Here is a 72,089-nt window from a genome sequence, read left to right as displayed (position 1 = left end):
GATTTTTTGTTTTTTGATATGACTCTCTCTGCTGATATGCCGCTGAACATCTGCCCTGCCCTGATGCTTGCATTCCAACTCATGCCAGCAGACTTCACACCAAAAGTGAAATTCTATTGTGCCTGGTTTAATGAAAACCCACTCATCCATCCACTCACAAATTTGGAATTGTAAGCAGCGGCCCCTGATTTTGCCCTTTTTTTCTGCTTGACCATCTTCACTATTCTCTCATCTCCCTTATCTTCCCCCTCCTGCTCCTCCTCCTTCTCCTGCTCCTCCTTCTTCTCCTGCAAATTATTCTTGTGCAAATTTTTTGATTGCTCTCTGAAGACAGTTAAGGGATATGTAATCATCAAATCTTACACAGACATGAAGCAAATGCTCAATTTCCATGTTGCTTCCCAGAATGCAAATGTAAATTCTCAAAATACAATGCTCTCAAAGCTCATGTTTATCGCCATCACAAAAGACCACATACTCATTTTGATGATTCGACAGGCATGTTTTGTTGCAACAATACAGACTGTCAACAACAATTTACAGACATGAACAATGTCCTTTCTCATCTCAGGTCACATTTAGCCAAGGGAGAGGTGGTATGTTGTCCTTTTGAAAAATGTGACAAAAATTTCAGTTTAAGATCAAGTTTCACTGCACATGTTTCACGAAAGCACAGGACTTCTACATTTGCAAAATTACGGATTATGGATACTTTATCTGAGCAACCTTCTTTAGCATTTTTTGATGTTACTGAGGATGAGGTTGATGAAAGTGAATTCACAGACTCACTGATGAAATGTAACGCAAAGTCATTGTATATGAAAAATCTTTGCCTGTTTTATATGCAGCTACAAGCCAAATACCTGGTGCCATCATCAACCATTCAGATGACTGTGGAAGAATTCAGTGGTTTAAATTATATCTGTCATCAGTACACACAGAAGATGTTCAGGGAAATACTCAAGTCAAAAACGTCCCTCTCACAATGTGATATTGAATCTGTGGTGCAGACTTTGCAAGGCCAAGATTTACATTCAGCTTGTAATTCATTACTTTCCACAGAATACCAAAGAAGACAGTATTATCAGAAAAAATTTTTGTACATGCATCCACAAAGTATGTGTCTTGGTCGTGATGAGAACCGAAACCAACGTTATGCACCGTATATTCCACTGAAGAACACTTTAAAAACCATGTTAATAGACCCAGTGGTGTGGGAGCAGTGTGCCAGACATCAGCATGTACACTCTTCTGTGTTCTCTGACGTCTGTGATGGCTCTGTATTCAAATCCAATGACTTGTTTAAGCAGCCTGAGATTACAATCCAACGTATCTTGTACCAGGATGCCTTTGAGATTGTGAATCCCCTTGGGTCAGCTAAAAAAAAGACACAAAATGGTTGGAGTGTATTCTACACTTGGCAACTTTGAGCCATTTTACAGATCATGCATTGATAACATTCAGTTATCAATTTTGTGTTATGAGAGAGACAAGATTTTTGCTAAGTTGTTGGCAGATGTCAAAGAACTTGAAGAGCATGGATTTGTGACATCTTCAGGTGACATAGTACGTGCAACAATAGTGGGTATTATCAGTGATAATTTGGGGTCCCACTGCATCGGTGGTTACTCACAGAACTTCAGTACTGCCAAGCATTGCTCTAGGCATTGCTTGGTATCTCGCAGTGAACTTCAGAATGTGTGTGTAGACTTTCCCAATCGCACAGTTGAGTCCTATAAGGCGGCAGTGGAAACTCTAAGGATGACCGAAGAAAATGTTGTTAATGGGTTGAAGTTTGACTCCATTTTCAACTCTCTCTAATATTTTCATGTTGCTCAGCCTGGCCTTCCCCCATGCCTTGGCCACGACTTGTTTGAAGGCGTTGTAACTATTGATCTTGCCATTTTCTTGGAATACTTTGTAAAAAGGAAGTGGTTTTCATATACACAGCTGAACAGGAGACTTGCACAATTCAAATATCTGGATTCTGATGCTGGTTCTGCCCCCTCCCAGATATGTGAAAAAGGCAGAAAGTTAGGTGGTCAAGCAGCTGAGAACTGGTGTCTCCTCAGATTTCTTTCTGTCATAATTGGAGACAGAGTAGAGTCACAAGACCCTGTATGGCAACTGACTGTTACGTTGAAAGAACTGGTTGAGCTAGTGTGTGCTCCCAAGATTACCACTGCACAGATTGCATATCTCAGTGTCTTAATACCAGAATATCTGAAAACAAGAAAGGTTTCCTGGTGAAAATTTGAAACAAAAACATCATTACATGCTTCACTATATATCACTCATTTTAAGTCTTGGACCTTTAATTCGTTTATGGTCATTGAGATTTGAAAGCAAATATTCCTACTTCAAAGAAGTGTGAGAAGAACACAGAACTTCAAAAATGTATGCAAGACATTGTCACACAACCATCAACTTCTTCAAGCATATCTTTACTCACGGTCATTTTTTTCACCAAAGCTTAAAAGTGTTGACTTGGCCACATACTCTCCTCATTTGTACAGTGATGCTGTGTGCAAAGCTGTTGAGACAAGCTTGCTTAATGAACCAGACTTTGTTTCAACAAGGGTATAGAATACAAGGGTACCCTGTACAGGAAAGGAAACTTAATTTTCCTTAAATGTGAAGAGGAGTATTCTATTTTACAGTTTGGACAGATTGAGCTGATTTTCGTGAAAGATGATGAGGTGACTTTCCTTGTGACTCCCCGCCCCTCAGTGTATGATTATGGACTTTATGAGATTTTGTCTGCGACAAAGGAATTAATTTGTGTAAATGCTGAGGAATGTCTGGATTATTATCCCTTAAATGAGTACAGTTTTATGGGACTGAAGGTCATTACTCTGAAGCACAGCGTTGTTCATCTGTAAAAAGGATAAACTGTCCTCTCCCAACAGAAATGGATGCATTGTTGATTTTTATTGAGAATGTGTTCCCAAACCCTATAACTTAAAAGCTAGCCATAGAGGGTTTGAACAGCCTAGGTGTGGAGACCATAGATGACCTACAGTTTTTGAAAGATGATGATCTAGGTGGCTTTCTGAGACCGATTGAAGCAAAAAAACTAATAGCCCAAATCCCAAGTAAGTTTTCAAATCAATGGTTGTTTTTACATATACACTAGTCAACATTTGATGCGGATCAAAAAGTTCATTAAGTTCACAAGAACAGGTATTGGTTTTAAGACAACTATTATGAAAGGTTTGATCCACTTTAAATGTTGACTTTTGTACATGCATACAATTAGATGAACTGGAAAAACAACACCCCAGTCTCTTTCATTCTGTACTTTGTTAGCTGTACTCTTTACTTGTATTACAGTATGTCAATGTGTTTCTTGTTTCTGCAGTATGGTTTTTAATGCAGTTTTTTGTTTATGCCATGTAGATATTGCTTCCACTCTGCAAAACACTGCCAATGATTTGTCTGCTGAATACAGTTCTGATGCATCAGGTTCACCTGCTCCTGGATGCTCAATTTCACCATCCAGCTCTTCAAGTGGAAGACGTGAGTAAAACGCTGATACAACATTAAACAATCCACAAACATTTTGAAAGCAAAACATGTAATTTGTCAATTCTTGTTATTCATATACAGTCGTGGCCAAAAGTTTTGAGAATTACATAAATATTGGAAATTGGAAAAGTTGCTGCTTAAGTTTTTATAATAGCAATTTGCATATACTCCAGAATGTTATGAAGAGTGATCAGATGAATTGCATAGTCCTTTTTTGCCATGAAAATTAACTTAATCCCAAAAAAACCTTTCCCACTGCATTTCATTGCTGTCATTAAAGGACCTGCTGAGATCATTTCAGTAATCATCTTGTTAACTCAGGTGAGAATGTTGACGAGCACAAGGCTGGAGATCATTATGTCAGGCTGATTGGGTTAGAATGGCAGACTTGACATGTTAAAAGGAGGGTGATGCTTGAAATCATTGTTCTTCCATTGTTAACCATGGTGACCTGTAAAGAAACGCGTGCAGCCATCATTGCATTGCATAAAAATGGCTTCACAGGCAAGGATATTGTGGCTACTAAGATTGCACCTAAATCAACAATTTATAGGTTCATCAAGAACTTCAAGGAAAGAGGTTCAATTCTTGTAAAGAAGGCTTCAGGGCGTCCAAGAAAGTCCAGCAAGCACCAGGATCGTCTCCTAAAGAGGATTCAGCTGCGGGATCGGAGTGCCACCAGTGCAGAGCTTGCTCAGGAATGGCAGCAGGCAGGTGTGAGAGCATCTGCACGCACAGTGAGGCGAAAACTTTTGGAAGATGGCCTGGTGTCAAGAAGGGCAGCAAAGAAGCCACTTCTCTCCAAAAAAAACATCAGGGACAGATTGATCTTCTGCAGAAAGTATAGTGAATGGACTGCTGAGGAAAGGCAAAGTCATATTCTCCGATGAAGCCCCTTTCCGATTGTTTGGGGCATCTGGAAAAAGGCTTGTCCGGAGAAGAAAAGGTGAGCGCTACCATCAGTCCTGTGTCATGCCAACAGTAAAGCATCCTGACACCATTCATGTGTGGGATTGCTTCTCATCCAAGGGAGTGGGCTCACTCACAATTCTGCCCAAAAACACAGCCATGAATAAAGAATGGTACCGAAACACCCTCCAACAGCAACTTCTTCCAACAACCCAACAACAGTTTGGTGAAGAACAATGCATTTTCCAGCACGATGGAGCACCGTGCCATAAGGCAAAAGTGATAACTAAGTGGCTCGGGGACCAGAATGTTGAAATTTTGGGTCCATGGCCTGGAAACTCCCCAGATCTTAATCCCATTGAGAACTTGTGGTCAATCCTCAAGAGGCAGGTGGACAAACAAAAACCCACTAATTCTGACAAACTCCAAGAAGTTATTATGAAAGAATGGGTTGCTATCAGTCAGGATTTGGCCCAGAAGTTGATTGAGAGCATGCCCAGTCGAATTGCAGAGGTCCTGAAAAAGAAGGGCCAACACTGCAAATACTGACTCTTTGCATAAATGTCATGTAATTGTCGATAAAAGCCTTTGAAAACGTATGAAGTGCTTGTAATTATATTTCAGTACATCACAGAAACAACTGAAACAAAGATCTTAAAGCAGTTTAGCAGCAAACTTTTTGAAAACTAATATTTATGTAATTCTCAAAACTTTTGGCCACGACTGTACAGAGAATTTGCAATGTGAGCATGCCCAGCCTTTAGCACGCCTGGCAAACAAATTGTGCCACACGTGCAGTTCACAGAATGATATATGTATATGTATATGTACAAACCTGATTCCAAAAAAGTTAGGACACTGTAGAAATTGTGAATAAAAAAGGAATGGAATAATTTACAAATCTCATAAACTTATATTTTATTCACAATAGAATATAGATAACTTATCAAATGTTGAAAGTGAGACATTTTGAAATGTCATGCCAAATATTGGCTCATTTTGGATTTCATGAGAGCTACACATCCCAAAAAAGTTGACAGGTAGCAATAAGAGGCCGGATAAGTTAAAAGTACATACAGGTCCTTCTCAAAAAATTAGCATATTGTAATAAAAGTTCATTATTTTCCATAATGTAATGATAAAAATTAAACTTTCATATATTTTAGATTCATTGCACACCAACTGAAATATTTCAGGTCTTTTATTGTTTTAATACTGATGATTTTGGCATACAGCTCATGAAAACCCAAAATTCCTATCTCAAAAAATTAGCATATCATGAAAAGGTTCTCTAAACGAGCTATTAACCTAATCATCTGAATCAACTAATTAACCCTCTGGAGTCTAAGGGTATTTTTGGGGCCTGGAGAAGTTTTGTCATGCCCTGACATTTGTGCTTTTTTCAGTTTCTTATAAATATCTAAATGGCTAAAGTCTAATCTCACTGTAATCAGCACAAACTAGGCTATAATAATATGTAAGCAGCATGTATGTACATGATTGTGTTTTTGAGAAAAAAATGTTATGCGTGGTTAGTGAAAAACTAAAAATGTTAAATCACTTGAATAAGGCAATAAAACACATACAGAAAATTGGTTCCCGGGACTTTTGAGAACTGGAGCTTGTAGCCTAGAAATTTTTTTTTTCTAAATGATGTGAAAATCATCTTGTTTGCTCACTTACAGAAAACAATATATTGATTTAAATTTTCTAAGACACTTTTTGTTGGTAACAGTCATATGCGAGTTGGTGTCAACTATCATGAATTCACACCTGAGAAGACAAAGGCCTGCATAATGAGCTGCATAATGAGCCATTCAGTCAGCTGTGTCACTGAGAGGGATGAGTTACAAGAAAGAATGTGAGGACAAAATAAATGTATATAATTTTATGTTTGTAGTTTATTTAGAATATATTTAATTATCCCACAACATAATTTAATATTCACTTGTGAGTGCAGTTAAACAGTTTATTAGGAACAATCAAACCTCACTTTCAAACTGAATTTTTGGCATCATTACTTCAGTCACACAATCCTTCAGAAATCCTTTTAACAATCTTATTTTTTACAAAAAAAAAAAAAAACATTTATTGTTATTATTATCATTATCATTATTATTATTATTATTATTATTATTAATGTTGAAAAGAGCTGAGAATATTTTTTTTTCAGGTTTTTTAGGGGGATAAATTGAAAGAACAGCATTGTTTGTTACATTTGTTACAGTTACATTTATTTTTACATTTATATTATTTACATCAAGATTTTGAATGGTATAGTAGTGTATATTGTTATTGAAACTTCATAATATTTCACTTGATTATACATTTAGTCAGGAATTATAGTTTGGAAAAAGTCTTTGGAAAAAGTCTAACTAGTAAAATGTTTACACGTTATGTGAAAACTAGTACAAGTATATAAATAAATAAAAAGAGACTTACTCATGTTTATGATCTCTGCTGAATAAAGTGCTTCATTCTTTTTTCTGAGGAAATCCAAATCTCAAATCCTCAACCACATCACATCTTTTTGGGTTGAATTATGTCTTATTCCTCTCATCGCGAAGCAAACAGTAAAATAAAAAAAACTTGAAAAACAGTCTCGCTGCGTTGTCTTCTGTTGTGTGGGCGTATTCAAGCCGCGCGCGCTTCAGTGAAACATTTGAATCTCAATAGCGCGCTCGGCGCGGGGCGTGGTCGCATTAGAAGATAATGAAGGGAGACGTGAAAAACGGACATCGCGTTGTTTTCATATGGATTACTTTATCACAGAATATTTGTTTTTCGGCAGCACTTGTTTAGTTTAAAAGTAGACATGTCAGGCTTTCTATAGATATCTCTCTCATGTCTCTTCGTTGAGTATTCACTGAGTTACAGTTCATTTTAATGAAGCGTTTGTAACTGAAGATCAGCGCAGACAAAGGCTGCAGACAGCACTCCTTGTTTGTTATCTTTATTTTATAAGTGCACAAAGATTTGTTGTTATTATGTCTGTATACAAAAAAAAGTACACCCTTTACAGATTCGATTGAAATAATTATTTAATCAATACAATCAAAACTGAAAGTGTAATTTAAGTTCTTTTCGGGGTTGTCAGGAGAAAATACCCCAAAACGCGTATACGCGTTAATCGACTTCAGAGGGTTAAGTCTAAACACCTGCAAAAGATTCCTGAGGCTTTTAAAAACTCCCAGCTTGGTTCATTACTCAAAACCGCAATCATGGGTAAGACTGCCGACCTGACTGCTGTCCAGAAGGCCATCATTGACACCCTCAAGCGAGAGGGTAAGACACAGAAATAAATTTCTGAACGAATAGGCTGTTCCCAGAGTGCTGTATCAAGGCACCTCAGTGGGAAGTCTGTGGGAAGGAAAAAGTGTGGCAAAAAACGCTGCACAACGAGAAGAGGTGACAGGACCCTGAGGAAGATTGTGGAGAAGTACCGATTTCCAGACCTTGGGGGACCTGCGGAAGCAGTGGACTGAGTCTGGAGTAGAAACATCCAGAGCCACCGAGCACAGGCGTGTGCTTTTGAACCAGAAAAAGAGGCAGAAGCGCCTGACCTGGGCTACAGAGAAGCAGCACTGTACTGTTGCTCAGTGGTCCAAAGTACTTTTTTCGGATGAAAGCAAATTTTTGCATGTCATTCGGAAATCAAGGTGCCAGAGTCTGGAGGAAGACTGGGGAGAAGGAAATGCCAAAATGCCTGAAGTCCAGTGTCAAGTACCCACAGTCAGTGATGGTCTGGGGTGCCATGTCAGCTACTGGTGTTGGTCCACTGTGTTTTATCAAGGGCAGGGTCAATGCAGCTAGCTATCAGGAGATTTTGGAGCACTTCATGCTTCCATCTGCTGAAAAGCTTTATGGAGATGAAGATTACATTTTTCAGCACGACCTGGCACCTGCTCACAGTGCCAAAACCACTGGTAAATGGTTTACTGACCATGGTATTACTGTGCTCAATTGGCCTGCCAACTCTCCTCACCTGAACCCCATAGAGAATCTGTGGGATATTGTGAAGAGAAAGTTGAGAGATGCAAGACACAACACTCTGGATGAGCTTAAGGCCACTATCGAAGCATCCTGGGCCTCCATAACACCTCAGCAGTGCCACAGGCTGATTGCCTCCATGCCACGCCGCATTGAAGCAGTCATTTCTGCAAAAGGATTCCCGACCAAGTATTGAGTGCATAACTGAACATAATTATTGAAGGTTGACTTTTTTTGTATTAAAAACACTTTTCTTTTATTGGTCGGATGAAATATGCTAATTTTTTGAGATAGGAATTTTGGGTTTTCATGAGCTGTATGCCAAAATCATCAGTATTAAAACAATAAAAGACCTGAAATATTTCAGTTGGTGTGCAATGAATCTAAAATATATGAAAGTTTATTTTTTATCATTACATTATGGAAAATAATGAACTTTTATCACAATATGCTAATTTTTTGAGAAGGACCTGTATAAGGAACAGCTGCAGGACCAATTTGCAACTTATTAGGTCAATTGGCAACATGATTGGGTATAAAAAGAGTGTCTCTCAGAAGTCAAGATGGCCAGAGGATCACCAATTCCCCCAATTCTGTGGCGAAAGTGGAGCAATATCAGAAATAATTTTCTCAGAGAAAAATTGCAAAGAGTTTGAAGTTATCATCATCTACAGTGCATAATATCATCCAAAGATTCAGAGAATCTGGAACAATCTTTGTGCGTAAGGGTCAAGGCCGGAAAACCATACTGGATCCCCGTGATCTTCAGGCCCTTAGACAAAACAAAAACAAAACAATTCGCCGTTGCCGGCTAAAGCTCTATAGGTCAAAAAAGAAGCCATATCTAAACATGATCCAGAAGCACAGGCGTTTTCTCTGGGCCAAGGCTCATTTAAATTGAACTGTGGCAAAGTGGAAAACTGTTCTGTGGTCAGACGAATCAAAATTTGAAGTTCTTTTTGGAAAACTGGGACGCCATGTCATCCGGACTAAAGAGGACAAGGACAACCCAATTTGTTATCAGTGCTCAGTTCAGAAGCCTGCATCTCTGAAGGTATGGGGTTGCATAAGTGCGTGTGGCATGGGCAGCTTACACATCTGGAAAGGCACCATCAATGCTGAAAGGTATATTCAAGTTCTAGAACAACATATGCTCCCATCCAGACGTCGTCTCTTTCAGGGAAGACCTTGCATTTTCCAACATAACAATGCCAGACCACATACTGCATCAATTACAACATCATAGCTGCGTAGAAGAAGGATCCGGGTACTGGAATGGGCAGCCTGCAGTCCAGATAAATTTGGCACATAAAAAATATGAAGAATCGAAAAGAGGAAGATGCGACAAAGAAGACCTAAGACAGTTGAGCAACTAGAAGCCTGTATTAGACAAGAATGGGACAACATTCCTATTCCTAAACTTGAGCAACTTGTCTCCTCAGTCCCCAGACGTTTGCAGATTGTTATAAAAAGAAGAGGGGATGCCACATAGTGGTAAACATGGCCTTGTCCCAACTTTTTTGGAATGTGTAGCTCTTATGAAATCAAAAATGAGCCAATATTTGGCATGACATGTCAAAATGTCTCGCTTTCAACATTTGACATGTTATCTATATTCTATTGTGAATAAAATATAAGTTTTATGAGATTTGTAAATTATTCCATTCCTTTTTTACTCACAATTTCTACAGTGTCCCAACTTTTTTGGAATTGGGTTTGTATATGTATATGTGTATATGTATACAAATCTGCAGATTTATTGTACACTTGTCAACATTTGAAGAGTTTTGGGTATTGGTTTTAAGGCAACTATTATGAAAGGTTTTGATCCTCTTAAAATTTTGACTAGTGTAGTTCGATGGTACAAATCAAACTGTGATGGCACGGGGCCTCAAAACATTGATTTTAGATATTGCATACATTGTGATCCGTACATGTGCCACTGTGGTGATTACCTGGTGCATGAATGGCCAAAACGTCTCCAGTTGAGTCCGCAGCTTATGCCAGTGGAGAGTGAAGACTGTTGTGCATCGTTCAGAGCAACTACAGGGCCACAGTGCAGCAAGTCACCAGCAACACACATTTCATGCTGGTGATTTGTTGCACTGTGGTCCTGCGGTCCCTGTGAAAAATGCACAACAGTCTCCCCTCTGACAATAATGCACAGCGGACATAAAACCTGTGCAAAAGTCTGTGCACCACTTTAAATGCATACTCTATATAGTGGCACATGAACAACCCACAAAGCCCCATGCCATCTCTGTTTGTCTGTTATTAAACTTCAATAAATCTGCAGCAACTTAATTTTACAAAAAATAACAGCTGAATGAAAAGTGTTCATCCTGTAACCTGTGGACATTTATCTTCTAGGTGACAGTATAGCTGTGAAACTTCATTTTATGACCATGACTGGCATTATAGTTTTGATGTTCCATGGCAAAAAATGCCAGCAAGTTTTATGGAAAGGTTGCAAAATGGCGAAAGGCCAAGTTGCTCTGGGAGAAGACAGTTGGTCCGCATTGTTGCTTCTGAGATTCTGGAAGTCAGCAAATGTCCAGCAAAAAAACATGTATCAGAAATAGCCCAACAAATGGTGATTACATACCCATAGTCTTTCAGAGATGAGATTAATTCCCAGGTTATAGGAAGTGGATATGATTCTCTTCTCAAACAACTGGTGACTTTTATTCTCACAACAATGTAGCATCCATTTAACAATTTTAATAAATATAATAATTTGCACTCTATGATAATTATTGGATCCTGTTAATCTACAAAAATACTAAGGTGCAACTATCTGCGAATATAGATAGCATCTAATTAGTATTTACACTTACTGTAAATTTGATAATTATATTTATTAAATGAAAATGATTTACACCTAATGTAAATAGCATTACATAAAAATGCTGATATTGTCACTTAGTGAAAATAAAAATATATCTGTATTTTTCTTAGTGTAAATTACGGAGCCCCTAAAGGGACGTGGTGGTGGAAAAATTTTTAGGACGGGATAATTTTTTTCCCTCGCAAAACTTTTGCGTTCCCCCGAGAAACTTTGCGTTCCCTCACAAAGATATTTGCGTTCCCACGCAAAACCTGTTTTGAGCTTGGACAGACACTTCCTGTTTAATGTCCCGCTGGCAGTGTTTCAGAGCTCCGTACGTTAATTGAGCGTTCCATAGTGTTTGAACTTGTCTTGGACTCAAATAAGAAATGCGGTCAGTGCTTAACTCGAGGAGTTCAGTGAAGTTGGCAATATTCACATAGGCTATTCGAACTTCCCGGATCAATATTCTTGACCTAAACATTGTTAAAACACAAACGACACCTATTTACAATCACAGTAACCTAGACAATGAGCTACAACCCAATTCTCATCAAAACAAGCTTTTATAATATAGAGACAAGTTCAAAGGGACCGTCTGCAAAGTGCAATATAACCCAAAAAATGACTACAGCATCAACTCATAGTCAAAAATTTTGATTGATTTATTTTGTGATTACATGCTTCCGCTAGATTGAGGTTTATAGGGAATGTCGAACTTCTCTTTCATGCCCAGAAGTGTCATACAAGATTTCAAAACCTTCCCTGTAAAATGAGTTCCTTGGTTACTATCCACTGACTCACTGATTCCCCATCTAGGATGAGATTTCTCTAAGTAACTCTTCGGCAAATTTTTCTGCAGTGGCAGTGCTCAGAGGAAAACCTCAGCCCATCGGGAAAATTTACAAATGATGACTATCACATATTTATATCTGTGATCAGACAGTAAAGAAATAAAATCCAACTGCAAATGTGTAAAGGGTCCTCGTGGACGAGGACTGTGTCCAATTGGAATTTTACATTTTCCGAATTGCGGCTTCGTTTGCAAATAATGGATACATCTGAACAGTATATCTTTCACAGTATTTTACATTTCTTGCCAAAACCATGTCTGTTGCAATATAGCATAAGTTTTCTGAACCCCTTGGTGTGCAATGCTGTGATATAGATCGATTAACGCGATCTTCAGCTGTGTACAGATTAGACAAGGTTTCCAATCCTATACAGTCTGGATGAACAGGAAAGGTGGCGGCCACTTCCTCAAGTGCCACACCCTTGGCCGCTTCTCTCGCAGCCCTGTTGGCTGGAGAATTTCCTTTTGCAAGCCAATCATTGAATGTACTGTGACCTGTGACTTTACATATCGCAACACAATTTGGTGAAATTTTCACACGGTTCGAGGATTTCTTTGATAAATGTTTGATGACTTATTGGTGTGCCAGCTGTGGTAAAATAGCCACAACGTTTCCAGATGGGACCATAACTCTGCACTACATGGTAGCTGTAAGCACTATCAGTGTTCAGATGTTCACAAGAAAGGAGTTATTTTCACTCACAGTTATATTAAGTGCAAGATTTAAGGCAGCTTTCAAAGCATGCAGTTTGGCTATCTGAGCACTTCCTCCCCGAAGCTACCCTGTAGCAAGAACCCCGCCAATCCTCCCCTTTACTACTGCCCAGCCCGTGTGGCATGTTTCCCCCTTTATAAAAACTCCTGCCACCCACGAACAAGTCCATAGAGTCTGTAAATGGTTTTTCTCAGACAAAATTTCCCTTGTCGCAGATAATCACCTTAGCACAGTCGTGTGAGCTCCCCTCTTTTTCTATTAGGGAGGCTGGATTTGTCCTTCTGTCAGCCATGACAGTGAACTGAGGTTTCATAAGGGCAGTTTCCCATTTTGCACGTCGTTGATTTGAAATAGATTTTATTTTAGTCTCTGCGAGCAAGCGCACAAAACGATGCAGAGTGTGGAGGACTATCTGGTTGTAACCGACTATGGGCTCAGTGACTTTCAATGCAATCCAAAACAAGGCAACTGTCCATTCATAGAGGGGGGAATCAAAGTCGAATAATACCCGATGGTGCCATAACTTTTGTCACTTTTTTATTGTCCCAGCATGCAGTTGTAATCACTTGGGCCAACATGTGTCCATACTGTATATGAAAGGATTTCGTCATGTCGGGGTGATGTAAACAGGGGAAGAGTCTAACATGGATTTGAGGAGAATAAAAGACTCAGTCATCTCCACCGTCCACTCAAAAGGGGAAGCACCTTGAAGGCCCACTTTAAGCACTTCTGTCAGAGGTTAAGCCAAATCGGAAAAATCTGGAATGTACACTCGATTACAATTAAATAACCCCATTAGTGATCTTAAACCAGTAACTGTAATTGGCTTATTCAATTGAGTTATGGCTATGACCCGGTCTGGAAGAGGTCTTTTTCCCTCACAACCTATACTCTGACCCAAAAACGTGACTTCCAGTCTAAACAATTGGGCCTTTTGTTTGTTCAAGAGAAAACCCACCTCTTGAAGTGCTTTCAATAACCGTGTAAGCACACTCAAGTGTTGCATCTTATCATAAGATGGGAGGAGGATGTCGTTGCAGTATTGAACAACAACAGATGGAGTGCACGAGTCAACAACTTTAGAAATTGCATTAGCGATGACCCCATGAAACAAAGAAGGTCTATCACAGTAGCCCTGGGGGAGTCGTCTGTACGCAGGTCATCTGTACGCCATTACATGTGGAGGCAAATCAATATTGGTCTTCCTGTCTGATAGGGCAAGACCAAAAGCTATTGGTTATATCTACAGCGCTGAAATAGCAATGATTTGGAGAGATGTTGTTGAGAATAGTCGATGGATTGGCAACAATGGGTATTATTTTTAACCCTCTGGAGTCGATCCCCACATATACGCGTGTTGAGGCATTTTCTCCTGATAACCCTGAAAAGAACTTAAATTACACTTTCAGTTTTGATTGTACAGATAAGAGCAATACATCAATCGAATCTGTAAAGGGTCTACTTTTATTTGTATCCACACATAATAACAACAAAACTTTGTGCATTTATAAAATAAAGAAAACATCAAGGTGCGCTGTCTGCAGCCTTGGTCTGCGGTGATCTTCATTTAGAAACGCATCATTAAAATGAACTGTAACTCAGTGAATACTCAACGAAGAGACATGAGAGATATATGTATAGAAAGCTTGACATGTCTACTTTTAAACTAAGCAAAAACAATTCTGTGATAAAGTAATCCACATAAAAACAATGAGATGTCCGTCTCTTTCACGTCTCCCTTCATTATATCTAATGCAACCACGCCCACGCGTTGAACGCGCTAGTGACATTAAAATGTTCCACGTGAAGCACAGAAAACAAAGCAGCGAGACTGTTCAAGTTTTTTTTTTATTTTACTGTTTGCTTCGCGCTGAGAGGAATAAGACATAATTCACCCCAAGAAGATGCGGTGAGGATTACCTCAGGATTTGAGTTTTGGATTTCCTCAGAAAAAAAGAATGAAGCGCTTTATCCAGCAGAGATCATGAACAAGAGTATGTCTTTTTTATTATTATTTATATACTTGTATTAGGTTTCACATAACGTGTACACATTTTACTAGTTAGACTTTTTCCAAACTGTAATTCCTGACTAAATGTATAATCAAGTGAAACATTATATTTCAACATTACACAATACCAGTCAATACCAGTTTGCTAAAGCAGTAATATTGTTCAATATTTTTACTATTTAAAATAACTGCTTTCTATTTTAGTATATTTTACAATTTAATTTATTCCTGTGTTCAAAGCTAAATTTTCAGCATCCAGTCTTGCTGTTCTTTCAATTTATCAAAAAACCTGAAAAAAAATATTTTCAGCTCTTTTCAACATGAATAATAATAATAATAATAATAATAATAATAATAATAATAATAATAATAATAATAACAATAAATGTTTTTTTTTTTTTTTTTTTTTGAGTAGCAAATCAGAATATTAGAAGGATTTCTGAAGGATTGTGTGACTGGAGTAATGATGCTAAGCTTTCACCTTTGAAAGTCAGCTTTGATTGTTCCTAATAAACTGTTTAACTGCACTTGCAAGTGAATCTACTTTTCCTTTGTGGGATAATTAAATATATTCTAAATAAACTACAAACATAAAAATACATACATTTATTTTGTCCTCACATTCTTTATTGTAACTTTTCCCTCTCAGTCACACACCTGGCTGAAAGGCTCATTATGCAGCTCATTATGCTGGTCTTTGTCTTGTCAGGTGTGAATCACACAAATATTCATGATAGTTGATGCCCTTTTGAAACAAAAAGTTTCTTAGAAAATTTTAATCAATCTATTGTTTTCTGTGAGTGAGTAAACAAGATGATTTTCACATCATTTGCTCCAGGTTTGACAGTCTTGTAAACAAATGTTGTGTATGTGTTTTATGACCTAATTTCAGTGACTTCAAAATTTTAGTTTTTCACTAACCATGCATAAACGTTGTTTTCTCAAAAACACAATCATGTACATACATGCTATTTACATATTACCCAAGCACAGTATGTACCCAACAAAAACTTTTGCACAACCTACCCATGCAAAATATGCAAACAACAAAAACAACTTTTCAACCCAGTGGCGGACTGGGACAGTAAATCAGGCCGGGAATTTGACTCCACCCCAGGCCACCTCTGTTGCTGCAGTCACCACCACCCTATTCATGTGTCCACCAGACTGCTAAACTTTTAGGCTAACCCTGTTAGTTAATGTAACGGGTAGATTACCATGCATAATATGAATGGATAAATAAATAAACCCTCAAAAACTCACTAGGAATACACCATCTATATCATCTTTCCCTGAATCCCCCTCTCTCTCACTCTGCACATCTAGTTTCTCTGCAATATGAAATAAGCACTTTCAATAATCTGTATTAATTGTGCAGCCATCAATTGTATGTCCCCATGATCACAGTCCTACTACTGATGATCTTATAAATCATAAAAGCACATATTGTTCTAAGAGTATAGTCAGCATGTTTAGTTTTGCTTATAGGTTAAACTTTACCTGAAGGTTCCTGCTCTGACTCAAAAGCTGAACTGTCCACCCCCTCTTGTTCCACAGCAGGAGTGCTGTTGCTTCCTTCTACACCTTCAAAATAAATAAATAAACATAGGCTACATATTGTAGGCTAGAAATGGAAAATCTAAATTTCTGGTCAAATTTGGCACTAAAAAAATTCTGTGTCCCCATATGTAAAACAGTGTGCTAGTTTGTCATTAAGATGCTCTTTTAAAACTTCTATCATTATATATGTTTGTAATATTTTTTTTAGAATAGATTTTATATATATTGTAAGTCGCTTTGGATGAAAGCATCCATCTGCCAAATGATTACGTAAATATATGGGGTGGAACAGTTCAACTTTTTCACAGTTCGGTTTGTTTCACGGTTTTAGAGTCACTGTTTCGGTTCCGTTGTATGTGCTATGTTTATGGAAAAACTATACTATATATATATATATATATAAAATATATATTTTATTATCATATTACTAAGAATATTCTAACTACAAGCAACAGCACAAATAAATACAATAGAGTAAAGATACAAATAAAATAAACTGACTTTCAGGGTTTTTTAGGTAAGTATAGCAGTTTTTAGGTACATAAATTGAATAAAGTAATCAAATGTATAACAGCATTGCATTTTGGACTATAAATTAAAGATTATTCTTTATTAAAGTTACAAAAGCTGTTCAATCAAGAGCAGTGAGTGATTTATTTGTTGTTGCTGTTCGATTAATACAAAGACTGTCAATTTAAAATAATGCACTGATCCAGTGTTCGTATTCGTATTGAACAAGAGTGAATGGTTTGTCCGCAGGTTTATTTTTTTTTTCATCGCTGTTGTTGTAATGTCTGGGAAGCCAGAATGTTCATCCATCAACAGGAATATATTAATTGAACCCTGTTTGTTTTACGTGTTATTTATAGTAAACCATATTACAGATGCTTTGTCAGATTTAAGTTGAACAGCGGTCCCAGCGCGTGCCGAACCGTGTGTGGTGGAGAACCGAACAGTTCGATTTTTTTCAGTGAACCGTCCCACCCCAGACAGCAGTTTCGGCCCAGATCTGGCCCACATGTGGCCCGCATGGATTTCACGCGGGCCAGATGTGGGCCTGATCTTGGCCAACAATATGTTGCTGTCTGGGGTACCCCTAGTAAATATAATGTAAATGTAATTCTGACCGACTTGCTCCCTTACTAGCGAACATGGCTGGGATTTTGCATCAACTTGCTGCGTCTGTGGCCAGGGCTTTTCTCCTATTTATACGTTCCCGCTCTGCTCCTCCTTTGCTTTTACGCTCCAATTTTTGCACGGTTTTCTAAGATGAAGCATACCTCTGGATATAGCCAATTAGGCAGTGCTTCGCTGATGTTGGGTCATGTGGTGGTATCATTTTCACTCCGCGATCGCCTGATTCGTAGATTCATAAGTCCATCAATTAATTCGCAGTTGCATCCCAGCCTATTGCACGTCAGCCTGATCGACTGCACAGCGGCAGCCGGCAGGCCAGAATGACCATCAGGCCACCGGGAAATGTCCCGGTGCTCCCGATGGCCAGTCCGCCCCTACCACCGCTGCCACATCTGCAAAGTGCATTTGCAGCTTTTGACCGCTGGCTGGCGCTTAAATCACAAGTTATCAAACAAACGCATCAAAGCACATTTTCGCAAATAGACGTCAGTTTTGCCTCGCTGATGTGTTATATTTGACCGCTGCAGTCAGGGAAAATGAAAGAAAAACACTGTAGTTAAAATATTTAATATTCACAGATGAAAGTTTGGTACTTATGAAGTTATGTACATTTCTTAGAACGATTTCAAGCAGGATAAATGTCAAGCCTGTGCCTGAGCCTGTGCTTATATTTTCTCTAAGCTACATGGTATTAAACCATATTTTGACACATTTAATAGGTTTGCAGTATTATTTATATTAAATGAATTATGTGTTAATATTATTCAAAAGAAATTGTGGTTAACTTTGCATCGGAGCATTAAAAGTGGTAGCCTATTTTAGTGAGCTAGGCTACATGGATTAATATGCAAAATGTCAATATTCTCATATATTAGGCCTATATTTTAATTTATATTTTAAAATTCCTTTAATAAAACAACATGCATTTTTTTTATTTGTTACCTTTTATTTTGACAGATAACTTCTTGGGGAAAAATATATTTGTCTGTACACTGATTAAGAAATTGTTGCATGTTTTATGAATTATTTCCTTTATTTTAGTAAAACGCGAGGCACTGTATAATTTCGCTCCCATTCTCTAGGCCTAATTAAAACAAGAAACAAATAAATTAAACCTGCACGATTTAGCTAAATCATTGAAACTCTAAAGAATGGACTGATTAATAAAATGTCCTCACGTTTAAACTCAAGTTCTCTCATTATAATCAACAAAATGCACACGATGTGAAAAAGAGCTTCATTAATTGACAACTTCAGTGATTTTAAAGCGGACCTTCTTTACTTGCTTTCATATAATTTAAGTTAAAAAAAAATAAAAAAAATTGCAGCCGCATTTAAATGCAGGTGTGTAAAATGTCAGAGTGCAAGATTTGTGCGGCACGAATGATGCTGAGTGCGACGTGCAGCATTTATTCTTATTTGTTTTATCTTCATTACAAATCTTGTTTGGTCACACAGTAAATGCATAATTTAAAAATGCAAAGTGTTAGCAGTTTGAAAAATCAAGAATAATTAAAAATTAAAGCTAAATTATTGACAAATCCCTTACCGCTCTCCTATACGATACCCAAATAATACATTAAAACCAAAAATAAACCAAAAATAAAACAAAAAGAAAACAATCACCTTTTTGATCCCTTAGTGTGTATATATATCCCTGTATATATGTGTATATATATATATATATATATATATATATATATATATAGACCTTATATTTAATGACTGATTTTCACATAATTTAGAAAGAAAAATTCTAGGCTACAAGCTCCAGTTCTCAAAAGTCCTGGGAACCAATGTTCTGTATGTGTTTTATTGCCTTATTTAAGTGATTTAACATTTTTAGTTTTTCACTAACCACGCATAACATTTTTTTTTCTCAAAAACACAATCATGTACATACATGCTGCTCACATATTATTATAGCCCAGTTTGTGCTTATTACAGTGAGATTAGACTTTAGCCTTTTAGATATTTATGAGAAAATGAAAAAAGCACAAATGTCAGGGCATGACAAAACTTCTCCAGGCCCCAGAAATACCCTTAGACTCCAGAGGGTTAATAACAATAGCATGCATAAGATCCTTTGTGTAAATGTCTTTCTTTTAATTTTTGATGAGTAGACTGTAGCCTAAGACTATGCTACGTTTTGAAATTAACTCCCTGTAATTTTTTTAATGGTTTTTTAAGATGTTACAATATTATATCATAATGTTATTGCTGTTTTACTTTCTCCTTTTATCTCACTTTACAATTACATTCATTTCGCAATCCGTCCCTTTGCGCCACCTGGCGGTAGTTTCGCGAATGATTTTAACACGCGACTGACTTGCAGTTAACGCCGCGGCCCTGTGGCAGTGGTACGTGCGGCGGTAATACCAATTCTGGTTGTCTACCTACTGTATATGTTTAGAAGCAACTGAAAAAAGCACAAAAGTCAGGCCATGTCAAAACTTCTCCAGGCCCCCAAAACCCCTTAGACATCAGAGAGTTAATGTCACAGCATTCAATGCAGTGTCTATAGTTAATCTATTGCTACCGTCTGGCTTTTTCACATTTCACATGGTTAGTTGGTTGGGGAAGTGCACCTTACAACAATTCCTGCCTCTTGGAGCTGGTTCACAATTTCCTGTGCAGCTCTCTCTGCTTCTCTCTGAAGAGGATACTGGAACACTGGTGGATGTAGTGGCCCTGAAACATTCAAAGGCTCAATTCTGCAAAGACCAACATCAAGTTTAGAAACTGACCACAAATTTGTAAATTTCTCAGAAAAATTCTGCATTATTGAGGAATCAGTGGATTCCTCTCCACTCTGTGTAACAGCGCCAAAACTTAAACTTAATATAGGAATCCCATTCTTATTGAATACTGGTATGGGAACTGGTAAAGATGGACTTATCAATTGACTCTTTGTCAACAAAATATCTGCTTCAATTTTATCCAATATGTCCCTTCCCACTGCTGTGCTGACCTGGCTTTCTCCAACCCAGAATTGCACCCAAAAAGGCTTTTCAAGTGGATATATTGTCAAGGGAATCAATTAATACTGTGTGAAAAGACTGTGACCAGATGTACCTTGAAGATGGATTTGTTTGTTTGTTAAGGGTAAGTGAACATCAGTTATTGACACGCGAGCCCCCGTATCCACCAACATGTAGCTATCCCGGCCTCAAAGTTAGCATATAAAAATGTACGAGGGTCTTCGTGTTCATTTTCAACAGAGGCCAGTACCCGTCAGTCTGTGCCCTCAAGGTCTCTTGTCAGCTTTTCAACTTGTTGCATGAGCTTTTTCATCTGAGCCTTCATTTCTGTTCCCTGCTTCGCTGCATTAGAGCTGTTTTTAAAGTGAGGCCAAGGAAGTGATTTTTGTGGTTGCTGTTGTAAAGAGGAACTGAGGTTTTGGAAATTTCGCTCAGAGCACCTGTTTGCAGAATTGCCCTCCTTCTGTGGTAGGATTTGTATGCTGGGGTAGAGGGCAAGCCAACGGCAGCAACCAGTCCCTTATTCTGTTGTTCCAGATTATCCTGAGCCTGAGTTCCCCACGCAACAAAAGAAGCCCAATCAATTATTACTGGCAGAGATGATCGAAACAGCTGTGCAAATTTAGAGTTCATATTTGACGGCGCAGTATGAAGCATTAATGGGGAGTCCAAATCAGGACCTCCTCATGTGGCAACAAATTCTTTGTGAGATTGACAATTTGACCCGTGTATGTAGACGGACAGACCTGTTCACAAATTGAATACAGATATTTTACTGCTAGGCAGTTTGCTCTCGCCATCACCCACAAGCGATCCCAAAAATCAGAATTGGTACTGTTAGATTTCATGAGCGGTAGAGTATTTACAATACTAATCAAATCTCGAACACCCATAGCTTGATACACCCCCACTTGGCCAGCAGCTGTCAATTCCTGATGTCTTGGCATTGCCTGTCCAGGTAGAGGAATGGCTATTGTCGCCATTGGGGTAGTGGGTTCAATTTTCTTTTCATTGTCAATCTCACTATAACGTGGTCATTTTGGATACAGCTTCACATACTCAGCCCATTCAGCCTCAAGTTCCTCCAAACTGCCAGGAGAAACTTCTGCAACCTGAATACCCCCATTATCAGAAGTCTCATTAAAATCTTTTCCTGCCTTCCCAATTGCCTTTCTAAGCTTTGAGGCATGTTCCTGCCAATGTTGTCAATTTTAGGAGCTTTTCCTGCTTCAGATCTTGGCTCCTTAGTCACAATGTCTAACCAATCCCACATATCTTGTGTAGCATCTCTGGCTGCCTGCGCTAGTTTATTCACTTCCATTACTCTGCCTACGCGGTCAGTCAAAAGTCCTCTAGCCTGGGAAATCCCCAGACAATTCAACACACATGGATATTTCTTTTGTTTCTTGTGATCATTAACTTCCTTTATTACCCATTCACTGTCTACGCAGACCCCATGCTTCTCTAAATCAATTTTTAATCATTTTCTGCATAATCTTCTCTTTATTTCTTATGCCAATCGGCACCACTTGGGCAGTTAGGGACTCATTAGGAGCCCCTTTCATAAATACATAAGTCATTAGTCCATGTGCTGACACCTCCAACAGAGAAAAAGTTCTTTATTTGTTTCAGATGCACTTAATTTGACTCTTGTGTGTTCTTTATCTTCAAATATTCTTTTTTTTTAAATTTTTCGCCTTTTATCTCACCATCTGACAATTATATGGATTAAAATTTAGGTGGGGTTCTGCCAGAGCCAAAGCCACCGAGTCTTTTCCCCGAACCTATATCCAAACGAGAATCGACTTTAGATCCAACCAGCACGCTGCAGTAAACCCTGAACAGCACGTGTCTCAAAATACTCTTGCGCTTCAGTAAACCCTGACAGCGCCCGCTATACACCCCGGTAAACCCCGCTAGGTGTATGACGCAGATATTTATCCACACTGCCAGTAAACCCTAGACAGTGTACAACACATTTAATGCCGCAAATTGCCATTCTCAATCACAGAGTGCGCCCGTTTTCACGGTTAAACCACTGTACGCCCCAAATTCATTCTCTTGCTGCAGTCAAGAATAATGATTGAATTGGGTCTGCAGATATAGCTCTTAGACTTGGCAGTTTGTACAGCAGAAGCCCACAAAGAGAAATAGAGGAATCACTCACCTCTCTCTATTTTGCCTTGTGATGCATCAACAATAATTCAATGGATCGATGAGATCCCAGCGGTGCCTCCAAAAACTGATGCAGAATCGAATCCACGTCAGATGGTTGGGTTGTAGTTATATGCAAATTTATTCAGAAAAGTTTGAAAAACTGAAACTGCAAATCATAACTTGAAAATGAAACACTTAATTTTAATAATCACCTTTGAAGTCAGAAAATGCAAATCAACTGTTAGTATATTTTTAGTAACAATCCATTTATGATTAATTGAACACCATCTACAATTAACAAAAACAAGGTGTAATGAATAACTATCCCACTTGAATAAAAACCTTCATAAATTTCTGAGTCTGTGTCTTTAAATTTTAAGGTTTGAGGGTCACCCAACTAGTCTACCGAGTGAAGCCAAAAAGTGGAAGTTTCACAAGAGTGAAGAGAGAGAGGAGAAGAGAAGAAGAAGGAGAAGAAGAAGAAGTAAGGAGGGGTGCGAGACATAACCTTTTTATACCCCTGCAGATACAAAGAACATGGTGTTCAAGAATTTGCATGGTAACCAAGTATGGTGACCCATACCCAGAATTCGTGCTCTGCATTTAACCCATTCAAGTGCACACACACAGCAGTGAACACACACCATGAACACACACCCGGAGCAGTGGGCAGCCAGTTATGCTGCGGCGCCCGGGGAGCAGTTGGGGGTTCAGTGCCTTGCTCAAGGGCACCTCAGTTGTGGTATTGCCAGCCCGAGACTCGAACCCACAACCTAAGGGTTAGGAGTCAAACTCTCTAACCACTAGCCCACAGTTCACTATCAACCAAGCATATCATGGTTATCTTCAAAAGAAGCTTAGTCTGTGGTTTCTCAACCCTTCCTCCACCCCTTTAGTGAGAAAGATGATATCTATTACTGAAACACTGGCAGCTATTTAGAAAAATAGTATAAAAGGTTACACAGATCTTAAATCTTTTAAGCTCCTAAAACAGACTCAACTTAATACTCAGTTATATAATGTTAATAACATTGTTAATATTGAAATTATATATAAAACTATTTTATAAAACATTTCATAATGCAAGTCGATTCACCAGTTACCAACAGAGGGAGAGGAGGAAGAACTTTGCTCTGTAACTGTGCTTGAAGCTGTTTGCAAGCCATGGCCAGACCTCAGAGAGACCCCCTTTGACAATGCTGATATGATGCTTTTTGTTGAGGGGTCAGCCTCTAGAGACCCTGAGACGGGCAAAACAAGGTTGGCTATGCTGTAACTATGGAACATGTGCTTTTGTTGGGGTCATTGCAGTCTATTCATCCCAAGTGGTTAAACAAGTGGCATTAACAGAGGCTTGCAGATTACTGCCTAATGATTGAACTTTCTGATTGTATTTCAGACGTGCAGAGCTTTGCAACAATGGAGGAGAAGCAGCAATGGAGAAAAAAAATGGAGAAAAAAATGTGTATACATCACCAAATGATGTTGTATACACATTTAGTCCCTATTCCACCATGGATGACTAAACCCCCGAGATTTAGTAATAGTTTGAGTTCATCAGATAATGACAAAGAAACCATTGTGTAAGAATGATATAGCTGTTTTGAATCCTGGTATATTAACATGCTAGATGTCTTGATGGTTGTATATACTAAATGATTAAAGAATAATCAAAAGGACAGTGTGTAATGGAAATTTAAGCTTGTGTATGTTTCATTTATTTACTTTTTAGTTCTCATCTTGAAGCATTAACTGTATATTTGACCATATAAGGTAAAGAATATAATATTTGAGCTAAAAGCACCCTGATGCTCATCTGTGTCCCTGGACCACAAAACCAGTCATAAGTAGCTTGGGTATATTTGTAGCAATAGCCAACCATACATTGTATGGTTCAAAAAAATATATATATATATATATATATATATATATATATATATATATATTATATTTTAATGCAAAAAAAATCATTAGGATATTAAGTAAAGATCATGTTCCATGAAGATATTTTGTAAAATTTCCTACCGTAAATATATCAAAACGTAATTTTTGATTGGTAATATGCATTGCTAAGGACTTCATTTGGGACAATTTTAAAGGTGATTTTTCTCAATATATATATATCTATATATATATATATATATATATATATATATATATATATTGCACTCTCTGATTCCAGATATACAAATAGTTGTATTTCAGCCAAATATTGTCCTATCCTAACAAACCAAAGCTTATGATGTAAAAATCTCTATTTAAAAAATTGACCCTCATGACGGTTGTGGGAACGGGGAAGTCGTGGGCTAGTGGTTAGAGAGTTTGACTCCTAACCCTAAGGTTGTGCAATACCACGACTGAGGTGCCCTTGAGCAAGGCACCGAACCCCCAACTGCTCCCCGGGCGCCGCAGCATAAATGGCTGCCCACTGCTCCGGGTGTGTGTTCACAGTATGTGTGTGTGTGTGTGTGTGTGTGTGTGTGTGTGTGTGTGTGTGTGTGTGTGTGTGTGTGTGTGTGTGTGCACTTTGGATGGGTTAAATGCAGAGCACGAATTCTGAGTATGGGTCACCATACTTGGTTGTATGTCACGTCACTTTCACTTTCACTTCCACTTTCACTTCCACTTTCACTTTCACTTTTACAACAGCCTACACCCAAACTTCGAGGAAGATGCCTTACATTAAATACTTAACCTTAGTCTGAGGGAAAATAGATATAAAATAAAATAATTCAATTCTATTTAGTGTGGACCTATATAAACCCCCCAAAAAGGTGTTATTTTTTTCACTATGGGTGTTAATTTAAACACTCTCAATTTTGCTGTGAAATAGATACCCTAAAAGGAGACGTATGTTGAGTATGCATTATGATTGGATGAGATAGAAACATCCTGGTTTGATTGGGATATAAATACTGAGTCGAAGTGTTCCTCTTTGTCACACACTGTGCAGATGCTCTGTATGATTGTCTGACTTTCTTGCAAGAATAAACCCCGTTTTTTTCTTATTCTACAATACTCTCTGAGTTATTGCCTCACAATAAGAGTTGGAAACATTTTTCCATAACAAGGGTGAGTAAATCTTAAGCAAATTTTAATTTTAGGTGCACTGTTGCATTAAACCATTAAACTCCTAACTCTTATCCAAAGCATTATCAATAATTACTTGTATCAAGTTTACCATTAGTGTAATAAATCATAAACTATCGGATACAAACTCGTATTATTGCAGACTAGGCTGTTTTGTTCTATAAACTGGTTAATACACAATGCACTGATATTCTGAAGAGAGCGTCTCAGAGTGAAGTTCTCATGGCGTCTCTCCATACATTGCTGATTCTGTGCGTATGTGCCACAGCCCTGTGTTTGGTGAGTATAGAATTCAAATGTCAGAAACAATTTTGCGATTATGTGTTGATTAATATTGTGCTAAAGCAAAACTAACACAGCTATTGTTATAATAAAATACACTGACCGTGTTCAAGACTGAATGAGTTTTATGATAGTTTGTGGTTATTTCATACAATATCAAAGCTTACACTGTAATAGTTTGTTGTTGTAAATGTGCACCTTTGACACTCATCTCTCAAATATTTTTTTTACAAAGCCAACATCTTCACTCACAGGTGAGTCATAACAATCACATCATTTTTATATAACAATATATTAAATCATCATAACTGTTTATTTTATTTATATTTATATAATATGTTTTGAATTTTACCTATTTTTGATAGGCAATACAGAGATTGATGTGGATAATGGAAAAGACCTGGATATATTTGAAATAAATGAAGGTTTGTGGAAACATTAATATCATGTCTTAAATCTGTAGCATAATTTCTATAACAGTTTTGCATTAACTGCTGTCTCATTCAACAGCGGCAGGGCTTGATCTAGTGGAAGGAGACATTCTGATAAATGAGGTCAGTGTTTTCTTTGAGCAAATTCTCATTCTACTTTCCACAAGCAGGATACAAGTAGGGCCTGAATCTCCGGGCCTGAAAAAAATAAAAATAAATTAATTGTTTAGGACATTGTTAACCAACAGAAAATGTCAACATTAACCTCAGGAGGTCAAACTAATGTGTAAATACAGGAAGATACACTAAACATCACAAACATCAAAACAATAAATTTTTATTTAAATAAAATAAATCCATGTTTGGTTTATATTTCACAGGGAGAAGACAGAAACACTATTCTGGGTGAAAAGTATCGTTGGCCGACCACTTTGCCTTATGTCCTCGACAGCAGCCTTGGTCTGTGAATATATAATAATAACTGATTCAGTTCCATTTATGATTTGACCTGTATCTGATATTCTAATTCTAACTTAAGATTTTCCCCAAATTACTCACTCACTGTTCTCTCTCTTTGTATTATTATTATTATTATTATTTTTTTTATAGAAATCAATGCTAAAGGTGTGATACTGAGAGCATTTGAGCAATTCAGACTCAAGACCTGTATTGACTTTAAACCCTGGAGTAGAGAGCCAAACTACATTTTCGTATTTAAAGACAAAGGGTAAGAAAACTTCAAAACACTACGCACATTGAAACTCATCTTCACACATTGTGCAATAATCTAAATTTTATTCACATTTATGTAAATGGGTCTCATTTTTTTTTCCAAACAAAAACTTCTTTTTAAAGTTTCCATGAAATCAAAATTTCTTTATTAAGAATATGTTATCTATAAGCTATTGTGTGCTCCAAAACAATGACAAAATTTGCATTGAGAAGATATAACCATTCAAAACTTACAGTCTCTAACTTCCGTCAATATGTATAAATGATTTTTCAGCTTCTCATCAAACTTTCTGTCCAGTCAAATGCTTTCTATAATCCGAAGCGCCCCGCCCCCTAGACTAGATGCTGAAATCAGTCACTTGTTCACAGAGTTATTATTATTATTATTATTATTATTATTATTATTATTATTATTATCATTATCATCATCATGAGCACTACCAAAAATAAAATAACATTTAAAAAGTCAAAATAATATAAGCAAACCATAAAATGCATAAAAAATAAATTTAAATACGTTTTGTTTTGTTTTTTTTTAAATTAATTTATACATATCCAAGAGAGAAGTCAACTTAAGGGCTTTCTTGTTTTTAACACATTTAAAAAATGTGTATAAGAGTTTTACCTCATTCCAACATTTTATAAAGTTGAGTTTAGATTTAAACCATCTGCACTTGTGAATAAAAAACTTCCTTAAACACAACAAGAAATTAATAATGAATCCAAACTCTTTGTTTTCAAGAAAAATACCAAACCTTACTACCTTCACATTGAGGGCTGGAAATTTAACATTCCTTGAACATAACCAGTTTTGCACCTCTCTCCAAAAAGGCTGCACCATATAAAAAAAAAAAAACTTTATATATCTGTTATTCCAAACTGGAGTGTTGCGAGGTGTGGAGTTATGCTTGAACAATAGTTTCCAATATGCTGCTCTTGCTGATAGAAGTTTTAATGAACACTAAAAATCACAACGTAGAAAGAAACATATTCCATCCACTTTTTTGAAGATTGCACTTGGGACAATAAACCAAAAAGGGTGGTTAGGGGCGGACTGGCCATCTGGACGTTCTAGAGAAGTCTGGCTAGCTGGTTCATCATCAAAGAAAAAGTGTCAGATTAAGTGACAATGACAGCCTACAAAAGGGTGCGTTAATGCAATCTATTTTCGCTTAATGCTTATAAAAAAAACTGAAACTGATGCAAAGGAGAGTGGGTTTGTGATCAGGCCCGTAGCCAGCTATGATAAGGTAAATTTTTCATGTTCAGAAATAAAATTTGTTCTCTAAATGACTAATTTGCTATTTAAAAATCCTCATATGAATGTCTGCATGACATGTAGAATTCAGCTTCCCAAACCTGTCACGGAGGCCTCCCTGCACCTTTTGTATGTCTCCCTTATCTAACACACCTGATTCCACTCATCAGCTCATTAGTAGAGACTGCAAGAACTAAATTGGGTGTGTCTGACTAGGGAGACATACAAAATGTGCAGGGCAGGGGGTCCTCCAGGACAGGTTTGGGAACCACTAGCTTAAGACAGTTTCCAAGAATGTTTTGCGTCAGTGGTGTAAAAATGATCGCTGCGAGATGCTGGAGAAGTGAAGTGAACAAGGCTTGAGAGAGCTGTGAGTAAGGGCGTGGACGCAGCCTCCGTGTTGCCAGATCCAGCATTTTTGGACTTGTCATCTACACTTAATTTAACACTTTAGAAAGTTAATAAGTGGGAAGTTGCAGTTTAGGGTAAGCAATATTTTTTATCTTATCTTCTTTGCAAAAGATTTTAAATAAGTTCGGTTTATTTTTATTTATTTATTCGGGTTTTGTTTTAATAGCAATATCTGGCAACACCGGCACTTAAACTGACAGTAATCAAAAAAGCCCAAGCACAGGTTATTGCTGAGAGGATACGACATTCGGTAAGGGAAACTCAAAAAATATAAACGTTATTAACGCTGACAAAAACAGTAGCAAATAACACTAGTTTATAGATCTGTAGAACAAGTAGGTTACAGAATGAAATGAAATAGCCTACAAAAACACTTGCCATGAAGAAATATAGGCCTATGCTATGTCAGTGGTTCTCAAACTGGTGTACACAAGGTGATGAAGGGGGGTACGCAAACAAAATTCTGAGTTTTGGCATTCATTTAATTCTACCACAACTTAAAGTAACATTAAAACTGAACACGTCTTTCTGACAAGCAAAATACCACTTCTAATGTAAAAACAGGAATATGGGAGTGCTGTAAACGGTCAAATACATGATATCCAATCAGCTTACCTCATCTTTTGCAGGCAAAACTCACTGCATCCACACAAGCAGCGTGCATGTGATAGAATGCCTGCTGAATGCTGCTTTATCAAATCATGCTGCTGTTCAATGTATCTTTATAGTAGACCTTCACTTCATAGAATGAAGAGCAAATATTGACACAGACTGTACATTGAGATCGATTAAACTCTCTTTGATACAGACACATACCCTGCGTAATTGTTTTCATGATTAAAATACGAGCAAGAATGCAAATTTCCCTGAATATCCAAACAATGGCAAGTGTGACATTAATTTTTACAACAGTTAAAAAAAAAAAAAAAAAGTCATATTAAGTGAACATTTTACATTTTAAATGTAGCCTACATTTTAAACAAAATATTGTCGTGTTTGTTCTATTTTGCAATGAAATAATAGTTCCAACAAAATCCGTATCATCTGGTGTGCATCTCCAAGCAACATACAGCGGTGTTTCATTAGTGAACGAATCTGCAGCTTTGAATGATTCGGAGAGTCAGTGATTAATAACCCATTCATAACTACAGCATTTTGCTTCATTACTGACTGATTGAATGAATGAATGACGCAACGCCTGGCTCATTAAGACAGTGACTTGCCGCCTATTGGTGGTTTTATTTTTAAGTCTATAAATAGCCTATCACTTCGATTTGCCATCATTTATTGCTTTATTTATTATATTAATAATACACTTATTGGAATGTTAAGAATGAAACAAGCATATAAAACATGACCTAATATACAGTTATTAAGGATAGAAAATCTTTGCCTCTATAAAGGTAAAATGCACCTGTATATCAGTTTAAGGGGGCAAATATTGTCCTTTAATAGAAAAAGTGTAACTGCGGTCTAAGTGGAAGAGAGAGGGTATGCAGAAGAATGTAAAATGCCCCAGGGGGTACAACGCTGAAAAAAGTTTGAGACTCACTGTGCTATATCATTCAGTAAAGTAGTTCAATTTTCACAAAGCCATGCTAAAACCATTCATAAAAGCACCAGACAAAGTTAGCATCTATTCACTAATGATTATTAATGAAAACTATAACAGTAATATGTATTGTTACATGAATAATAAGCAACTGATAAAATTATCCACCCCATAGTAAAGTATTAACAAATTTTGATGCAATAAATAGGCTGTGATTTAAAAATGATCATCCCTCTAAAACAGAGAAAATATATTTTACAAGCATTTACATGCCTGTCTCTTTTAAAGTGTTTATAGTGTATATAGTGAGTTGTACTATTACCCTACTTCACAACACAATTCTTTAACACCCCTAGTCCTAGTTCCATAGTTCACTGCTATTTATCACTCCGCATTGTCTGACATGAATATTCATTCGTAAAGATACAGCAGCGATTCTACAACAGGTTACATTTGAGAGATACTGAGTTAGAAAATAGAGTAAATGAAGTAGCCTTTAATATATTTAGTCTTATTAACATGACACACAGTTTTCAAGTTTCTAGATTCTAGGTTTATGTTTATCATTGTCATTTTATACATTTTGCATTCTGCTCTTTTTATGTAGTTAAAGTGTTTTAGTTCATACAACAATACATTTATTTCAATCCCCTGCTGAATAAAAAGAAACCATCAGATAATTTGTAATGGTTTTACTGGCTATAATGAAAATTGTATTGATTTTAATGTAAACTGTAATGGTGCCTGTTGGTCTCTACTGCTAATTGGTCGCCTTCTATTGGTGGCTTTTGTTAAAAACCACTAAATCCTAATGTAATATGTCCCAAAACACACTTCAGGAAACCATTATTTAATGGTTTTAATGGTTAAAAGTTGATGGTTTGTAATGTTTGTAATGGTATTTATAGTGAACATCCTTAGAATTTCTGTGATGGTTTCTATTATTTTTGTCAGCAGGTTCACCATGGGTTTTGTGATGTTATTTGCCATAAATGCGATAGGATTGCTGTAATATTTTGAGATATTAGCAACTGTTTGTAGTTGTGGTGGGCCTATTTGGGAGAAAATTGAGGGCTGTTTTTTTTACTCCCAGTCCGTCCCTGGTTATTACGAAATGAATGATTTTCATACTTTTTAATCATGTTATCCTTTCTTATGTACTGACATTATTTAAAATTTGTCTTATTTATCGCATTAATAATTCATGTTGATATGGGTAAGGAGGAGGCTGGGTATATGAGTATGGACAAACTATCCATTTTAGACAAAATAAGTCTTCCAAAGATTGTAAGATCCCTCTGCAGCCATTGATTTAATATTGTTTTACATTTATCTATGCAAACTAATATGCCATATTATTGTTTGCCTATCCAACACAATAGCATTATTATTTTTTAATCAGTATAGATAATAGCTCTGCAGCCATTATAAACAGTCTTGGAGAGCTACCACAACCTTAATGAATTCCCCTTTTAGTTTAGTTTAGGAATATTTTGCAGGTTCCATGACCTACAGCTGTAGAGCTCATTGTTATATAATATAATAGTATATTACATTTAAATTACATTTTTAAATCTTACTCCAAAACCAAAATGCTTAAAAAAGAAGAAGAAGAAGAAGAAGAAGAAGAAGAAGAAGAAGAAGAAGAAATCCACCTCACCACAATCGAGTAAATCTATTCTAAAATTGTAATGGATTGACAAGTGATCGAATATCCTTATCTTTTTTCTCTTCTATACCTTTGGTACAGAGGCACCACCTCATTCCTGTTCTCTAACCCTCTCCTTAAGATCACGATTCTTGCGAAGATGATCATTTTGTATCTCCAAGTCCTTCAATCTTTTTTTTTTATTTTTATTATTGCACTCATTCACCTCTTCCATGTTGAACTGAATCGCCTTCAATAGGCTTACAATCATGGTGATGCTTTGTTTGGATTTTTCACTTAAATCCACCAGCTTCACATGAACCCTCCTTTCCAGATTTACTATCGCCTCCAAAATGGTTTCATTGGCCATCTCCGCATTCTCTGTTATTTTGCACAACAGTCTCCATTCCAGTGTCATGCGCTATTACAAACATTGGGACAATGTGCAAACAATGCTCCGTGTGCAGACATTTGGGCTTTTATTGCACTGGCTGTAACTAAGGGGTGTATATATTTGCAAAAAGGTGAAATTCAGGTTGATGAAAAGGTGATGTTTTTATGTTCAATCAGATGTTACTCAATGGTGGGGAATCGACGGATGGGGAAACAAAACTTGTCAATTGGTGCAGGCTGTGACAGTTTAGGAACAGTGGAGCATGAGTTACTGCATGCGCTGGGTTTCTGGCACGAGCAATCCAGATCTGACAGAGACGACTACGTCACCATCATGTGGGACCGGATTAAAGAGGGTAACTATTGAATTCTTAAATACAAGCATCAATAATAACATCATTCTGTCTTGCCAAACTCCTAAAATCTGTAAATATACTAATATTAAATACAAACTATTTCATTAACTGTTTCGTGGTTTGTTTCTTACTTAGGTCATGAGCACAACTTTAATTTACATAATGAAACAGAGTCAAGCTCTCTCGGTGTGCCTTATGATTATGGTTCAGTCATGCACTACAGTAAGAAAGCTTTCAGCATAGGCAGTAAGCCAACCATTGTTACTAAAATACCAGAATTCTTGGATGTGATTGGTCAACGCATGGAGTTTAGTGACAGTGACCTGCTCAAGCTGAACCGGCTTTACAATTGTAGTAAGTATATGATTAAAGGGATACTCCATCCCAAACTGAAAATTTTGTCATTATTCACTTACCCCCATGTCGTTCCAAACCCTTAAAAGCTTTGTTCCTCTTCGGAACAAAATTTAAGATATTTTGGATGAAAACCGGTAGGCTTGAGACTGTCAAATAGGAAAGTATGAAAAGCATCGCCAGAATAGTTCATCTGCAATCAGTGATTCAACCGTAACATTATGAAGCGCTGAGAATACTTTTTGTACACGAAGAAAACAGAAATAACGACTTTATTCAACAATTCCTCTCCTCTGTGTCTCTCCAAATCAGCCTAGCGCCATTTTGGCAAATCTGAGCTGTACGCAGATGGCGTATGCTCTTCTGTGCCGCCTGCATACAGCTCAGAATTGCCAAAATGGCGCTACACTGATTTAGACAGACACAGAGGAGAGGAATTGTTGAATAAAGTCATTATTTTTACGGTTACGGTTGAATCACTGATGGCAGAAGGACTATTCAGACTATGCTTTTCATACTTTCCTGGACCTTAACACTGTTATTCATTTGGCAGTCTATGGGACAGTCTCAACTCTCCCTGTTTTCATCCAAAATATCTTAAATTATGTTCCGAAGACAAACAAAGCTTTTACGGGTTTGGAATGACAAGGGGGAAAGTGATTAATGACAAAATTTTTAAGTAACCCTTTAAGCACTTTCTGTGGAATAATCCTCCATTGTTTTTTTAATAAATATATTAATATTAGTTTGACTGAAAAGATAAAGACTACTTGCTCAACTAATACTTTGATTCTCATACTCATCTTGTCCTAAACATTTTTTTATAATTCTTCCAGCTACAGCCTCAATTTTTCTGGACTCTTGCCAGTTTGAGGAGCCAAATATCTGTGGTATGATCCAGGGTGATGGTGGAAATGCCAAATGGGCTCGTGTACAAAGAGTAAAGGGCGGTCCACAGACGGACTACACCAACCTGGGTCGATGTCAAGGTATGAACACTCCTAACCACAAGGCAGGATTCAACCCAACACAAGCCAACTGAGTTCTGCATTCATTTACAATGAAAAGTGCCATTTTTGAGCCACAGGATCATTAGCGATAAAACTTCATGCAAGTGAGTTAAGAGAATTTCACAATTGTTTTTTCCATCATGCTCAGTAGCCCCGCCCATTTTGAAACCTCATTTGTCCAAACTCCATATAAAAGCAACTATCTTTAGTTGTGATGCATCAAAAATCCAGACTCGTGTCACTGTGAGTCACATCAAGCAGAAGTGTTGTGTTTGTGATATTGAAAGTTTACACCAACTGTAAAAGAAAAAAAAATCTACTATTGCATTTTCATGACTTTACAAGAGGAATCAAAACATAGAGAAGTATAAAAATAAATGTCAAACTTACAGTCACTCTCTCAGCAGCTATATTAGAAACTCCTTATGTGACACTCCCTGTGTCACATGGAAGACTTTGTTTTATTTTAATTTTTGTTACAAAACCATTTTGTAAAAAGTTGAATAATTCATAGTCCATAATCCTACACTGATACCTCTTTTTTGATGGTGGCACTTTGGTCTTCATGATAAACACATTTTACTGATACCATAGGGAAATATTCTTTGACCTTCTCTAGACATTTATTGTCAAGGATTGCAATATGACATGCAAAATTATTTTTAAACTTCATTATAAGGTCCAAAAAGAAAGTGAGAAGGCTGGCTTAATGGTTTATTATATAATAAAGTTTATACTTCCACAGGGGTTGGGTTCTTCATGCATTTCAGCACAGCCACAGGAACCCAGGGTGACAATGCTTTCCTGGAAAGTCGCCTCTTTCACCCCAAAAGACGCTCACAGTGCCTGCAGTTCTATCACTACAACAGCGGGGGCGTTGATGACCTGCTAAAAATCTGGGTGCTTGAATACACAGTTAAAAACCCCAAAGGAGCCCTGAGACTCATTCAGAAGATCAGAGGTAATAATTCTTTATGTTTAAAACACCAGTAGATAAATCATTTTAGCCTATGGGTAACTTATACTTGCACAACCTAGGTGGACTTCAAGGCTCCTGGGAACTATATCATGTTACGCTAAATGTCTCTGATAAATTCAGAGTGGTGTTTGAAGGAGTTAAAGGAAGAAAACCATCAAAGGGTGGTCTGTCTCTGGATGACATGAACCTCTCAGAGACCAAGTGTCCTCAATACACTTGGCGCATTCGTGATTTTACCAGACTTCTCGCTACAACCCCTGCCGGTTCCAAAACCTACAGCCCCCGCTTCCTATCCCCAGATGGTTACTCATTTCAGATTGGTTTGTACATTAATGGCTTGAAGGACAGTCCAAATAAAACGGCAGTCTACTTCCACTTGACCTCTGGACCCAAAGACAACAATCTTCAGTGGCCATGTCCGTGGCGTCAGGCATCCATGGAGCTGATGGACCAGAATCCAGACATCCAACATCGCATGAACAACATTAAGATGGTCACTACAGATCCAACCATGACCTTCACTGACTGTAAGATACAAAGTTATAGATATTAGTCATTTTTATGTGCCATTAATGCTGATATGCTAAGTACAGATACTTGGTTACAGATTATTTAGAGATGAAAGTCAATATGTGTTTTATAAATAGTATCTTCTCTCTTTGTGCAGCCATGGGTAATGTTGAGTATTTATGGGACAACCCACAAAAAGTAGGCAGTCTAGTCACTGACGCAGGTGGGAGTAAATACTACCGGGGGCCGGGTTACGGTACCAGCAATTACGTCACACATGATCATCTGAAGAGTCGAAGCTTCATCAAAGGAGATGATGTCATCCTCCTCCTCTCCCTTGAAGGTGTGTAGTTCTTATTCAATACCAGTGAAATTCTTATGAAATATGACAAAAGTTTTAAATTTCAACTTCATCAATAGACATGACTGGACTTTTGGGGACTCAGAGCAGAGAGTCTTGGAGACCGGAAATTAAAGACTTGCAATTAGAGATTGATGATCATGATGCAGAGGAGCCAAAGAGACAGATGGTTGTATGTACCTATATACCAGTTTTCTCCTCCAATACTTGATCATTGTACCATTATTAAATGTAAATGGATGTACAGTAACTCTCATTCAGTGTTGGGGAGTAACTAGTTACATGTAACCAAATTACGTTATTGAATACAAAATAAATGTTATTGTAATCTGTTACAGTTACTCAGAAAAAAATGTGGTTAAATTACAGTTACCTATGAAAATGTTAGCGATTACAAAAGGGTTATCTGAATATTTTCACACACATACATATGATTGATTTCTTTCCCAAATTGTATTGACTTCTCTAAAATATGAGATATTTCAAGAGTTTAGGACACAGAATAGGACAAATGTTTAATTTTAACTGTTTTATTTCCTATTTAGGTTTATGTATATGCTTTATTATTATAATTTTTTTTAAATGGTTTCTTATTCTAATTTTAAATCAGTATTTAACCTCAGAATGATCTCAAAGTAAATTGAGCTAAAATCTGATTTTGTGGTGGCTGTGCTTTAAAATAGGGCTGTCAAATGATTAATCACGATTAATCACATCCAAAATAAAAGTTTTGTTTACATAATATATGTATGTGTACAGGGTATATTTATTATGTATATATAAATACACACACATAAATTATATATTTAGAAAATATTTACATGTATATACATTTATATATTTATATTCTTATATTTTATATTATATTTAAATATATTTAATATATAAACATAACATATTCATATAAAACACAAAAATGAAAAAGATAATAAAAATACATACATTAGAAATATACACAGTATGCACACATATATTATGTAAACAAAACTTTTATTTTGGATGTGATTAATCATGATTAATCATTTGACAGCCCTACTTTAAAATAAAAATGATTATAATCTTAATTCAAGTGAAGAAGGATTTTGAAAGTCTGACAGTAATCAGTGTTGAGTACTACTGAAAGATTAACCCTACCTGCTTTAAGTGTTTGAAAATGATTACCATTGAAATGTAATCATTATCAGAAATAATCGATTGTAATCAGAAACATTACTTTAATAAAGCAATTGAAATAGATACATTATTTATTACATTTTAAGTAGGGTAACTTGTAATCTGTAACCTATTACATTTCCAAATTAACCTTCTCAACACTGCTCCCATTAAACTGAATTTTCTCTTGCAGAACCCCAGAGTTCTGGGTCCATGGACTAAAAGATCCCCATGAGATGCAGGATATATCAAGAAGCCTCAATGGAGAGAGAGAGAAAAAAATCTTTCCAGAATTTGCCAGATTGTGTCTTCATTACTGAGCTGGAACTACTGAATCATAACTTGCATTAAAAAAAGAATGTTATTAAGAACAAAAAATTTTATTACTAGATTAGTAACACTTCTCATGTTCATTGCCTCAAGATAAATTTCTTCTTGTATTCCTCATTTGTAAGTTGCTTTGGATAAAAGTGCCTGCAAAATTAATAAATGAAAAAGCATCAAAAGAAGTATTCAACCATTAATGCTCACACAGTTTATTAGTGGTATGTTGTAGTCTGTAACAAAGTGCTATATTATAAATAATTGTAATGTTATTTACATTCCTGAATTTTCAAGAGATGCGGCTGTCCATTGGCACTGCTGTATATGAGAAACATCAAATTCTCTGAGACCATGACCTGGTTGTCATCCTGCATGCGCTCCAGCAGAAGGTTAATCTTGTTCTGGACAAACTCCTCGTCCTGGCCTTTGTTAATGTGAGTTAGAAGATCAGAACGCCACAGACTGAGACCGGGTCACCTTAAAGGCCTTCAGTAGAGCTGCCTTGAAGACTTTCAATCTTCTTCTACAGGCTTAAATCCCAATCTCTGTGGGTCTCCAACTTCTCCTGTTTGCTGTGTCCTCTACTCTGATGCCCAAGGCCTTCATGTCCTTTTTGGCCGTCCTTTGTTTGTTGTACCGAAGAGCATCTTTCTGACTTTCTTTCAAACATATTCATTATCTCTTCTCAGAATGTGCCCGTGACATCTTAGTCTGTTTACTCTCAGCTGGTTACTTAATGCGTCCACTTGCAGATGTTTTCTGATATTTTCATTTGGCTCCCTGTCATATTTTGTTAGTCCTAAGGAGAATCGCAGCAACTTAATTTCCGCTACTTCCATCTGTCGTACTGTGCTTTTCTTACTGCCACTGCTTCCATTCCATACAGCATTGCTGGTCTGATCACTGTCTAATAAAGTTTTCCTTTTACTCTGGGGGGTATCTTCTTATCACACATCACTCCTCTCATTCTTTGCCAGCTGTTCCATCCTGCTTGGATCTTTTTTGATACTTCTCCCTCCATTTTCTTGTACTGTGGATCCCAGGTACTTGAACTCTTTAGCTCTGGGGACTACTTCCCCACTCAGTCTGATGATCTTGTTTGGGTGTCTTTGCCTGTTGCCATGTACTCAGTCTTCTTTCTACTAACCTTCATGCCTCTAATCTCTAGGGCTTTGGTACAGCTTTCGAGTCTTTCTTCTGCCTCGCTTCTTGTTTTGTTGCACAGAACAACATCATGTCCCATGGTGTTTCCTTTCTCACATTGTTGGTCAGGCTGTCAATGATGGTGATGAAAATCAGCGGACTAAGTGCTGATCATTGGTGGACTCCAACCTTCACTTTAAAACTGTCGATCAATCCACCTGCACATCTAACTTGCCAGAGCCAGCAAGCCAGAGGCGACAGCGGCAAGGAACCAAAACTCCATCAATGACAGAATGGAGAAAAACCTTGGGAGAAACCAGGCTCAGTCAGTTCTCCTCTGGCCAGATGAAACCAGCAGTTCAATTCCAGGCAGCAGCAAAGTCACATATTGCACAAAAAAAACATCTTTCAAAACTCTCAAAATAAAAACATCAAAACAAAAAAGACACACTCTTTAAAAAAACCACCCACAACAAATAATCTGCTGTTAGATTGTGGAATTGGCTCAAACAAAATGAGGGAAAAAAAGAAAGATGATTGAAAAAAATCCAGGCCAGTTCATCATTGTAACACAATTATTGCAGAAAAATTCACAGTATTGGTACAAGCCAGAATCTATTATCTGATAATGAAGATTACTCTGTTGTACCTGTCCTGACTGATGTCAGCCTTCTTCCTTTGACTGCTTCTCTGAGATGCTGGCCTGCTCCTCTGACTTGACTGAGCTGTCAACAGCACCACCACATACAGGTGCTGGTCATATAATTAGAATATCATCAAAAAGTTGATTTATTTCACTAATTCTATTCAAAAAGTGAAACATGTATATTATATTCATTCATTACACACAGACTGATATATTTCAAATGTTTATTTCTTTTAATTTTGATGATTATAACTGACAACTAAGGAAAATCCCAAATCCAATATCTCAGAAAACTAGAATATTACTTAAGACCAATACAAAGAAAGGATTTTTAGAAATCTTGGCCAACTGAAAAGTATGAACATGAAAAGTACGAGCATGTACAGCACTCAATACTTAGTTAGGGCTCCTTTTGCCTGAATTACTGCAGCAGTGTGGCGTGGCATGGAGTCGATCAGTCTGTGGCACTGCTCAGGTGTTATGAGAGCCCAGGTTGCTCTGATAGTGGCCTTCAGTTCTTCTGCATTCTTGGGTCTGGCATATCGCATCTTCCTCTTCACAATACCCCATAGATTTTCTGTGGGGTTAAGGTCAGGCGAGTTTGCTGGCCAATTAAGAACAGGGATACCATGGTGCTTAAACCAGGTACTGGTAGCTTTGGCACTGTGTGCAGGTGCCAAGTCCTGTTGGAAAATCTCCATAAAGTTGGTCAGCACCAGGAAGCATGAAGTGCTCTAAAACTTCCTGGTATACGGCTGCGTTGACCTTGGACCTCAGAAAACAAAGTGGACCAACACCAGCAGATGACATGGCACCCCAAACATCACTGACTGTGGAAACTTTACACTGGACCTCAAGCAACGTGGATTGTGTGCCTCTCCTCTCTTCCTCCAGACTCTGGGACCCTGATTTCTAAAGGAAATGCTAAATTTTACTTTCATCAGAGAAACATAACTTTGGACCACTCAGCAGCAGTCTAGTCCTTTTTTTTAAAAGAGACGCTTCTGATGCTGTCTGTTGTTCAAGAGTGGCTTGACACAAGGAAGGCGACAGCTGAAACCCATGTCTTGCATATGTCTGTGCGTGTAGTGGTTCTTGAAGCACTGACTCCAGCTGCAGTCCACTCTTTGTGAATCTCCCCCACATTTTTGAATGGGTTTTGTTTCACAGTCCTCTCCAGGGTGTGGTTATCCCTATTGTTTGTACACTTTTTTCTACCACATCTTTTCCTTTCCTTTGCCTTCTCTATTAATGTGCTTGGACACAGAGGTCTGTGAACAGCCAGCCTCTTTTGCAATGACCTTTTGTGTCTTGCCCTCCTTGTGCAAGGTGTCAGTGGTCGTCTTTTGGACAACTGTCAAGTCAGCAGTCTTCCCCGTGATTGTGTAGCCTACAGAACTAGACTGAGAAACCATTTAAAGGCCTTTGCAGGTGTTTTGAGTTAATTAGCTGATTAGAGTGTGGCACCAGGTGTCTTCAGTATTGAACCTTTTCACAATATTCTAATTTTCTGAGATACTGAATTTGGGATTTTCCTTAGTTGTCAGTTATAATCATCAAAATTAAAAGAAAATAAATATTTGAAATATATCAGTCTGTGTGTAATGAATTAATATAATATACAAGTTTCACATTTTGAATGGAATTAGTGAAATAAATCAACTTACTGGACCCTCTGCAGTTTGCTTACTGAGCAAACAGGTCCGTGGATGATGCAATCAACATGGGATTGCACTTCATCCTGCAACATCTGGACAAAACAGGGACTTATGTGAGAAAACTGTTTATGGACTTTAGTTCGGCTTTCAAGTCCACTAAAGGAGATGGAGCTTTTTCGCATTTGGCTCCCAAACTCTGGAATATCCTTTCTGATAATGTTCGGGGTTCAGACACACTTTCTCTGTTTAAATCTAGATTAAAAACACATCTCTTTGGCCAAACATTCAAATAATGCATCTCATAATTTTAGACTGCAGTTATATCTGATCAAATGCACATTGTTATTCTTTAGCTTGAGTTAAATTAATTAATTTTACTAGGCTGGAATAGCAGCTACTCTAGGATTTACACAAGCTCCAGTCTGGATCCAGAACACCTGAGAAGAGATGATGCCAAACCCTCAGAGGACCTCAGATGACGCTAACCCTGAAACAACATACTGTACAGAACTACCACATTTTGCTATAAGTTTGATTGCATAATTGCTGTGAATAATGTTAATTGTCTGGTTTTTTTTTACATCTTTTATTGATTTTTCCGAACATTTCTGCCATATGCACATTAGCTGACAGTAATCACTGATAAGCTAGTACTAAATATTCTAGAAACGTAATTTTCTGTAAAGTTGCTTTGCAATGATTTGTATCGTAAAAAGCGCTATACAAATAAAACTTGAATTGAATTGTATGATAAAGGTGGCTCAATATAACTAAAAATAAATAAAAATAAAATAAAAAAATAACAACCTTTCACCATTCTAAAAACACAGATTTGTGGGCATTATTGGAATTGAAAAGGTTTGAATAAACCCGAAACACACGTGATCATTGATACAGCTGTCATCATCAGCACTCCTGCAGTCGCTCTGGAGAAACTGCGGCGGCTTCAGTAAATTCACTCATCAAAATCCTTTATATATTGTTTTTGAAAAAGAGGTTCAACAGTATATGCAAACAATTTCATCTTCCAAAAATCTTAAGGCTTTTAAAACAGTTAATTTATTTAATAGTTTTAATTTGTTTTGTTAAAGCTTTTGTTTTGTATTATTTATTTATTGTTACATATGTCTATAAATGGTGCTTTACATGTAATGTCATTTCTTTCTACGCAATGTTGATATTCTCTGTATTTTTATTTTCCACACCTTTCCAAAAACAAAAAAAAAAACACAAAAAATCAAAAAAAAATACAAAACCTCAAGTAGCTCTTGGTACTTTCATCCCACACGTGTCTCAAGTCAGACAAAGTCAGACAAAATTTCTAATCGGCATGCACTGCTTCAAGTCAGATTGCGATCGGTCTGCGCAGTGCTGCATGAAGTCGAACGCACCTATACATACCCATTGCCATCTACTGGCTTAAAGAAGTACTTAGAGAGATTAACTGAACAAATCAGTGAATGAATCTTTTTAGTGAACTGACTCAAATGAAGCGAGTCGCTGGAATGAATCAAACACTGCTCTCACTACTGACGTAAGTTTACAGCCAAAACAGCGCCACTTCTGTTGCGGACACAAGTTTGTGATCTCAGACAGCAGTCTGTCGTGACCCTTGCTCCCGTTATCGCGGATTGGATCATTTAGTAAGCGACCAAATAACGCGGTTTGACTGCATTTTGTTGCCGCGTCTGTCACCTGCTTATCACAGTTCCTCAACCCCGCCCATTCTGTAGGTAATCATCGCGAGATTCCACTGACGGGGTTCGGTTAAAGTCTCATGTCTGCATAAAAAGCGTATTGATTAGGAAAAACAAAATAAATGTGATTGACGTCTATTAAGCAGGTAAGCTGTGTTTGTTCTGCGTGTTTAGAAACATTATCTGATATATGTGTTAAGAAAAAAGTAAAGTTTAATGTTTTGGCAGAAGTCAGTTGTAACAAGAGACAAGTGAAACTTATTTACCGATACTAAGGCGCAGGTTGCTTTGCGTTAATGTGACGCAGAAAGCGGAAACGTCTTTAGTTAAAAGAAGGATTGTGATTATGATATAGCTGACAGATTTGCTTTTTTTTTTTTTTTTTTTTTTTTTTTTTTTTAAATACAAACTACTTTAGCCTACTTAAAAATGTTTACTGTAGTGTTAATGATGGGTAATAATAGAGATTGTAGGCTACTCTATAAATCCAGAGTCTACGGACCTCTGGATGTTACGGTGAGTCTGTGCTCTAAATAAATAAATAAATAAAACTTATAAGCTATAACTGAGATATACATAAAATGTATGTACGTCAATGTCATTAATGAAAAGTATTACATCCCTTTTTTATTGGGGTCTCTGGGTTGCTTCAAAATCAGGATCCCTGGTTTTGTAAAATATGAAAACTTATGCTATAAACACATAATGCACCAAAGCATATTTCCATCATGAAGGAATGAGCCAGCCGTCCAGAAACCATCGTCCGCAGAGGGAGAGAAATGGGGGACACTATAGTGAGAGGCGAGACCGAGAGCCCCGCAGCCGACGAGACAATCCTAGTGAGAGGTAAGACGACATTCTGCCTGTTCAAATAAACAACAACATATACAGTTAAACTGGAATTTGTTTTTCATCTTTTATAATTGTATCTGACCCAGGTCATCTGGCCGGCCACCGTACTACCCCAGAGGTTCTCAGAGACATGTGAGGAGCGCTCCTCGAGAGGAGCACCGGGAGTCAAAGTGCTCTTACATCTGTTCCAGGAGAGGTAGGCATTCACAGACGGATGCAGCTATGGATGGGAGATGAATGTTAGACTCTAAGACAAACGCTGCAGTATGCATGTTGGAATTATGTATCCTAACAACTATGTCAAAATGTCTAAAACCAGTTTCAGGTAATTCTCTGAATTTGGGTGTCAGTACTGGGATCATGATTTGTCAAACATGCCCTCACACAGGTCTGGTTTCAGTCTAGCTCAAGTCACACCTTCTGACACGACACAATGTATTTTACCCCCCTTCCTCCTTTCTCCTGGTCTAACCGGTTTGGCTTTTTTAAGCTTGTTGATACCAATCTTTCATTTGCAAACCCTGAGAGATATGTAACATTTTGTCTCATTCTCGCAACACATGGACCAGGCATAGCATATACAGTGTATTACCGTTTATGTGTATTACTGTATGTAAGTCAAGTTTTATTTGAATATATTAAAAATGTGTTTCACTTGCTGTTTTGTCAGCAGGTGACCTGTATTTGCTTGCTTGTATAAACAAAAGTTCATAAAATGGTGCACATACATGACAGTTTGTTTTTCTTTCACACACTTAAAAACATGCTCAGTTGCACACTACAATAAAATTGTAATTTAAGGGCACTTACAGATATATTGATTGTCTTTGTGGGAGTAAGGGGGTTTTATATAGTGATTCTCATCCCTTTTGACTTAAAGTCCAACCATTTTCCAACACAATATTTGAAGGCCTCTATATTTCCTCTTGTATTTCTGCTTCTTGTTTTCGAACACTTTTATTAACAGAATCTGGGGAGTTTGTATATATTAAATTAATTAAACAAGATGAATTATGTGATTCTGTGAGGTTTAAGATTCTGATTCTGTATGTATTTTATTCAAGAAAAAAAAAAAACTTAAGGAATAAAAATGTTAATTTTACATTTTAAAAATTACTAGTCAACTTTTATATTTAGTTATTAATCCTTTTTGAATTTTTTAATGATAAAATTGTTGGTTTACATTCTAAAATACCAAAGTTTCAGGTGGTTCCATCTTTTGACCTGGCTTTGCATTGTAGCACGGAATGGAGAGAATTCCATCATATTACCCTTCCGGTTTTGGTGGATATTGTTGTACATCTTAAGCCTTCTTCATCTAGAGGTGATGTTATGTCACCTCGTCTTTTTAAGCAGATTTTTGCTAGTGTAGGGACCACAGTGTTGAACCAAATTAACAAATGCCTTAGCAAGGGCACCTGTCCAGCAGATTTTAAGCATGCTACAGTTGCTCCCATTATTAAAAAGGCCTAATTTGGCCATAGAGGATACTTATCATTTTAGACCGTTCTCAAATTTACCCTTTTTAGCCAAGGTCTTAGAAAAAGTGGTCTTTAAAGGGGTCATATGATGCTGCATGCACTTTTACAAGTTGTTTGAACTGAAATGTTTGTTGGCGATGTGTGTACACAACCACCCTAAAATGATAAAAATCCACCCAGTGTTTTTTTTTTTTTTTAAATCTGCTCAAATCTTTACCCCTTTCTCAAATCGAGGCGATCTCAGATGCCTGGCTATGTGACGTCACAAAAACAGGCCCCTCCCTTGATAGTTTGATTGACAGTGGCGTTTCAGCACAGACTGGACTGGCGTCTTACCTTAGACCCACCCTTGAATAAGTTGTCATCAGTCCACCATTGTTTCACCGCCGGAGCAGATGTAGACAAGAATGACTCCTAAGTGATTGAGGTGTTCTGTTGTTGGGTGTAGTAATGACTATAGCAGTCATCATTTACTTCCGACGTCGAGTCGCTGAAGACGCAGTGGATTAACATTACTTTGTGTTTTTGAAGATAATGCGCCTCTGACCTACGTTACCTAAATGAGTCTATGTTCGGGCGAATCATTTGTGAATCAAATTTTTTTTTTAAATTAATCTTTGCAAATCGCCTTTCCTAATGTGCTAATTAGCAAGTTTCACGATGAATGTGGCTAAAGTAAACAGTCTGTCTGAGAGTGGCTCGGAAGAGAGGGGTGGGTCAGCAGAGCTTATTAACATTTAAAGGAAAATGCTACAAAACTGCGTGCTCTGAAAAGAGCTGACAGGGTAAAAAGGTGTTTTTTTTACACAACCATTGAGAAATTTTAACTAAGGTATGTTACAGACTTTTCATTAATACCTCTAAAGAATCATATCAACTTGTGGAAAATGGCCATCCTATGACCCCTTTAACCAATTCCAAGCACATATCACTGTGAATTAAATTGGTGAGCCCTTTCAGTCGGGCTTTAAGCCCTGCCATAGCACTGAGACAGTTTTGGTCAAAGTATTAAATTACATATTTGTTTCACTGGATAATGGCGAAAATGTTATTTTAATTTAGCTTGACCTTAGTGCAGCATTCGATATGGTGGACCATGAGATTTTAATTAACTGATTAGAACACTGGGTTGGCCTATAAAGTAATGTTCTTAAATGGTTTAGATCTTATCTCACGGACAGATTTTTTTTCTGTTAGTATTGGGGGCTGTAATTCTTCAAGATTTTATCTTCCTTGGGGAGTCCCACAAGGAACAATTCTTGCTCTAATTCTTTTTTTCCCTTTATATGCTACCGTCGGGGGCTATTTTTCAGAAATATGAAGTATCATTCCATTGTTATGCTGATGATACGCAGATTTATTTGCCCGTGAGAGAGTTAAATTCAAATTCACCTATCAGCATGCTTACATGATGTTAAGGACTGGATGGCTGCAAAATTTTAGAAACAAAACTGAAGTTATTGTGTTTGGCCCTAGAAAGCATGATGTGCTTCAGTGCTTTAATGCAACTTCTTTAACTGGTTTTGTTAAATGTAGTGTAAAAAATCTGGGATTTGTTCTGGATAGTGACTTAAAGTTGGACAGGCAAATTAATACTGTGATGAGATCTTGTTTTTTTTTATTTTTTTTATTTACGTCTGTTAGCCAAGACTAAACCATTTATTTTATATCATAATATTGGATAGAAACCCTACCCTTATAGCTTAATACAGAGTAAATATTTAAAATGTTTATTTGGAATCTTTAGAAAATGTAACGATGGGCATACCTCACATGACTCATCATTATATTTGGAAGATTTAGGCATTAAAAAGTTAAGAAACCTCCCGGTCTAAACAAGTTTGCAGTTTCGTAGTTGCATGTGTTTCTGTGTTTGTTTCAGGTATTGTGCTAATATGCTGCGTCCTGACCAATGCGTTGGTGCTCATCTGCGTGGTGGCTGCTCACATGTCACAGCTGGGCATGTCTGCGATGGGTATGGGCGGAACAAGCTTCGTTGACGCCATCATTCCTTTTGAGGGGGTGGAGCTGCAGCAGGTGCGTGAGCTTGACATGCAGTATGGACAGCTGAGAGCACCAGGAGTCTATGGTGGTGTGGCCTTCAGCCTTACCTTTGGTGCACTTTCACTCCTATTCATAGTGTCCAGCAGCAAACCCCCCCACATGCTTCCACGGAAGCTCCTGATTGGACAGTTTGCATTCCAGATCATTGGTGCAGTGGCTTACGTTGTTGCAGTAGGTTTGTATCTGCACTTCGTGGTCTCTGTGAACTCAACTGATGTGTGCTTTCGGCGTGAACGACTGTATGCTCGTAATGGATATACCTGGATGAACTGTAGTGTGAATGGGGGGGATGCAGCTGTCGCACTGTTTGGAATTATAACCGCAATTCTGTATGCTGTTGGGACCTTTTTTACGGGAAAAACAATCCAGGACGTCAGTCGTTACTTTAAGGAGCGTGACCACTTTGAAGCCGAACGCAGAGAACAACCCAGAGGTCCTCTGCAAACACCTCTTGATCCTGACAATTATGTCTGAGTTGTGCAGAAAAAAAGGACTCTGGATTTGGTTGTACATAAACTGGTTTTGTTTTTTTACTTTAAAAAAAAATTGACTGTGAGAAACCTGTTTTTAGAATTTTTTTCTTTCATTTAATAAATACTGAATAATTCCTGTATATAATAAATTAAAACTGTGGCATTAAGCCTCATTAATAAAATAATTAAAAAATAAATAAAAAGTGAATGCAAAAATATATTCATTGTTTTAATGAAATAAGTGCAATAGAGTGATGCAGCTGTGAGATCAAAGCCCAGAATTTTTTTTTTTTAAGAGACAGTAGGTTTACTTAACATGTATACATTTATTTAACATCTTTTGTTGGCAGGGATGTGCACAGGGGGGTGGCCTGGTGGCTAAAGCCACTGCCCCTTTGCCCTCTTCAGCTGAGGTGCCCCTCTCATCAACCCCCCCATCATCCCAGCTCAAAGCTGTCTGTTACCGCTCCACTAAAGATCCGCTGATTCCGCTAATCCGCTCCGTGTTTCCCGCCCGCTCCGCAGCATCACTCACAACTTGTTTGCCGCTCTCTGGAGAGTGGAGACCACAGTCCCGGAAGCTCGTTCATTACCAGGTAGATGCATTACGATCCAGATGGTTGATCCGCTGAATTTAGTAATTTAGTAATTAGTTATTAGTTGGTAGTTTTTTTTGTTGTTTTTTTTTCGGTAATGTCTCAGCCTTCTAAAAGTGTTGTGCAAAATATCCATGTTCTTAGAATTAGATTGTCTAATCAAATTATTGCACCTGATCAGATCTAATATAGATAACACCAAATTTACTGTTGTTGGCACACTTTGTAGACAAAAATAAAAAAAAAAAAAAAAAAAAAGGCTTCACAAAAAAGACAGAGAGAGAAAGAGGGAAGGGAGGCTGCTAAAGACAGTTCAACATTTGACAACATTTGATATTTATTTTCTTAAAGTTAACTTTAACAACATAAAAACAACCAAATTAAGTTTAAATTTCAATATTTAATTATTTGTTTCTGAAACAATATGTTGAACACCAAAGTTGAAGCCTTCCTAAAAACAGACTAAACAGAGAGTTTGTTGGCTTTTAGTGACTACAGGTGGAAAGATATTTTTATTTATTTGTATTTGTTTTCATAGCAATATCTGGCAACACTGACAGAATTTTAACTGATAGTAATCAAAAGAGCCCACAGACATGTTATTGCTGACAAGATACCACATTTGGTAAGGCAAACCACGAAAAACCACATCAAGATATTATCTGTTAGAAATGTTATCAATGCTATCTAAACAGTAGCATATAACACCAGTGCAGAGATCTGTAGAAAAAGCACGTTACGTCTATGCTATTTCTTATTGTATTTAAATTTTCACAAAGTCATGCCAACAACATTCATAAGGGCACTAGACAAAGTTATCATCTAGCAATTTTTATTAATGAAAACTATAACAGTAATAGGCCTATGTATTGCTGAATGAATAATAAACAACTGATAAAATGATATACCTCTAACCTAAAGTAATGGTGCAACGTGATATAATTTAACAATGCTCATTCCTCCAAAACAGAAAAAACATCTTTCACAAACATCTACAAATCTGTCTCTTTTAAAGTGTTTAGTGTGTATAATGAGTGGGGTTATTATAGCACAATTCCCACCCAGACCACACTAATTTTCAAACCCTGGCTATGTCCATGGTGCATTCCATTCTCCCAGTGTGTTTCTCCTTTTCGCAGGCTGGCAGAAATGATGGGTGGTTCCAAAATACATGGTCACATGACAGTGGGGAAGTCGTGGCCTACTGGTTAGAGAGTTTGACCTGGCAATACCACGACTGAGGTGCCCTTGGGCAAGGCACTGAACCCCCAACTGCTCCCCGGGCTCCGCAGCATAAACTGCTTCCCACTTCACCGTGTGTGTGTTCACATTTTCACTGCTTTTTCACTGCTGATTGTTTAAATGCACATCACAAATTCTAAGAGACCACAAATTCCTAGTATGGGTCACCATACTTGGCTGCAGGAGATGCAGGGGGTGGGTCAACTTACACCACTCTCCCCTACTTCAATTGAAGATGAGCCCACCCTTATCAAAACATCTACAATAAATTCAATTATTACAGAGTGTGCTATCTTCTCTTTTAAATGTATATTTGTAACAACTGGATAATTTCTATTAACGAGCACCCACCCTCCTTTTTTTGGTTTGGGCCACTGCCCCTCAAAATGTCTGTGCACAGCCCTGTTTGTTGGTTAACATTAATGACACGGATAGGTACTTGAAAGGAATGCTGTCCCTTTAAGACGGACGGCATGAATGTAATACTGATACATGTTCAGTTTTCACCCACCTGTTCACGTTCACTTAATCCATAACTGTATTTACATGAGATATTCTACACGAAAGACATCTGGACTGCTGTGTGTGTATTTGAGCGTTTTGGTAGTCTATCCATCCACTGCGGCTTCCATGCTGAGACTGTGCGAACGCCCCTTATCCGATTGCAATCCAATGACAGGGACGCACATTTTGAAGGACAAGACAGTAGCCTATAGGATGTATTTTGTAATGTCCAGGAGACCTCAAATAACATTATAGTCCCGTATTGTCCTGTTAACGAAGACGCGGCATAAATTTCGTCTTAGTTTTTATCATCATATATTATGTTTAGCTCGTCAACGTCTAGTCATAGTCACAGAAAAAATGTTCGTTAATGAATATTTTTCGTCCTCGTCTTCGTTGATGAAATTAACACTGATTCCCTTCCACAAATTAAGTACTAAAAATAAAGTAAAATAAAATAAAGCTCTAAATTTGGCAAGGAAAGACTTCAGTTCATAAAGTGATGGCATTAAATGTTGCATACACTGCAAAAATTAAACATCTTTGTCAGTATTTTTGTCTTATTTCCAATTCAAATATCTAAACATCCTTAATAGAAGAGAAATTTACTTGAGATGCAAATTCAGATATGTGTGTTCAAGATGAATTAAGATAAGACAGATAAGCCCACTGGCAGATATTTACCTTTTTTTTAATGTACAAATGTTATACATTCACTTCATTTACATGAATTTTCCAGAAAACAACACTTCTTATATAATTTGGGGATTTTGTTTTAAGAATTTGTAGACTTTTGATTCTAGTCAAGCAGTTTATTTTGTAAAAATTAATTAAAAGTAATGGAGATTGGTTTGGAAGTCGTGCTGCTAATGTGACCTGTGTTCTCCTTAAACATTTACGTTTATGTGCTGTGTTCCTCTTTATAATGTAGGCTATTCCTTGAATTTTCAATGATATGACAATTTAAATGATATTTGAAAGTTTTAAATTTACCATCATAAACTTGCAGAAACCCTGTGATTACAAACATACATTTTGAAAAATTCACATAGGCTAACCGATTCAAAATTTACGTTTTAGCATGGGAGTGTCATTTACTTTATAGATCAAAATGTCAAAGTATCATTCATTTATATATTTACCGGCACAAACCTTGTTTTACTCATAAATTGAAATACCCCATTATAAAACGCATATAGGAAAACCTTCATGACCCAATTAGTCCTCAGGTTTTGACATCAAATAATTTAGTTTTGGATATTTAATCATGCTGAAATTTTAGTTCAGAAAAAAATAAACAATTTTCATCTACTCACCATTAAACCTTTTTTTCTTCTGTTGAACAAAACATTTTGAGATATCTTTTTTTCTGTGTATACAAAGGTCACTAAAGTGACTTGGTTCCCAACAGTACAGGTCCTTCTCAAAAAATTAGCATATTGTGAAAAAGTTCATTATTTTCCATAATGTAATGATAAAAATTAAACTTTCATATATTTTAGATTCATTGCACACCAACTGAAATATTTCAGGTCTTTTATTGTTTTAATACTGATGATTTTGGCATACAGCTCATGAAAACCCAAAATTCCCTATCTCAAAAAATTAGCATATCATGAAAAGGTTCTCTAAACGAGCTATTAACCTAATCATCTGAATCAACTAATTAACTCTAAACACCTGCAAAAGATTCCTGAGGCTTTTAAAAACTCCCAGCCTGGTTCATTACTCAAAACCGCAATCATGGGTAAGACTGCCGACCTGACTGTTGTCAAGAGGCCATCATTGACACCCTCAAGCGAGAGGGTAAGACACAGAAAGAAATTTCTGAACGAATAGGCTGTTCCCAGAGTGCTGTATCAAGGCACCTCAGTGGGAAGTCTGTGGGAAGGAAAAAAAATGGCAAAAAACGCTGCACAACGAGAAGAGGTGACCGGACCCTGAGGAAGATTGTGGAGAAGGACCGATTCCAGACCTTGGGGGACCTGCGGAAGCAGTGGACTGAGTCTGGAGTAGAAACATCCAGAGCCACCGTGCACAGGCGTGTGCTTTTGAACCAGAAACAGCGGCAGAAGCGCCTGACCTGGGCTACAGAGAAGCAGCACTGGACTGTTGCTCAGTGGTCCAAAGTACTTTTTTCGGATGAAAGCAAATTTTGCATGTCATTCGGAAATCAAGGTGCCAGAGTCTGGAGGAAGACTGGGGAGAAGGAAATGCCAAAATGCCTGAAGTCCAGTGTCAAGTACCCACAGTCAGTGATGGTCTGGGGTGCCATGTCAGCTGCTGGTGTTGGTCCACTGTGTTTTATCAAGGGCAGGGTCAATGCAGCTAGCTATCAGGAGATTTTGGAGCACTTCATGCTTCCATCTGCTGAAAAGCTTTATGGAGATGAAGATTTACTTTTTTCAGCAGGACCTGGCACCTGCTCACAGTGCCAAAACCACTGGTAAATGGTTTACTGACCATGGTATTACTGTGCTCAATTGGCCTGCCAACTCTCCTGACCTGAACCCCATAGAGAATCTGTGGGATATTGTGAAGAGAAAGTTGAGAGACGCAAGACCCAACACTCTGGATGAGCTTAAGCCTGCCATCGAAGCATCCTGGGCCTCCATAACACCTCAGCAGTGCCACAGGCTGATTGCCTCCATGCCACGCCGCATTGAAGCAGTCATTTCTGCAAAAGGATTCCCGACCAAGTATTGAGTGCATAACTGAACATAATTATTTGAAGGTTGACTTTTTTTGTATTAAAAAACACTTTTCTTTTATTGGTTCGATGAAATATGCTAATTTTTTGAGATAGGAATTTTGGGTTTTCATGAGCTGTTTGCCAAAATCATCAGTATTAAAACAATAAAAGACCTGAAATATTTCAGTTGGTGTGCAATGAATCTAAAATATATGAAAGTTTAATTTTTATCATTACATTATGGAAAATAATGAACTTTTTCACAATATGCTAATTTTTTGAGAAGGACCTGTATTTAAAATATCTCCTTTTGCAATCTGCAAAAGAAAGTAAGTCATACAGGTTTGGAATTACATGAGAGTGAGTAAATGATGACACTTTTTTTTTTTCTTTGACTGACTTGTCCAACAGGGGGCAGCAGATACACATGCATTTTTGGCCCCACAGTCTGACCTCACATTTACTATGATACATGACCTTAAGTAGCCTTACTGCCGAATGTGACTTTAGCATTCATTATACAAACTTTTTATGTAATCTTTTTCTAGACATTATTTTGAAGTTTCCTTATGGATACAGCGTTGTTTGGAATCAACTAGCAGGTGCATTAAATAGCACTAACTGGATGTACCTCACATTTTTACTAATAACACTAAGTTTCCACTGTTTGGTGAAGCTTCAGCTGTCACACTCCTTCAGAGCTGTGATAGACAGGCATAATCTCACAATTCTATATACAGCAGGAATCTCGAATGCAAATGCTGGTAATATTTAACCATTGTGACCCAGTTACAATCTATGAATGGAAAACAAAAACATACATGAGCTCACATAGTTTTGTTAAGTATTTAGAAATCAATGGGTTACTGATAATTGTGTGTATTTTAATGATACAATCCGTTCTTTATCAGGTCTGGCCTTTCTAATACGCAAAGAACAAATCCAGACATTACTACATCATATGTCCATTGTGTGACTCAGGGCTTTTGTAATAGGGAGGTGTGTTCCCCTGGTTTCTTTACTCATGCTTACCACACAACAAGTGCTGACAACGGGTGAACAGACGCACATACACCACAACGTCCAAAGTACATGTGAGCTCAGACAGAGCCTTGTGCTGCATTTCTTTTCTCTTTTTGTGTTCACAGGCGTTCAGAAGACTATTGAGAGGAGATTTCAGCCGGACAGAAAGGTGAGTTCTTTCTGCTGTTTCTATATTGTTAGCTGAAGACAGCACTCAGGTGAGCCATCGGTACGTAATTTGTGTTTTTGTGTCTTTTTTTAATGGATCTAGTTGGAGGTTGAAGGTTAAAGACAGGTTAAGGATTAAACATACTGTAGATAAATGACCAGATGCACGTATAGTGACACAAGGAGCACATGGTGTAGATGTGAAATGTAGAAAGTGAAGGTGGGTGAATCTGATCTGGTGTGAAATTTAAGTATAAGGTTATATCTGTTTTGCGATAAATGGACAATAAAGCTTTGATTGAAGTGGAGAATTGGTAGGTTTGGAAGCAGGTATTTATACAGAGAAGTAAATAGAAACGAGAAGCATAGTCATCTCTGTCTATTTATGTGTTGTCAATAGGTGTGTCCACTTATTTCAGGTCAGCTCACAAAAGAAACAGTCTGATTGGTCTAATATTGAGTCTTACTTCAGTTCAATTGATCTGTTTTTACCTTATCACATGGCAAGGGTCAGACAATGTCACTTAAGAGTCCCGTAGGCTGTCATGTTTTTAGCGTATTGGAAGCTGTGTGGTCTTGCACACTACATGTATTTGTGGGTCAGTAAATAAGTAGGGGACTGCGGCAAAAATGGCACTGTAATTTGATTGAACTTTATAAAGCATTATTTTTGACTCTGGTTAGGAATACATGTATTGTAATTATTGTAATTAAAGTAGTATTATAATGAACTTATTATGTATTATCTTCTCAAGACGAAAATAAATAGTGAATAAAAAGAATAGAGGAAGCGTCCTTGGTGAGAAAGAGTTTTATATCTTGTGACTCTGAGTCCTTGACGAAGGAAATGTTGCTGCTTAGTCAGTCTGTGGTTTCAGTTTCCTTTATGCTTGGAGTTTTAAATGCGTGCAATAATGTTTGGTTGCTTTATGAGACCTTGGTTGTGCTCTTTCCGATTCCCTGAAGTCACTTTGTAAAATATCTTCTTTTTTATTTTTATAATTTTCTGCTTTTCAAATGTCCGTCATAGCCTACTCTCCTGGTTGAAAAATTTGGGGTCAACATTTTTTAAGAAAAAAAAAAAAAAAAAAATTCATCAAGGATGGATTAAATTAATTAAAAAGTGATAGATGTTTAGGTAAAATAGGACATTTATGTTGTTATACATAATTTAATTTCTTTTAATAAAAGAATACTGAAAATATTTATCATTGTTTCCACAAAAATATTAAGTAGCGCAACTGTTTTCAACACTGATAATAATAATTATTTCTTGAGCATCAAGTCAGTATATTAGAATAATGTTTGATGGATTATGTGACACTGAAGTGAAGACTGGAATAATGATGCTGGAAATTCAGCTTTTCCATCACAGGAATAAATTAAATTTTAAAATATATTTAAATAGAAAACAGATATTTTGAATTTCAATAATATTTTATTATATTATATTTTTGATGTGAATTCCACCTTTTTGAGCATAAGAATTTTTAATGATAGTTTATAGATTGTATTGTTTTACGCTTTAAACTTCATCATACAACTTTTTTCATCATACAACATTTTAAAAACTATGATCTAATAATAACTAAGTTTGATATTTCTTTTATGAACATGATTTACATATTTGTGTTCTTGTGGCATAATTGAGATTGAATATGAGACTTGATGTGTTAAGAAAAATCAAGTTAACTATTTCCAGTCATGTTGTAATTGTATCAAATTATGCAAAAAGAAAAAAGACCTCTTAACAAAGGATGTGGCCGTTTTATTAAAGACGTTATGAAAATGTAATTTCCACCATCAGCATTTCCACTACAGAACACTACTACACACATGGCTTTCATAAAATGACTAAAGTGTCAGATTTCTCTTGTAATGTATTTATATTCACTGCATGCATGTTGAGTGTTACTATAATAATTGACATGCATTACAACTAGTGAGTGTGAAAAATGTGTATTAAGAGTGTATTCAAGACTAATACATTTGATAAAAAAATGATGTGTTAGAGAACCTACAGATTATTTTATATATTAAAGTCACATTTTACCTAGCAAATTAAATGATGCAAACAATTCTGCATGTCTAATTGTAGACAAAGCCTTATTGTTACTGTCTGTTGACTGTAATTTCAACCAGTGCAGATCTTTCATGGATCCTTGCAGATTTGCCCATCTCTACATGCCAAAACAAATGCTTTCAAAGAGCCTGCACATTATTGAACTGAAGCCAGTCTCATCCTCTCTGCAGATCTCCTCCCATGAGGGAACACTGTCGTGATGGCGGATGGATCTGAATTTGACCTGGACTACATTACGGAGCGTATCATTGGCATCACCTTCCACTACTCCTGCACAGAGCAGATGTACCAGCACAACCTGCACAGCATCACGCAGATGCTGCAGTCCAAACATGCGGATCGATACATGGTGAGCAGACAAGAAAAACAAACCAAACAGGTGTCATTGTGTGTGTTTGTTGACTGATAGTAGACTGTTGCTATTGGAGTAACATGGAACAAAACCTTTATTTTCCTGCATGCAGGTCATTAACTTATCCGAACACAATGATGATCTCAGCAGGATGAACTACAGGGTAAAGTTAAACTCTGTGTCATGTGACTGTTAAAGATGTGTAATGATATGCATACTTCCATTCAAAAGTTTGGGGTTGGATTTGTATTGTTTTTTTTTAAATAAGTCTCTTATGTTCACCAATTCTGCATTCATTTGATCCAAAAAAATAAATAAAAAATAAATAAATAAATAAATAAATAAATAGTAATCTTGAGAAATATTATTATTCAAATATTATTACATTATAGTATTTTATTGTAAAATAATATTGTAATATATTTCAAAATGTAATTTAATCCGGTGATGGAAAAGCTGACGATTTGCTGCTCAAAAAACATTTCTTATTATGAATCAGGAAAACTGATTAATATTATTTTGTGGCAATCATGGTACATTTTGTCAGGATTCTTTGAGAAATATAAGTTCAAAAGATCAGAATTTATTTGAAATATAATTATTTGGTAAAGTTATAAATGCCTTTAATGACACTTTTGACACTGACTCATTTAATGCAACCTTGCTGAATAAAATTATTAATTTCTTAAAAAGAAACTGACCACAAACCATTCGAATGGAAGTATATGTTTAACTGTTACCTCACTTTTCTGACTGTTAGGTGGTGGATTTGGGATGGCTGGAACGACAAGCTCCATCGCTTCATCTGCTGTGTTCAGTGTGTAAAAACATGGACAACTGGCTTAGGGCACACTCTGAAAATGTGCTGCTGCTACACTGCAAAGTGAGATTTAAAGATATTTGCTGTTCATTCTCAGGTTAAAGTCCATTATTTGTCTCTGGGACTTTGAATCTGTCCTGTAGGAATGTCACGGTTGGTTAACTTCTTTCTGTGTCTCTCATAGGGCAGCAAAGACAGAGTGGGTGTGGTGATATCCTCTTACATCCAGCTCTCTAATGTTTCCACCAGGTACTACTCAACAATTCATATTCATTGTTAACAAGTTGAAATTAATCTTTAAAAAGACGACTGCCATCTCAGACAAGCTGCTCAATGATGACAATTTTGGTACTATTTACTTACCCTCATGCCATTTTAAACCTGTGTGAGTTTCTGTGTGATTACAATAAATGGCCACTGGTGCGTTCAGGCTTCAAAATAGACCATAAATATAGTCCTTTTGATTATGCACTATATTTCAAGTTTTCAGAATTCATATGATAGCTACGTGTAAGGAACGGATTCAAATTTAAGTCACGAATTTCTGAAAATATAATCATAAGCAACGTCCAGTTTTTGAACAAATCGTTTTTTGATTTGGATTTTTTCAGTCAATTGATTGAATTAGTTCACAAATCCAGTCTGAATGATTCGTTCAGTGATCGGGTTGCAGAGATTCTCAAGTTAAAAACTCACTGGAACATATTACAAGAGCAATTGTTTTCTCGTAATTACTCATTTGGAGGAAAGAAAGTGCATTTGGAACAACATGACAGAACATTGATTTTTTTTAATGGATGAACTGTTCTTTTTAGACATTAAAAGGGAATGTTTACTCAAAAATGAGTATTTTATCATCATTTGCTCACCCTCATATTGTAAGTCTCTGTTGTAACATGATAATGTCTGATAGTAATCTTAATAGCTCCATCTGGCATAATTTCAAAAATCTGTATTTAAATATATAAAAGCATTGTGAATTGATTGTGAACTGCATGTTAAATGACTGCATAATTGACCAAACAAAAAGATTTGTTTATTTTTTCATGTGTGTCTTTCAGTGAGGAACTTGCATTAGATCTCTACTCCATGAAGAAGTTCTGCGGTGATAAAATGGTTAACCTTATGACTCCATCTCAGAAAAGGCAAGGCTTATTTGTTTATGCATTAACTTTCTTTTTCCCTTTGTTCCTGTTGCTTTTCACCTGGAAGCATACTGAGGTGTTTGTGCTGTTATGGCTGTCGGTCACTCAGCAGTCTGTCATGAGTGAAGGTTTCACACAGGGACACTCATGAGAGGAAATCCCCCTATGCAATCTGGATGTCCTCATAATATCCCCACTTCCTTTTTCTGTGAAATATCTTCATTTTACACTTTTCTTTTTTACATCATACTGAAAGACACCGCCTGTCACCCCTTATGCATGTGCAAACTGAGCAAGAGTTTTTATTTTTTTTCCCATGATGTTTAGTGCACTATAATTTTCCGTCCCTTATGTTCTCCTATCTCTATTGACTCTAAAAACACTTTTTGGAAGATGAGTTATTGTAAAGCTTCAAAAATGGCAACATAAATATTCTTCTCTGATCTGTTGCTGGAACAACACAAAGAAGCTGTTTTTGGCCACACTATAAAGAACCTATTTATTCTCTTTGATAGTAAGGTGCACTCAGAATAGCAGTAAATCAATGGAGAAATGTCAAAAAAAATTATTTTCAGAATCAGTAACACTTTTCTTTGGAAGCTTGTTTCCACAGCAGACATTTTCCCCTCTCAGTTCTAAGTTTAAAGTATATCTTGCAAGTTAAATTTATATCTAGCAATTCTTTTTCTCAGAACTGTAGCGCCTCAGTTCAAGCGGCACGTGAACCGATCATCTCTTCCTTTTTACTAGTTATTATAGCACAAAATAAACATGAATGAACATTAGAAGGGATCTTCTTTCAACTGAAAAAGTGAAAAGTGAAAGTCATGACATTTGCCAAGTATGGTAACCCATACTCGGAATTGGTGCTCTGCATTTAACCCATCCAAGTGCACACACACAGCAGTGAGAAGTGAACACACCGTGAACACACACCCGGAGCAGTGGGCAGCTATATATCCAGCACCCAGTGAGCAACTGGGGGTTCAGTGCCTTGCTCAAGGGCACTTCAGCCATGGGTATTGAGGGTGGAAGTGAGCGCTGTTCATTCACCCACCGACAACTCCTGCCAGCACCGAAACTCAAACCTGCAACCTTCTGGTTACAAGTCCAATTCTCTAACCAATAGGCCACAGCTGCCCCAACTGCAGAAAGATGTCAATATACACAATTTTTCAAGTTCAAGTCCACCAATGTTAATCTATTTTCCTGTCTGGTTTGTTTGTCTGACAAAATGGCAGAATCGGCATTATGATTGGTCAGATTGCCATTGTCAGTCAAACTCCTAGCGTAGAGGCCATTGCTTGTTAACTCACAATTCCGAGAAGAACTGTTAAAAAAAAAAAAAAAAAAAAAGAAAGAAAAAAAAAGGCTTTTTTCCCTCATGGTGGAAACAAAAACCAGAATTGCGAAATGTAAAATTGGGGGAAATCAACTCAAAATTCTGAGAAAAAAGTCAGAATTGCGAAATGTAAACTCACAGTTATGAGTTTATAAAGTTTATAAAAAGTCAGAATTATAAGATGTAAATTCAGAATTCCAAGAAAGTTCTGACTTTTCCTCATAATTCTTCAGTTCTGAGAATTTTGAGAAAACAATACAGCATTTGGGGATAAAAAGTTGGAATTGCCTTTTTAATAAATTAATTTATTTTTAATCTTGTGGTTGAAACGGGCGCCCATACTTTTCACACCTTTGGCTAGTTTATTTGGAAATATTCATGCATTCTTTCTTCCCCCTAAATCCCTTTGTTTTAAAATACTGAAAATTGCCAAATAAAACCAGGTTGATGCATCTTTTTACGGTTTTATTATTGACATCATATGAAGTTTTGCTGGTGTTATGAAGCCTGATTTATTATTGTCTTGTGTCAATATGAGTGACTGAGGTGTTTGTGGATGTTTCAGGTATGTGCAGGTGTTTGGCAGACTCCTTACCCATCAGATCCGCCTAAACTCTTCCCCGCTTTTCATCCATTGCATTAATATCCATCCCATTCCTGACTTCCACCCTACAGGTGATAAAAAGTCTTTTAACCTTTAAGTGAAATAGTGTTTTTTAGTTTCCAAATAATTTTAAGAGTTTTTCATCCAATTTAATATCTTAATGATTTCTCTTGTGCATTACCAGAGAACAGATCTTTCTCAGAATCTCTCAGTTCTCCAATTTAAACAAATACTTCAGTAATCTTTCTTAAATATTAGTTCACCCAAAAAGGAAAGTTCTGTCATCTTACGCTCATTTCTTTCTTCTGTGTAACACAAATGAAGGTACCGTATTTTGAGGAATGTTGGTAACCCAAATGTTTTGGTGATCATTGACTTCCATTGTATGTAAATTGTATGCATTACCTAGATTTATAAATTCTGTAAACGTATTTCTGTATCAAATTCTTTCAAAACCATTTTATCTAAGCTATGACCTCCAGGTTACATTTACAGTTCTTAATTTACAATATGCCTTGTGTAATAAGTGGAATATTTTCTATCATTATTTTAACAAAGGAAGTTGAAAAGAAACATCTGAGACAAAGTTGATACTTGAAACTTTACTGAGATGTCTATTATGTGAACTATGACAAAAAGGTAATACAATTTTCATCTGGGTTTGTTTATTTTCAGTGTGTCAGCTGTTTATCAGAGTGTATCAAGACACACAGACAGTTTACACATCAGGAGTGCAGTAAGACACCAGATATTATATGAATATAATGTAAAATTCTGAACATACTATGTTTATTCATGCATTTATAGTATGTGTATATTTAGTGCTTGTGTATAACTCTCAGTCAGGTTGCAGTAGGTCAGACAGACAGAGTGTGTTTTGCTCTGGAACCCCCACAGATGCTTAAAGGTGATTTCATGGTGAGACATCTCATAGACAGACAGACAGACAGCACTAATATTTTGAAAACTGCACACTGTAGCATCTTCATTTCTTCTTTCTCTGCAGATTGTGTGCTATCATAAAAATGATTCCATGAGGACTCATGAGACCGTGTTTGGTGTGCAGTTCCACACCGGAACTCTGTGTGGAGACCAACTTTCCTTGCAGAAAGAAGACCTTGATTATGCAAACAAAGGTACACAAAGTAGTTTTGGTCAAATCTTTGCACTTAATGTGTCCCAAAGTTTTTTGAAGATAGGAATTTAGGAAAGTATTTCCATTTGCAAAATAAGAAACCAAATAATGTTTATTTTGTATCCAGAACAAACTGTTTTATTTTTATAGATAAATCAATAGATGTATTGCTCAAAATGTTGGCTTAAAGTATTTGAACTGTAAATCTGGTTGATGAATGTTATTGGAAACTGTTCACAGTTAATGTGATGAACTATGGCTGTGATTTATTCTGCTAGGACACCGGTGTGAACCTGAGAAACTGACTTGATTTTCTTTAAATATGGAGCATATGGAACAGAGTTATTATAGTAATTTGAAACTAAAACAAAAAAAAATTACTTGGAGAAAAAAACCTTTAACTGGAATAAATCAAAATATAAAAGCTTAAACCTATATTATTTCAGCTAGTTGCTAAGGTGGCAATTCTCATTTTCATTTAGTTTAACTTTACTAAAATTAAAATTCTGGAAACTTTTAACTAAAATTAAAATCAAAATATTAATAAAACTATTATAATATATCAGAGTTACTAAAATGACACTGAAATGGACTGAATACAGTCAGACTTTTTTTAAGAGTTATAAGGAATTAGCTCCCCATTTTATTTAAATAATGGGGAAAATATAAGTATTTGTGAAATTAAAGATAATTTTGGATTCCTGGATTGATGGCAGATATATGCGAACAATTTTGTATCCATATTAATGTCTTTGTCGTCATATGTGTTTTCCTGAAAGAAAGAACCTGATTTCATTCATCCACTAACAGTTGTTTTCAGATACTCTTTGGTATTTTGAATGTAATGTAGGGAAATTCATACTCTTTGGGGCAACAAACTTCATTGTTTTTTTTTAGTACAGGTTTGTTTTTCCTAGTGTATGAGTGTGTGCGTGACTGAGCATGTGAGCAAGTGCCAAGTGTTTTTGGTAAATAATGACAGACAAGACGCACGTTGACCCAAACAGATCTAAGAAAGAGACAGTCAACTTAACTCTTTACACAAACACTTCATTTTGCTCCTTATGCTATGGGAAGCCTTACTCAACTGTACTTTTGGATGGACAGAAGCGAAAACTGTCACATTGGTGTGGCCAATGTGCTTACAAGTCACGGATAAATCAGCTGTCATTGAACTTGTGTGTGTTGATGTTCCCACATTGCTGTGCAGTGTTGTTTTTCCATGCCTTTCATCCTTTTCAGTCATCATTTGCTCTTGTCTCCATTCAAGACCCAAGATTCCCAGAGGACAGTGTGGTGAAGCTGCTCTTTTCAGAAATTGCAGACAGAGACCCATCCCTTGCTTCAGGTATCCTCACATTTCTCTGGAAAGAAAGGTGTTTATATGGATTGTTTAATATGTTTGTTTCAGGTAGAAATTAATTTAGTTATAAATGAACACTCTGTGTTTCTCCATTTTAAGATTGTGGCCACTGGAGGAACAGTTCAGCAGTTATCATTGAAAATGACCCTCTGGATTCACTACAGGCTCAATGGGACTTCACTGAAAATCTTACAGAAGCAGGTAAGGCTGGACTTCTCAAGCTCTTTATAATGTCTCCAATACTGCTCTTGAATAGAACTAGAATAGAGAAGTTTTTTTTTTTTTTTTTTTTTTTTTGGAAGAAATACATTTTTATTCAGCAAGGACACATTAAATCATTCAAAAGCGATAGTAAAAGGCATTTATAATGTAACAGAATATTTCTACTTAAAATAATCCTGCTCTTTTTAAATTTTCTATTCATCACAAAACCCCCGAACAAATGTATATTAGTCTCCTTTAACAGTGACACTAATAAGAAATGTTTCTTGAGCACCAAATCAGCATATCAGATAAAAAAATAATTCAAATATTTTACATTTTAAAATATATAAAATATAAGACAGTTCTTTTTAATAATGTATTATTAATAATTATTATATTGTAATAATATATAATATAATAATAATTCCAATAATATAATAATATTTTTATCAAATAAATACAGCCTTAAAAATAAAAGTCTTATTTCAAAAACATTAAAGAGTCTTACTGATCCCAAATTTTTGAATGATATTGTAATTCAACAAAAAACATTGGAATATGTAATGTTTTATAAAGTTGTGTCATGGCAATTTAATTTAATCACTTTAATAAATCATGTGATTTAATAAATAATGTGATTTATTATTTTGTTTTATTGTGAAATCTAAATCTAGCTTGTATTCACTAACTAATTCGGGACATGTTTTATAGTACTTCATATGCATCTTGTGGGACTTGAGTGGTGAAACAAGGGGAGTGTGGGATTTATTTTAGAATAGAAAACAAAAGCATGAATGCACATGTAAGCAGTGTTTACTTCAGGAGGCAAAGAATAGTTTTCTGAGACATGAAGGCTCATAATGTTCTAGTAATTGTCAAGTTGGTCTGCTACAGGAAACACGCTTTACCTCTAATACTGTTATTAAGTCTGGGCACTGTTGCTGAGGTTAATTGGAACATGAGACTGTGCGGGACTGACTAACCTCCTACAATAATAATAAAGTTCTTGTATTTGACCCTAATCTAATTTTGTTTGGCCTTAGGCCTCCAGACCATAATGAGCTCCAAACCAGGCCTGCCAGTTACCATAGAATCGCCACAGTACTCAGCGCTGTTGCCCTGGCTGTTTTCCTTGAGGGTTTGTAATTACTGTAAATGTTAAGGTTGCTGCACTAAATGAACTGTAGTAAGACAGGGATAGAGCTCAGACATAACTGACCCAAATGACTCATTTGTTATTCAGGGGCCAGACTAACGAGATGAGTTGTCTTCTAGGCAAGGAGAATTAAGACAGAGGTGAAACAAATGTGCTGAGTGGTATATCAGTGATGGCAACCATAATAGGTGAAGGTGAAGTGACATACAGCCAAGTATGATGACCCATAATCAGAATTCGAGCAGTGGGCAGCCATTTATGCTGCGGCGCCCGGGGAGCAGTTGGGGGTTCGGTTCCTTGCTCAAGGCCACCTCAGTCGTGGGATTGCCGGCCCGAGACTCAAACCCACAACCTTAGGGTTAGGAGTCAAACTCTCTAACCACTAGGCCACGACTTCCCCATTGTCATGTGACCATGTAAATGTATTTACTATCATTCTTTCTTAAAACAAAATCTTACTGACCCCAAACTTTTGAACAGTAGGCTATTTTGATACCAAAAATTCAGGGCGGCTCAACTTGGCACATTTTACCCCACCTTCCCCTATACACACAATTATGCAGAAGTAAATTTCTTCAAGGAGTGGAACAGAGTGAGTCTTTAACTCCACAAAACTAAACTTTGTTCTCCTTGTCCAGTTAAAGTTCAGTGATCAGGGAACAAATAAGTTGCACTTGTTATGTTGACCCTTCACTTCTGCACATAGTCTAGGATAGGGCAATGCGCAAGAATAGGAAATTCCAGGGCCGGCTATTTAAAGGTTGGGAGTCTCTGTGCACAACTGCAAAAAATCAATCCCAGCAGCTTAATGCGTGTGTGCATATGTGTGTCATATGGGACTGAGGCTTGATGCACATCTGGTTGTGTGATTCCGTCTCGAGCAGCCGTGTAATTTAGAGATACCTCATGGTTGGAGCACAAACAGCCTTTACAATTTACAGTACATAAACTCAAATATAGAATTACACACGCTCACAAACACTGTAATTATTGTCAGTCGTAGCGACAAACAGTCTGAAGGAATTCTGCTGCCAAATGACTAAAAGTTGCATGCTTTTTCTCTCTCTCTCTCGTTATCTTTCTTTTGCTTTCTTTCCATCTCTTTCATCATTGTGAGTTTCTTTTTACCTGCTACTCTTGTTCTTGACTATACCAATACCTCCCTTATCTCTCACTTTGTCTCTTTTGCGCTTTGTCCCTCCACCCACACATAACTCCGCCTTTGTGTTTACATTCCCCGCTCCATATTTGGAGGGTTCAAGGTCCTCAGAGCGTCCGTTTGTGCTCTACAACAAGCATATGTGTGTGTGTACAGCTGTATTACGAGGAGCATTGGCTGGCTCGAGTGGAATAATGCTTCCCAAGCCAGGATTTTCCTGTACACCCAGGAGGGGCACCTGAAAGGGGTTACCTGTGTTTGGAGGTGGAGAGAGAGAGAGAGAGAAAGAGAGAGTGAGAGAGGGAGAGCGATCAGTACTGTAAGAGGAAAAGGAGGAGGGAAAACAGGGGAAAGGGAGGAAAGAGATTGATTGAGAGAAAGAAAAAGAAGAAGAGGAAAGAAAAAGAGACCCAGGGGAGCTGTTATCACCTTATGGGAAAGAATGCAAGCTGCCTGTCTGTTTAAAACTGCACGAGGAGAGAAGGAGAGAAAGAGAGAGCAAGACAAAATGGGCACAGACGCCTGCAGGATAAACACGGTCAGGACCGCTTGCCTCTTTCTTTATTCATTCAAGAAATGTTGTTTGTTTTTTATTCTTTTTTTTCTGTATTGTAGAGGCTCTCTTTCTCATTTCTGACTTTGTCAGATGTCTTTTTACTCTTCGTCATAGTTTCCATGGTCAAAGTCATCTCAGATACCTTTGGGGTCTGATTCGAGAGGATGTTTCTGGAAAGCATTAGGTTTGTGCCGCTACGTGCATTTTTGAAGCGGTGCAGGGTGGTGGGATATACTTTCAGCAGCAACACGGTTGATTTATTTTGTGAGTTGTTGAAAGCCCTTGTGATAAACGAATGCAGTTGTGCTTCATTTATCAAGAAAAGTTGCAGCATAGGTCACTTTTAAAGTACTTTTGAGAGAAACAAGAAGTCTCGGGTTTTGCACTTGATGTTTTATGCAGTCTTAAGGCACTTGGCTAAAACATTTTTGGGCAGAATATGAAGAAATATTAGTATGTTGCTCTTCTAATTAATTTATAATGAAGAGTGTAAGTTATAATGTAAAGTAATTTTTCTATTAAATATTTATTTTAGATTATGATAAAGGTCGTTTGATAGTATGATGACTATTGAATCTCAGTTGTTGGGTGTGTGTTTATATGCCTGTGTGTGAGTGTGTGAGAGAGTTGCCAGCTGTGGCGTTTTATCATGCATGCCTGGTATTTGGATTTCAGTCTCTTGAGACTAGGGAAGCTTTACTGGTTTAGTTAAAAAGCTCTGTGTTTTTAACCAGTTGACATACTAACCAGTTTTGCCATTTTGATCAATCCCAGTTTATTTTAGGTGTCTTTACTTACCATGTACTTGTATCAAAAAATATATACAATGTACTTAATGTGTTCATATCGTATTGCATAACAAGTTTGTCGCTATTGAGGTGACACGTTTAAGGTTAGCAACAGGTTTTGTGGTGTGGTTAGTGCTAAGGGTGGTTTAGGGGGTAGGATAAACAGTGTAGTTACAGAAATTAATCACAGATGTAATTACATCAGGTGTTTTTTTTTATATAAAAAGCATGTTTGTCTATAGAGTGCTGCAGTGATGACATATTTTCACCCTGGTTTTCTTAACAAGAACCCAATAGGATTTTTCCATTGGATTTTTGATTATTTCAGAAAATAAACTCTGTGAAAAAAAAAAGAATACTAAACACAGATACAATAATCAAAAAGTAAATCTTCACAAATAAACACAACTTGAATGAATTTTGAAGCCTAAATACCAGAAGGCTAGAACATAGACTAGAACTACACCATGGTCGCATGATTTCAGTGCCACCACCAACTCTTTCAGTGTTTGTTTGAAAGTATTTTTCCTGAAAGTTTGAGTTTGAATAGTTTGTAAGAGCATGATTAACACAACAAGGTGTAGGATGTTGTGTTATGTGAGGGTATCTTGAGACTGTTTTAACTAAAACCTTTATTTTTGGCAAAACTTTTATTTTAATATCCACTGAGAAAAACTCAAACCCATTGCTAAAACTAGAAGTGCTAAAATGCCTACTCGTTTTTGGGGTTTTACCTATAAAAAACACAACATCCCTGCTGCACTCTATTGTCAAAAATGCTCATATGAGTGTGGCGTGATGTTAAATATAAGTGTTTGCATGTGTGCATCTGAAGAACCATTCTGTTTCACAAAAGGTTCTTTGTGGTAAAATAAGGTTCTTCAGATTATAAAAAGGTAAGAAAGAGATGGTTCTTTAATGAACCTTTGACTGACTGGTTCTTTGTGGAATCAAAAATGGTTCTTCAGTGGCATCTCTTGAAGAACCTTTTGAAGCACCTTTATTTTTAAGAGTGTATGTGTTATCAGTCAGGATCATTGCTGCGAGACTCTGAGTGTGTCATGACGCATGACGCTATCTGCTGCGATCTGTGTTTAACTGCTGCCGGCTGACTGATGTGTCTTCGCTAGAACACACAAAGACATATCTAAGTTTGTGTACCTGTCTGTTTGTGTGATGGGTAAGGTGTCTGCAACTCGTTAGAGACGTGTTAACATTTCAACTGTACCCCAGACAATGACACACAAGACTGAATTTTACGCTTTCCACTGCATGGATGGCTCGGTACAGTTTACTTTTGGGGGGTTTTCCACTGGGTACAGTACCTGGTACTTTTTTTAGTACCACCTCGGTTGAGGTTCCAGGTGGACCGTACCATTACCAAAACGTGACATGTTAACTCATGCTGATTACGCATAACGCTGATTGCGGATTGGCTGGAAAGAATCGTCACTATCAGCTTCACTGAATTTGCGACACAAACACAACAGAAGTGCTAGATTTAAATAAGTATAGCCAGTGAAGGATCGAACGCAACAGTTTTGAACGAGCGCACCTTTTTAACAACCAAAAAGTGGCTGTTTCGTTGTCTGTTGAGACATTCCTCTCGTTGATAGCAGAGGAGTGAATCCAGCAAGAGCTTGATGGGGCGACGTGGAATGAAAAAGTTTTTCAGGAGTCACTGCAGTAGAGGCAGCGCAACTATAATGACATGTGAATAATCCTGCCCACTAGGGCTGTGCAAAAAATCGAATACGATTTTCATGCACATCTCACCAGTAAAGACGCTCCTGTAATTAGTAGTATATCTCCAGCATGTGCGTTAAGATCAGGGTTGCCAGGTTTTCACAACAAATCCTGCCCAGTTGCTTCTCAAAAACTAGTCCAAAACTAGCCCAATCGCGTTTCCAGGAGGTTCCCCGATAAAAATTGCATCCCGGAGTTAAAATATACGTTTTTTTGGCAGGGTTGCCTTGGTAATATTCTCATTTTAGGGCATTAAATATCACGTTATTGGTATTGGGGTCGCTTCAACCCACGGACATGAAAAACAACCGCAGACTTGGCAACACTGGTTCAGGTGGAGCAGCATTTACTGCACAGAGCCGTAGTCCACCGACAAGCTACACAAAATCGCTTTATAAAAATCGACAAAGAATCGCCTGCGATTTTAAAATCGATTTTGTGTAGACTGTCAGTGAATTACGGCTCTGTGTAGTAAATGCCAACCAGTGTTGCCAAGTCTGTGGTTGTTTTTCACGTTCACAGGTTGAAGCGACCCCAATACCAATAACGTGATATTTAGCGCCTAAAATATGAATATTACCTAGGCAACCCTTCCAAAAAAAAAGTATACATTAACCCCTTTAAAAAACTGGCAACCCTGATCTCCTCCTGGAAACGCAATTGGGCTAGTTTTGGACTAGTTTTGAGAAGCAACTGGGCAGGATTTGTTTTGAAAACCTGGCAACCCTGATCTGAACGCACGTACTGGAGATATACTACTAATTACAGGAGCGTCTTTACTGAAGAGATGCGCATGAAAATCGTATTCGATTTTTTGCACAGCCCTACTGCCCACTCTAAAGTGACACTAAACTGCAGTGGAAACGCAAACCGAGCCGAGCCATACCATACCGTACTGAGCCATGCCGACCCGAGTTGTACCACTCAGTGGAAAAGCGCCAATTTGTAGGAGGAGTGGGTGAAGATAAGGGGCCACAGGTGTGACTTTGTTTTCAACCCCTATGTGTCACCATGGTAACTTTTTACACTTTAAAATTGTTATAAATAAAGAAATGAGTAGTAATTTTAACAAATTTGTTTGAAATGAAGTACATTAACATATCAGAGGTCATGGATGCCGAATACAACTGGGAAAATCTTTAAAATCTGCACTTTGCTTTTGCATGATGCCTCATCCACACCAACAGGTGTCAGTATGAATTATATAGGCTAGACAAAGATATATTTGAAAAGTTTCTATCTATGTAAACTGGTAAATGCCACCGCATTGTCATAAAAACAATAAAAGTTAGGGGCATGTCAGTGAGAATACATGGTGGACACTGTAAATTCAGGATCTGTTTTGATGTTAAATTTGCTGAAATGTATGAAATGATTATTTACAATAAAATGTAAAAAACGGCATTATACAATAGTAGACGATTTTGATGATTTTGTAATTTTTTGATAAATATATAACTATTTAGTTTACAGCACCTTTTTTAGTAAGAACATAAAAGGCAAAAGCACACCTAATACATGTTCTTTATTTATGATTTTGTAGTGATTACTGATTGTACTAACTTTTCTTCCACAGCCAATCAAAAAGAAGGTGCACGCTCTCTGAGCAGTGACTCTGGACTCTCCAGCTCCTCCCAGTGGACTGGAGGACAAACCTCTGGGCTCCCAATCAGCTACAGCTCCGAGGAGCATCCCCAGCTCCCCAGAGAAATCCCTGGGCTCAGAATGGAGGAGGAACAAGCTTCTCCAGGCATCACGAAACATGACCCTAAAGCCACTCAAGCTACTTTTGATCATTCCAGTCATTTAAATGGTGAAACAATGTTCCTAGAACGAGAGACGGATATTATAGATGATGACGATGACATCATCGCTCTGAATGCTGCTGTTTTAGACTCTAAAGACACACTGTCTTCAAAGGAAATGTCTGGCTTGTCTTCAGGTGAATGTCAGAACTCTGTCCAATCAAATGATTGTCAAAGTGAAGCTCCTCCTGCCATATTTAGAAATGTTAATTCCTCAAACACACTCTCACACACTTCAGTAACTTCTGGATATCAGACACATATATGGGTAAAACAGCAACAGTCCACGTCTTACATGCACACTCCATCAGACAGACTGGATCACAGAGAGGAGATGGAGCTCCAAAAAAGTGCAAGCAAACCTTCATTACCAGACAGTGGCTTTCCGGAGATTCAGTCTGAGCCGAACAAGGATGATGAGTTTGCTACACTGGCTTTGGATGTTGATCAGTCAATCGAACAGCTCAATCAGCTGATCCTGGACCTTGACCCTGACTTTGAACCAATCACCACACAGGCAAAGTGTCACATGACCCACTCGGCCTCCCTTGAGACCAATGGAAAGACGCATTTGGTTGGAAGGGCCAAATTCCTCCAGTCAGGTAAGAGCAAATCCTGATACATTCATCAGTCCTGAATCAGTTTATTGATTCCAACTGGCCAGCAATCCACCAAATCATTCTAGTTATATTTTTGGACAAAATACTATGATATTCTTTGAGATAACCTGGTGTATCATATAAATGGCACAGTATATGAATATAGCAAGCATTGTGTAATATAGCAAATAATGGTATAAATAATACCATGGAAAGTACCACGTTATTACTATCCGAGACCATCACAGTACCATGGTATTGTCAACGTACATAGATCACAAACTTGATAAATATACAATTTCTGCATATGCCCAGCAAATAAACCTTTTCATTATGAGGCAATATTTTTTTTACCTTTTTTATTTTATAAATTATATTCTGTAGACTATATTTGTTTTTTTAAACATAAAATGCACAGGATGCTGTGAAGTTATATCAAATACTTTTAGAAATTTGAATTGAAATATATGCTCATAATTTCATTATTATGACTGTCAAATCAAATTAATATCAAATACATGGGTAACTGTGAATAGATATCGTAAGGCAAACAATTTGTTAATTTTATATACTCTACAGTTCAAAAGTTGGCGGTCAAACACATTTTTTCATTAAATTCAAAATTTCATCAAAACATCAGAATACACATTTACTTTAAAAACATGTATACTCATACAAAGATTTCTATTTTAAGCAAATGTTGTTCTTTTAAACTTTGTATAGATCAAATAATCCTGATAAATTCTTTCAAATCATCATCACCAAAACGTACCGAACCAAAATCTTAGAATTGTACTGTGTGTATGTATAGATACATATGTATCACATTTCAAATACATGTAGAATTTTTGGTGCTTTCAGTGGCAGTTTTGCCTTGTTCACCGGTTAATGTCTGAGCCCTCAGTCTAGTGACTTTTTAAATTAATGTTTGTGGTTTCTATTGGCAGGGGCCTAATTTATGTTAATAAATGCACACAAGCAACAAACAATGGTCCTCTATGTGCAGCTCCTGACAGGTTTGCTAAAGAAAATAAAGTCCTGCCTTTCATTTTTGTGTGTGTGAGTGAGTGTGTGTAAGTGTGACTAGGGGTGGGGGATATGGCAAAAATGTATCACTTTTTTTCTCTCTCCTTAATTTTTTTTTTTTTTCAAAATATCACGATTCTCTGTCATGTTGGTTTTACTATTTTGCAAGTTGTCTGAGCATTACAGCCTAACTTATTTCCCTATTATAAAGACAAACCATTTCAAGGTAAAAAAAAAAAAAGAATGGCAGACTTTTTGGCTAAGGTGGATATAATAAGATTTTATTATTTATCTTTGTTATTACAAAAAAAGGACAAAGATACACATTACATTAAATACACATAATATACAGATAAAACAGTGCTTTATTTTCAGGTACAATATTCAGCAGGAGCATTCAAGAAATTAAATGAACAAATATAAAAATAAAACACTATAAAGATTTATCATTATTAT

General features: G+C 37.0%; 3 protein-coding genes and 1 long non-coding RNA gene across 8 annotated transcripts in view; 3 read left to right on the top strand and 1 right to left on the bottom strand.

Annotated features, from left to right (window-relative positions):
• The window catches only part of LOC122141018, a 1,917-nt gene extending 1,792 nt beyond the window's left edge, over window positions 1–125 (bottom strand). For all 3 annotated transcript variants that reach the window (XR_006157482.1, XR_006157481.1, XR_006157483.1), the window contains exon 1: window positions 1–125. This exon is cut by the window's left edge and continues 68 nt beyond it. This is a non-coding gene — a long non-coding RNA (uncharacterized LOC122141018).
• A 25,466-nt stretch (window positions 126–25,591) lies between these two features.
• LOC109098231 (meprin A subunit beta-like) lies at window positions 25,592–37,709 on the top strand. Of its 3 annotated transcripts, none has more exons than XM_042746735.1 (15): window positions 25,592–25,740; window positions 25,957–26,037; window positions 26,276–26,294; window positions 26,415–26,465; window positions 26,551–26,594; window positions 26,852–26,930; window positions 27,081–27,198; window positions 32,643–32,821; window positions 32,957–33,175; window positions 34,012–34,164; window positions 34,931–35,146; window positions 35,224–35,691; window positions 35,832–36,017; window positions 36,095–36,207; window positions 37,381–37,709. In XM_042746735.1, exons 2-15 carry the CDS (start codon window positions 25,981–25,983, stop codon window positions 37,420–37,422), a joined length of 1,944 nt encoding a protein of 647 aa, XP_042602669.1. In that variant the 5' UTR covers window positions 25,592–25,740; window positions 25,957–25,980; the 3' UTR covers window positions 37,423–37,709. The 3 variants fall into 3 exon arrangements, with proteins under 3 accessions (XP_042602669.1, XP_042602667.1, XP_042602668.1); XM_042746733.1 differs by having other exon boundaries at window positions 26,406–26,465; XM_042746734.1 differs by having other exon boundaries at window positions 25,606–25,740; window positions 25,901–26,037; window positions 26,406–26,465.
• Window positions 37,710–42,543: 4,834 nt separating this feature from the next.
• On the top strand, window positions 42,544–47,710 carry LOC122141017 (MARVEL domain-containing protein 3-like). The gene is made up of 4 exons (XM_042746746.1): window positions 42,544–42,801; window positions 43,390–43,501; window positions 43,594–43,703; window positions 46,871–47,710. Exons 2-4 carry the CDS (start codon window positions 43,392–43,394, stop codon window positions 47,524–47,526), a joined length of 876 nt encoding a protein of 291 aa, XP_042602680.1. The 5' UTR covers window positions 42,544–42,801; window positions 43,390–43,391; the 3' UTR covers window positions 47,527–47,710.
• Window positions 47,711–53,555: 5,845 nt separating this feature from the next.
• LOC109044815 (tensin-3-like) overlaps window positions 53,556–72,089 on the top strand; it is a 45,635-nt gene continuing 27,101 nt past the window's right edge. The window contains exons 1-13 of the mRNA XM_042746731.1: window positions 53,556–53,751; window positions 56,004–56,182; window positions 56,298–56,348; window positions 56,946–57,068; window positions 57,190–57,254; window positions 58,067–58,150; window positions 60,058–60,167; window positions 60,772–60,832; window positions 60,939–61,014; window positions 61,103–61,232; window positions 62,502–62,579; window positions 62,694–62,795; window positions 69,780–70,610. Of these exons, the coding sequence (XP_042602665.1) occupies window positions 56,033–56,182; window positions 56,298–56,348; window positions 56,946–57,068; window positions 57,190–57,254; window positions 58,067–58,150; window positions 60,058–60,167; window positions 60,772–60,832; window positions 60,939–61,014; window positions 61,103–61,232; window positions 62,502–62,579; window positions 62,694–62,795; window positions 69,780–70,610 (1,861 nt within the window). The 5' untranslated portion in view covers window positions 53,556–53,751; window positions 56,004–56,032. The remainder of the gene's footprint in view (window positions 53,752–56,003; window positions 56,183–56,297; window positions 56,349–56,945; window positions 57,069–57,189; window positions 57,255–58,066; window positions 58,151–60,057; window positions 60,168–60,771; window positions 60,833–60,938; window positions 61,015–61,102; window positions 61,233–62,501; window positions 62,580–62,693; window positions 62,796–69,779; window positions 70,611–72,089) is intronic.

Source organism: Cyprinus carpio, chromosome B20, assembly GCF_018340385.1.
Source record: "Cyprinus carpio isolate SPL01 chromosome B20, ASM1834038v1, whole genome shotgun sequence".
NCBI classification, from domain to species: Eukaryota; Metazoa; Chordata; class Actinopteri; order Cypriniformes; family Cyprinidae; genus Cyprinus; species Cyprinus carpio.
The sequence above is the reverse complement of the archived record's forward strand: the minus strand, read 5'-3'. Positions and strand labels throughout refer to the sequence as shown.

Coding starts and splice junctions, on each gene's coding strand:
- LOC109098231 (XM_042746733.1), top strand. CDS start 25,981: ATGGCGTCTCTCCATACATTGCTGATTCTGTGCGTATGTGCCACAGCC. Junction 26,595..26,851: donor GAGACATTCTGATAAATGAG/GTCAGTGTTTTC, acceptor TATATTTCACAG/GGAGAAGACAGAAACACTAT. Junction 26,931..27,080: donor TGTCCTCGACAGCAGCCTTG/GTCTGTGAATAT, acceptor TTTTTTTTATAG/AAATCAATGCTAAAGGTGTG.
- LOC122141017 (XM_042746746.1), top strand. CDS start 43,392: ATGAGCCAGCCGTCCAGAAACCATCGTCCGCAGAGGGAGAGAAATGGG. Junction 43,502..43,593: donor CGAGACAATCCTAGTGAGAG/GTAAGACGACAT, acceptor TATCTGACCCAG/GTCATCTGGCCGGCCACCGT. Junction 43,704..46,870: donor TTACATCTGTTCCAGGAGAG/GTAGGCATTCAC, acceptor TGTTTGTTTCAG/GTATTGTGCTAATATGCTGC.